Source organism: Styela clava, chromosome 11 (genome assembly GCF_964204865.1).
Source record: "Styela clava chromosome 11, kaStyClav1.hap1.2, whole genome shotgun sequence".
Lineage (NCBI taxonomy): Eukaryota > Metazoa > Chordata > Ascidiacea > Stolidobranchia > Styelidae > Styela > Styela clava.
In genome coordinates, this window is record NC_135260.1 from 12104558 (window position 1) to 12165990 (window position 61433).

At 36.0% G+C, this 61433-nt stretch overlaps 1 protein-coding gene across 3 annotated transcripts; it reads right to left on the bottom strand.

Moving 5' to 3' along the window:
* Nucleotides 1-453: 453 nt before the first annotated feature.
* LOC120347089 (uncharacterized) lies at nucleotides 454-49152 on the bottom strand. 3 transcript variants are annotated; one of them, XM_078117587.1, is made up of 39 exons: nucleotides 48808-49152; nucleotides 41773-43806; nucleotides 39800-39988; nucleotides 39569-39735; nucleotides 38185-38325; nucleotides 34034-34204; nucleotides 33715-33861; nucleotides 33451-33628; nucleotides 32998-33097; nucleotides 32719-32909; nucleotides 32319-32374; nucleotides 30561-30711; nucleotides 29549-29747; nucleotides 27452-27609; nucleotides 25582-25930; nucleotides 25271-25375; nucleotides 22523-22709; nucleotides 22145-22414; nucleotides 21953-22069; nucleotides 21190-21386; nucleotides 20732-20996; nucleotides 20178-20474; nucleotides 17840-17989; nucleotides 17242-17460; nucleotides 9142-9324; nucleotides 8872-9029; nucleotides 8279-8374; nucleotides 7933-8047; nucleotides 6103-6246; nucleotides 5754-5888; nucleotides 5213-5361; nucleotides 4881-5070; nucleotides 3466-3575; nucleotides 3243-3379; nucleotides 2425-2669; nucleotides 2144-2277; nucleotides 1836-1983; nucleotides 784-921; nucleotides 454-686 (listed from the first exon to the last, which is right to left on the bottom strand). In XM_078117587.1, the coding sequence occupies exons 2-39, from the start codon at nucleotides 42311-42313 to the stop codon at nucleotides 537-539; spliced, it is 6777 nt and encodes a 2258-aa protein (XP_077973713.1). In that variant the 5' UTR covers nucleotides 42314-43806; nucleotides 48808-49152; the 3' UTR covers nucleotides 454-536. The 3 variants fall into 3 exon arrangements, with proteins under 3 accessions (XP_077973713.1, XP_077973712.1, XP_039272865.2); XM_078117586.1 differs by lacking the exon at nucleotides 48808-49152 and having other exon boundaries at nucleotides 41773-44510; XM_039416931.2 differs by lacking the exon at nucleotides 48808-49152 and having other exon boundaries at nucleotides 32331-32374; nucleotides 41773-44067.
* Between the last annotated feature and the right edge of the window lie 12281 nt (nucleotides 49153-61433).

Below are 61433 nucleotides of genomic sequence, written 5' to 3' on the forward strand. Positions count from 1 at the left end.
TAGTTTTCTAGGAAATAAACAGGACTGCTTATATCATTTGTGTGGGTTTCTTAATTCTATTAATCTAATATGTTGCAAATCTTGAGCTCGGGATTCAGATCTGGTGCCGATATAGCAACTCTAGTCGCGGGCCTCCTAATGGTGTTTCGGTTTTATGTACTCGATAATGCGTAACAAAAATAAGCTTACAGGGGGTAATAAATGAAGCTTGAAAAATACCGATGAAAAGTTGTTCAGGCCTAACGTTGCAGCTCGCCCTGAATTCGATCGGCGAATATAACAAAACGCAATCGCACGCCTTACGGACATTCTTATCCGCATATCACTCCTAGATTTAATATACGATGCCACCCATCCGTTATTTCCCTAACCCCCCCTATAGGGGTGAACACCCTCCTAACATTTCGATACCAAAGGTACTAGGCCTAGGGTGACAAAATGGTAAGCTAGAAATTAATTTCTTGTTTTTGTATTAGAACTAACAAACACAAATGGTGTTTTAAATATACAGTAAAACTAATCATGGCAAATATATATTATGCTAATGTTGGATGCAAGCTTGCTGCATTTTGTCGCAAAATATCCCCATCAAAGGGATAACTCTCAATGCAGGTTTTCAAATCATCTTTGCTAAGTGTATACACATCAACATATGTTCTAGCTCGTACAGAGAATGAAAGACGAGTCTGTAAAACAAAATATTGATCGACTGTTAACGAAAAGACTTGGACGTTAAACTCGACATAAAATCATTGAAACCACCAGGATCAATCTATAACTTACTGCTCTAAGCGCACATTCCGATAAGAAAGTTTCTCCGTCCATCATTAATCGTATGGGAATGTTTTTGCCTTTCTCATCTTGTTTGAATATTTCGGCCACTCCACGATGTATAACAAACATGTCGCTTCGAACATCATCCTGTGAATAAAAATAGTAAAATATTGCTTATTTCATAAATACTGTAAAGTATATTTGGACTATATGAACTGCACTTCATTGTTTTTACATGGATGCAGCCACCCCCCTCTTCCAATAACAGAGTTCTGGTAATTTCATCGAAAGAAAAAATACATCGCCGGCAATCTAATCATGAGAATTTCATGGCAAGGTATTTTGACTGCAAATTAATTAATCAGCAACATGTGCAATCACAGTTGATTGGTTTCTTATAAATATATAACTATAAAATCTTAAAAACATAACATTCTCTAAAAATTAAAAAAAAGACTGAAGACTTATCGATCGAAACTGCGGTTTCGAGTCATGACTCTATAGTGACACCGCGTGTCCCATCACTAATTAATTAATAACTCGCTAATTAAACGACATAATTCATCCAAAATCGATAGGCTTCTGGTCCGAGATATGATGAATGCACATACAAAATTTGGAGCAGATTCAACCTCGCCTTCTTGAGATATCGCGTTCATCTAACAGACAAACAAACAGACAGACAAATACCTATCAACATACTTACCGATCTTAAGATCGATAAGTAATAATATTTTGCTAGAGTTAGCAATTTGATTTTATCTCATTTGTTATTTCATTACTGTTACTTGTACTATATCCTATCATTCAACCCAAGTTGAAAGAATCATAATGATAAAAATCACAGATATATAATTACTGTTTACCAGACCATAATAGTAAAACTGTGATGGGATTATAGTCAATAATCCTTTCACAACAGCATGCTTTACCTGATTGTTCTCACAAAAAAGCGAACATGCAACCTTCAATTTAACATGCCACTCATTATCCAAACTTAACCACTGCTTAATATAGAAAACACCATAAATGTACTCGCTATACAATAAAAACATATATACCTGAAGGCAAATATAGTCGCTTGGCATGTACGAGACAGATCGCATCAACGAACAAACATGGCGAATGAAATTTATCGAACATCCATTGAACAATTCATTCCGTTCTACATCACTTCCAACTAATTGATACATGATGTCTGCTTTCAGGCTGTTTTAAACATAAAAATTATTGCTAGAAATGCAGTAGTCGAAATCTTGTATAGAATAAAAATTCAATATCATCAAAATAAAAATACTGCTAAAGTACTTCTATGGCATATGATATGCTACGTGCATTGCATTAATTTACGAATTCATCAAGATCAAACCTGTAGCACAAATCGTTGAAAAGTTCAGAAAATTTTGCTCCTTGGTTTTTCATCCAGATATAATCATAATATTGTTCAATATGATCGAATATAGTTTTATCAAATTTCATGTCCGTCATATATGTTTTAACGGCCTGTGAACAACATGGATTAAGGCAGTTTAATTTGATTGAAATTAGATGGAAGAAAATAAAAATGGTAATTCAAATTTCCCATATTTTATTACCAATAATATGACAGTGAGGCAACAAAAGATATCTTTTTGAGATCTCAGAACTCACATTGACTTGTTCCTCATACCATACTTTTCTTGCATCGTCATTGGCTAAAGTAGCAGCAAGCATACTCAATATGTAACCAATCAGTACTTTCCCAGCAACCATAACACACATTGCAAATGAAATTTCAGTGACACTTCTAGGCCTGATGTCTCCATAACCAGTTGATGTCATCGTAGCGACAGTCCAATAGCATCCATCCACCCATGGTAACAGCTCTTCACCTCTAACGCCTTTATTTTTATAGTCTATTGAAAAAAATAGAAACAAATTGAATATTCAGTAACCGTAAGCAAAACATGGGTCAGCTGTAAAATAGTAGAATAGAAAAGTTTGGTACTTACAATATGTTATACAGTTAACAAGGATATTCATTGTTTAATTTATGCAATGCAAATTTAATTTAAGCAATTTATATGCAATTGACACTAATAATAAATGACTCTTATTGATTTTATCTATTAAATTGATGAAATCTAGAGAAAGGTTAAGCCTATGAATGTAAGTTTCAGGATTTCGAATCAAAGTGATTTAAATCAACTTCAATTTGAATCGGTTCGAAGCAAATTAAAAAAAAAGACTTGATCGTATTAAAAACTCTAAATATTTAGATAACATGAGGCGAATGTGTGACGCATTGGTAACATATTAGGTAGTTGATCCATTCAATGTGTTTTGTACTAAATTTATTTATTCTTTCGGGTATGGTATACTGAATAGAACCAGATTTGAAAAGATTCAAATCGTAACATTCTGATTCGAAAATTCAAAAAAAAAAATAATATATATATTCGGAACTTACATCCCTGGTTAGGACTTACCAGTCAAAGGCATTGTAGTCCAGCTCAATTCCACACAACTTCCGCCAGGACAAGCAACAAAGTAGAAGACAGAAGAAAAGAGATTGATGATATAGAAAAGCACAAGAACAAGTTTGTACATTCTGACTAATAATGTGCTTAAAAAGATTAAATTTCAATATTAATATTTATTGTCTGCTGACTATTGCAAAGAAAAACACAATGAAGATATAAATGAAAATACTCTTTTTGCAAATCCCGCTCCCACGTAGCCAATATAGCAAAAAATTTCCTCATCCTAAGAACTCTATTCAATCGTAGATAAGACAAAATCGCCAACTTTCTTGCGTAGGTCTGAGATATATAAAATTGTTGTAACATTTTAACTAGAGATGTACCGATGTATCGGTATCGGCAATATTGGCCATTTTTTCTGTATCGGCCATGTATCGGATTAGGGCCGATATATTTACTTTTTTGATATGGTCCAGAATGTTTTAAAAGATGAGTTGAAATACTACTTTTTAATTTAGAGAGATCGTGAGCTATGAGCCATACATGTCCCCACCCCTGCGAGGGAATAGGATTCACCTGTTTTTAGCTATTTATCAGCCAAACTAGCTCAACTAATTTAGCTGTTTTCGCTGTCAAATTTTTATATTGACATTTTTAATATTACATAGTAATTATGAAGAAATATATCAACACAGCACATAACAAAAAGCAACTAGGCGCCCAGTTTTAAATCATATACAGCGGAATCGGAGTCCTTGTTAACGCCACATGCACTTTGGGCACAGCTATAAATTCTGACTGTTAGTCGTCAAGTACGAGTGTCATTTAGTCCGTCGACATCGATGAACTAAATTCCGACACAATTATCCCTCTACACAGGTATTAATTTTAATTTTGTTTAACTACACAATTTCTTTATAGATATATTGAAATGACTTCCTAGAGCCCTAGACTGTCTCAAAATATATGATAGCAATTGTAAAATATTATAAAATAGTAAAAGTAAAAAGACATCTTCGACAGTTGTAGGTAGGCCTTCTTTTTGTCGGTGCTGATTGATATTCTTTCATGTTGGCTTTGATTTATTGCGGCGACGATTATGATAACCACAAAATAAAATATTTGTAAAATGCTTTTAATTTGAATGTAGGACGGCGGACGTTAGAATGTGTGGGCGATATTCGATATTCTTTTAAACACGAATAACGATATTTGAAGGTCGCGATATTAACATTAACTTCGAATCGGACATCCCGGCTTATGAGTTTTCTAATTGAACACCTAGATTACTAGCGTCACTGTACAATGCATCTTAATCAGCATCTGGATACCAAACATCAATTTCATATTATGTGATATATCTCTTTTTCGATCTGAAATAATGTGTACTATGAACAACGCTCAAAGACCATTGTTTTAAAGCTTCTGCCCTACACAGCACACCTAATTAAGTAATAATTACATAGAATCAATATCGGAATATCGGCATTTTTTGTAGTATCGGTGTATCGGTATCGGCGTTTTTAGCTGGTATCGGATCGGTATCTGCGACAAAAGTGGTATCGGTACAGCTCTAATTTTAACAGGATGCAAGACAAAATTCAGGAGACATGACAAAAGTGTTTAATAAAGATTCCCACTGACCTCACTCATTGTTCCACCCATTGGAACAAAATGGACGAAAACTTCAAAAGGAAAGTTTGTAACACAATCAATAAAAAATCTCCTCCAATCCTTCCCATAATGTGCATGAATCTTTTCCAAGGTTTCAACAATGTCTCCCATTTTGTCAAAGTAACTTGTGTGGAAACATATCACCATGTCAATTGCAAACCTGTGAAAAATGAAGACTGGATTAAGGAAATTGAGACAAAAGCTTTCAAGATTAAAATAACAAATCGGTGCACGAAGATCCCAAATGATCATAAAAATATTTTTTAGATGACTAATGAGTCTAAATATCCAAATAAACTTACCACACATCCATAAGAAATACAAAAGTATCAATTCCAGAATTATGGGTAAGGAAGCATGCTTGATAGACAGCCAATGATGATGAAAGGAAAGCCAAGATAACTGTGCCATGATCCCATATTTGTGCAAATGTTGAGTTACGATCTATTATCTGTAGCAAAATGTATTTTGTTGAAAAATTGCAGTTTTATATTGAAATTTAATTACATACCGGTAATAAAAATTATTTCAAGCCAAAAATAGTGATATTTTAGGTTTATGAGGACACAATTCTGTTGCTTCACTTTGCACTTTTCTTGACCACTTCATTGCTTCAATTTTTTATGTTCTCCAATTTGCATAACTAGCATTTAGAATAGAGACGTACATAATTTCAACCTTCAAAAGTATTGAAATGGAAATGACATCCTAATTCCAAAAGGAAATTAATGAATCTTTCTGCTATTGATTCTCATTACTTTATTCATCTTGCCACACTAAAACAAGATACATTTAATAACCAACAAAGCTCTGTATTTGATTAAAAAAATTAGGTCATTTAACCTTAGAAAAGAAGAACTTATCTTGACCATCATTCCTGTTACCCTTTTCATCATAAACATTCGCATTGGAGAATTGGTCAGTGATGCTCTTGCGTCTGACATAGCTAGTTGAGGTTGTTCCTTTGAGTCTACGATCCTTAAGATTGAAACATTTGTGATAAAGCCATAAAATAGTGCAGAATAACAAACAGAATTTTGGAAAGTGTATGATCATCAATAATACCAAAAACATATGCATGAAACAAACCTAATGTCACTTTCCAGTTTTCGAGATACTCATTTAGTTTGAATAAGTATTCATGTTGTATTAAATTGTACCCACAGAAGTTAAACAATACCATTATACTCACCAGGGCAATGGTGGTCATGATTTCCCTGAATTGAGGGTATCTATCAAGAATATTACTCAAATCTTGTTTGTTGATAACACTCAAATCACAATTAGTCATAGCAACAACTGTTGCAGTACGAGGAATTGAAGAGAATAAAGCAATCTGGGAAAAAATTAATGTAGGGTTTCAACAAATACAACAAATTAGTTTTTCATCAATATAGAATATATCTAAATATTCTCAAGAGAAAGTTAATAGAAATTCCATTCTTCTCAAATTGTGCCTTTGTGAAAATCCTTCCTAGTGAAAATATGCATATATAAAAGCACACCACTTCTTGATAGCATAAGGATAGGATAAGATAGGATTTACATATTTATCCCGGGGGTGAGGAAAGGCGATAAGACGGCTTATCCATATGGCGAACCACGGCCTCTCGTCCGGTTACCATTCCAAGTCGGGTATGGGATTAGTTTTTACTGTATTGTTTGTTTTCGGAAGCATGGACTTGGTGGTGGAGGAAGCCGTAACCGACCAGCGGTTACGCGAACCACCCAACGACGGCGAGGAGTCCAGCAATCCTCTCGCACATAACCATCCCTGCATGGGATTCGAACCTGCGAACACACGCAGAGTAATTAGAGGTGCGGTGGCGACGTATTCCTAACGCTTAGCCCGTTGAGCCACACCGCCGCGACAACCGTCCACATGGATTAGAATAATTTAGTGACCACAATACCTAGGCCAGGGTGGTCCAAACCCAAGCTCGCAGGCTAAACAAAAAGTCGCATTCGACGTTGTTTCGTCATAGGAAAAACTAGAAAAATCCTCTGACATATTGTTACGTCACTAATGTCACTGAATTGGCTCGTGTTGTGGCTAGCTGAGGCCGCGAACTTGAATAATGTGCTTTGCTAGTCTAAATTGTTAACTGGCTTCCAATCTTTTTGGTCGGGAATATATTCTAACAAAATAAGCTTTATAGAAAACTAAAAATTGAATGAGGATTCACCTAGGCTATGCCTAATAACTAAATATTAATGTTATGGCCAAACAATATAATTCCTGCCGGTGTTTTTTTGCAACCAGGTTGAACAGTATCACAAAAAATGCTGCCTAGATGTCAGAAAATTTAGTAATTACCCTCCTGTATCTCAAATTTGGTAAAATTCGGTAATCAATCAATCTGCAGTTATTTGTAAGCTATTTTGTGGACATTAGTTTAAAAGGGAAGCTGACCAATTCAAACAGATCTTTGACTGGATATGGCGGCAGGGGAATACCACAATGCTTGCTTGGTATGTCTGCAAGTTGTGTCAGTGACAATCTAAAACAGAATTTTCTCTTCAAGTTGTGTCGGTGACAATCTAAAACAGCATTTTCTCTTTATGGCGCTTTCTTCGTTAAAAAGAGTTTGAAATCTTACACTAAATGTAGATATAGTAAGATTTTTGCAGGTTTTAGTAAGTTTTTTGGTGGTTTTCGCATGTTTTAGCTTGATAAACACAAATAATGATCAATGTGTGTTGGACAATAAAAATGTTTGTTTTGTGTTGCACCGTTTACCTTCTCTTGGCACTATTGTGGCCTGCGAACAATACAAAAATAATAATGTGGCCCCCGAGGCCAGCAACCTTGGACCACCCTGACCTAGGCCTAGGCTGTTATAAAATACAACCTTAAATTTTGGAAACTTGAAAAATTGACAATTATACCACACACAGATGATCATGAGTGATATAATCCCAGGCTATTCATCATAAGATTTATAGTCATAAGATGTTTACGTAATAAATAATATTATGTGTCTACAAAATTATCAGAATGTGTTAAGTATCAAATTCTCACCTCTCCAAAATATTGTCCTGGTCCAAGCACACGTTTCACTGTTTCATCATCTTCTTCAAGTATGGCAACATTACCTCGCTGAAGAAAATACATATCTTCCCCAACACTATTCCGACTGAGAATGGAAAAGATAACTGAAGATATGGATATTGCACAACATAATCTCAAATGTTTTGTTTACAAATTTACCATAATGATGAAAAATTGAGCATAATTTTTATCTAATGCATTTTTCTCGATTGAAGAACTGAATTACCAAATCTCATAGCACATGGATAATCTTTCACAAAACATGTTTCTACAAGCATTGAACTTTTCTTTCTACAACATAGAAACAATACAGCACCTGAATATGATAGTTTTCGCCAGAAAGATTTGTGGATGAACGTACATAGATAGAAGATTGAAAAATCGATTGATATCCTTTTCCGATATATTTGAGCTATTTATTGAAAGAGAAGTTGTTTAATATTTGTATAGTCAAGAAAAGGTCGAATACTATGAGCCCAACTAGACCCAGCGCAACGACTAAACTCAATGTAAAGATTGCCAAGTTCTAGAAAAAATTAACAACACCGTATTATAAATCTTGAAAATGAGTGACTTTATTGAGTTATCTGCGAAGCCATACACATATTTCCCAGATCCAAATATCCGTACAAACTACACTGTTCATTTAATTAACAATAAGTTTTATTATTTGATGAGCTGTGTAAAGTGTAAAAAAGTTATATTCAAAAAATGAAGCCAGAAATGTAGAATAAATGAAACAAAGGCGAAATTACATTCGCAGTAGTATATATTAGATATATGCGAACTAAACATGGTAAACTAACAACAATGTCATAAACAAGTGATCGATATGCTTAAAAATCAAAATTTTATTGAGTGAAATGATTAAAGTTTATTTTAGTTAAATCCTAAATACTACTTTCTTACTTTGCAATAGCGTCGGAAGTCTGGAAAGATTCTCGAATCATTTCATCATACATACAATGGTAGAGGCTGGCTCTGATGTTTGGAGGAAGGCCTCTGAATAAATCATTTGGGGTAATACCTCCTGTTCTTTCCCAAAGGTATGAGTAGAAGTCAATAACCTGAAGTAAAACTAGAATTGAATACCGGTAATATCTAAAACAAGTTGCAGACAAAAAATTAGGATGGAATTTTCAGATGACTAAAATATTGAATACATATTCCATTTCGAACCTGGTTTGTTGTTTCTTTTGAAACATGATTCAACTTAAAAAAGTTTCTAATGTCCATCATTCGCTTCTTGAAAACAGCTCTAGTTGTATCGTCCATCTGAATGGTGGCAGCTATATCTCCCAATATAAGAGCATAGTAAATGATTCCCAAGTACATCAGAATAGAGCAAAATAACTTCTCAATCTTAAAAGGGCAAAGATAAATAACATTTAACACTCCACCAAGTCTCTTTATTAAGCTCACAAACGGATATGCGCAGATTTATCAGAATACATGATGCAGTGGTTATTGGTTTAGTATAAAGCAGTTAAACATAGCAGAACAAACGCTATAAATATCCAATTCATCAAAAACTCAGAGTCAGTGGCGGCGCGTGGTCATTTTGACAACCGGGGCAAGCTACTGCGGGACCAAGTCACCCCCATCTACGGGGACAGGATGAGCGCTGTAAGTTCTCCCATCATTTTATGAGTATAAAAACCATTCCATCGGTAACAACCAATCGGCAAAAGCGACAATTTTTAACGATAAGAAAGTGTCTTTAAAACCGGTCCAAGTCAAGGGATTAATAAATATAGACATAGTCTATTTTGAAACCTCTTTCAAAAGGAAAGGCAATATTTACCCAGATAAATACAATGACATATTAACAGAAACTTCGGGAAAGCAGACAAAACCTAAAATAAGGTTTAAAACGTTACTATGAAGAAAGGAAAGCTAATGCAAAGATAAGGACATACGTCGCTCACTCATAGATATATATGCTGCTAGACTTCTACTGCTTGAACATATATGCAACACGCCGCGGTTTCTTGGAAGCAAAATGCTCAATAACGCGCTGATTGAAGTCATGCATCCCAGAAATAACGTCTCTGTGAATGGATAAAACAGCCAAAGAATTTAATCTATCTTGCTTCATTGTGTTTCTGAGATACGTTTCAATACGCTTCAGCGTGCTGAATGTTCGCTCTGCGTCGGCGGAAGAAATAGGCGTCGTCAAAATGATGTCCAGAAATTTTGCAGATGCCGCAAAGGTAGTTACTAGAGTGTTATCTATGAGGAACCCATAGAGCGCGTAAGTTGATGTGATGTTCAAAAAAGTTTGATTGGTGTATATACATCGCAATTAATTTTCCAATTTACCCACGTTTATCATGGGGTAAAATTTGGAGACAGTAGCTAACAAATGGATGGGAAATTGGCGTGCAAATTTTGAAAAATTTTTGTGGTTCATCAAAGAGAACGCGGCAAGGTGTTCAGTGCACAGACGATTGCCTATTTGATTCACCAGAATGTCACAGCATTCCTTTGCAGACAAAATCAAACGCTGCGTTGTTTGCCCGCGGCGTAAAAAAGCACTTCATGTGTCGTCGTATTTTATTGTTTCCCGGATATGAGATACAGCATCGCAGAAGGCTGAAATACACGACTGCACAGACGCTCCATCCATTAGCCTTGACTGCAATGCGCCGTATAATACATCCACGTGATAGAATATTGTGGAGAAAAAAGCGAGAAAAAATGAAAACTCACCATCTTCTAGCAGACGCTTTAGACCTGCCGCCTCCCTCACAGAGCGTTCGTCCCAAACCGGAGAGCTCTGAATGCCATTGAAACACTCAATGAGCTCAGACCTAATTTCGGACACGCCCTGCACCACGCGTGATTGGAAGTTCCAACGTGTTGGTGCACAAGCTGGGAGACGGCGGCTACATATCTGGCGAAGGAGGTCAGAGCGCTTCGGCGAAACGGAAAAAAATGAAGAAAACCCCGAAACATTTGCAAAAAATATACGGACAAGAGGGGTATCAAGACACATTTTTAATAACAAGGTTAAATTGGTGTGCATAACAATGTAAAAAATGCGCATGAGGAAAATCTACTTTTATATAAACTTGAACACCATGTTTCGACCCACTCATGACTGCCGCGCTGTCATAAGTTTGAGCTATCAATTTTGACTTTGCGTTGTAAGGCTGTAACACTTCTTTCAGTACATCCGATATCCCGCAAGCCGTGCTATCAACGATTGGTACAAAGCTGTGAAATCTCTCGGTAGGTTTACCATCTTTCACAAACCGAAAAATCACAGCCAGTTGGGAAGCGCACGTGATGTCAGTTGTCTCGTCAGACTGAATCGAAAGGAACTGGCAATTCTCAATTTCCAGAGCCAAATGTTGTAAATAAATTTTATACATTGAGTCGAGCAAATCATTTTGGATATCCTTAGATGTCCCTTTCGAAACAGTTGCGGCATCAAGATGATCTCTCAATACTGTATCTAGGGATGCGGTGTATTCCATCATATCCAAAAATAACCCTCTATTAGAAGAGCCAGCCCGTTCATCGTGCCCACGGAGGGACAGCTCGTGACAACCAATGAACTTCAGAACATCTATCAATCGACCGAGAACATGGCCGTTTTTCTCGACGTTTTGGTTGTGCCGACGAATAGAAACCGCGCGTCCTTCATCCAACTGTGCTGCAATATTAACATTTCCGAATGTTTGGTATTTTACAGCATTGTCCAGATGCTCCATAGAAGATTGATGATCCCTGGCACGCTCGGAAAGATGTTTAAGATCTCTAAAACCAAATTTACACCAACGTGAGTCACGGGCGGTAGCAAAAAGTAGGCAATAAAAACAAAAAAGTGCATTTTTGTCCTCGCTGTAACACAATCATTCGTGTTTTTTATACCAAGTTTCTGCGCAGAATGTACGCCAACGCTTTCCTCCGTCATGGGATTGTTCCAGTGAACAATTTTTTGGTTGATAAGGCCCAAGACGTTGTACCTCTAATTTTTGTTCCAGCGGCAGCTGCAAAAACGGAGTGCGAAGTAGTGCATCAACCTTATTCATTATGAGGTCTAAGGCTAAGAAATGCGAAGCCGGAAAGAAGTGAGGAGCTCAAAAGGAATGTGGAAAATCGAAAGCAAATGGACTTAAGGTCTCTAACTGATTCAAATAGCGAAACAAGCGACAAAAACGAAGGCGAGGAAACTATCAACTCTTCAAGCAACCAACGAACGAGAAGGAATGCGTGAATATGTCAGCACGCTGTTGTAAGAAACGTCGGCATTGTGTCGTCATAATTTCGGGGCTAGCCCCGATGATTTAGTAAAAGAAACAGAAAACAAACGCGGCGAGTGGAAGATAAAAGAGAGACTACGATATACAATGAGCAACCGGGGCAAAATCGGCGTCGCCCTGTCGACGTTCGGCAAAGGCTTTGCGAGCGAAAAATGAACCATGTCGGGAGAATATGGCTAGCGTAGACAGTCTGTGCAACCGATATTGAGGTATTTTTCGAATATTTTTTATTATACCGAAAAAACAACCGGGGCATTGCCCCGGTTGGCCCTATTGACGCGCCGCCACTGCTCAGAGTCATATACTTGTGATCTTGGTGTTTTAATATATATTGAACTGAAGGATCTGCTAGTTTTTGTTTAAATATGTGGTTTCAGGGACCACCTGCACCTGCTTGTAAATAAATTTTTCTTGACTAGTGATGGATAATACAGTCAGAGAACAGGCCTGACCCCAATCATAGAGTAATATGAACACAGCATTTGTGCAGCAAAACAAATCTCATTTATTCTGGAAATCAAAATAACATGGTTCGTAGCTGGCCCAATGTACAGAAAAGGTTACCCACCCTTGGTACCGGTATACAGAATAAAGGTGTGCTTAAACTGGATGCGACGCACCGCGGCAGCGCTTCTGGTCGCACGTCACATATTTATAAAGAAAAATGTCGCCCACTTATTAATAAATAAAAATAGATTGGCAATTGCTTTGTATTTAGCAAAGAACAACGAGTGAAAAGAGAGAAGAGTATTGGGTGCATCCTATCTGTAAAAGGAGAAATAAGCTTGGTAAGATAAGATCATTGATTCCTAACCGTGCCCTAAACAACTAATATTGCATTTTTTATAATATGATCTAACCATATACTATTGTGTTTCGTTCATCTCACTACTAGTTGATAAAGTCTAGTGGTTATATAGATATGTTCTTATATACGAGGTGCGGCTAAAAAAAACGGGACTATTGAATTTAGAAGTTTATTAAGATGCATATCGTACAAAGTCCACATTGTCCAACACATACAAGTCTTAAGTCATCTTATTTGTCCCCTTCGAAATATTCCCCATTGGCTTTGATGCACTTTTCCATTCTTTTTACCACGTTTTGAAGCGCTGTAAAAATTCTTCTTTTGTGATGGTGTTGAAGTGTCTCGTCATGCTGGTCTTGATATCCTCGACTCCTTGGAAGCGTGTCCCGTTGAGAATCCCTTTCGGCTTTGGAAAAAGAAAGAAATCGCTGAGTCCAGCGAATAAGGTGGATGATGCAACGTGGTGATTTCTTTCGAGACGTTTTTCCCGCCCAGGAAGATCTCAAAGAACACATGTTAGACTACTCTGTAAAAGAGTTGATTACCGATGGTTAATCGTGTTACACAAGCAGTGACGTTAGTCACGTTTCTTTTTAGTATGGTATTCGTGATAAATATCTTTTATCGGTGACAAAATGGAACTAGGAGTCCACCATTAATTTAAACTAACCTGTTGGTAAGGTTTCAGCACATTTCATGATATCAACTGAGATCTTATTTATTTCGTTTCAATATTTGAATTTAGTCCTCAGGGCTATGCTTTAGAACAGTTAGATCCGATTATAAACCAAACAGCGAACCGATTGCAGAGAAAATGAAGGTAACGTTAAACAAGATAATGTAGTCACACATTACAAATACTAGCGGGGAAAATGAAAGTCAGATATACAATTAATCATTGAAGAACATTGAACTTCAAACTTACCAAGTTTAAAATAGAAAGCTAGTTTGAACATCGAATATTTTTAATAAATTAAATAGGTTGTGACCTACTTAATTACAAAAAGAATGAAATTGAATAAAAAAGACTATTTCAGTATATGCAAGATCATGTGCAGAGATAATTATTATAAATCATCATCCTTATTACAATTCGTTATGTTGAATATCGACAGAAAGTATTTGATTAATTTTTATTCTGCAATGTCAGACAATCAGACTTATTATATAAAATTAAACCCAAGTATTCACTACATAACCCCCACAGGAAAGCAAACCAGTGATATAGAGTATAAGATCTCAAGTATAAACAAGCATTAAAAATAAATAATAGCCTTGGGCGTGGAATTTAACCAATAATACTATAACTTTGTCAGCTATGATTTACAACAATAATGAATGAAAGCAGTTATAGATAGAAAACAAGGTAGAGTAAAAGATTTGACATGAAATATATAAAATATTACAATAACTTTGGCCGGCTAAAAATAACAATGTTCAAAGGTATAGGCACTTAAAGACATAGACTGCAGATAGAATAATAGGTTATACAAGAACTACCGAATATCAAATATTGCTATAACTCATAGTTCATAGAGTAAAAATATACATGCAGTTTTAAGAGATAGAATGCAAGGTATGAGCGTTTGTCTTCAACAAATAGGAATATCATGCAATTACTTCATGATGCTGAATTCGGGAAATGATTTAACTTACCAGATAAAATCAATGAAAACGATGTTTATCTCAATTACTCTGTATTACTAAATTAAATTGACTTCTCAATGATTTGAGCAAGCTTTAGAAATACCATTTATGTATCCGTATGTTTGTATGTACAGTATATTATTTTTGCCATTCCTGATTTCATCACTGTGGAGTAATTGCATGATTTTCGTCTTGCTGCTCTAGTTATTTTCTTCCATTTAGCACAAATCAAGTAAGTTCATTGTCAAACATTGTAAATTGCATTATGTCACTTATCACAGAATGAAGATCATTTATCATATTATTTCGTATACCGGTATGTGTTATTGGTTTTTTCTCAATGAAGTTCCATTGAACTATTAAGAATTTTAATTTTTTTCCAAGTCGCTTAAAGCTCAAAATATTTAAGTGTAGAGTGTCAAATGTAAAAAACTTCTCATTCATTCTGTAATATGTGCTTTCAATGATAACCCCTGAATTAGACAAAAATAACTTATTTTTCATGTCATTCTGACTCTTTGAAGTTGCCAAGGGCAAGCTCTATCAACCATGAAATAATTCTTGAAGCTGTCACGAACTGCAGCTGCCGCTACACTATTTCTGCGACCTTGCCTTTGCAGGGACAAAAAACTATTGTCCTCATGTACACGGCAACTTCCTCTCGTTATGTTTCCTTCTAGATCTTCACTATTCATTTCACTCACATCTGTCAATGTATGGCGTCTTACAAAATTATACAAACAGCATGCTGTCTTCACAACCAGCTCAGCGTTTTGTGGTGACACACCCATTGGCCTCCACTTTGCACTCATTATACCATATGCATTTTCTACTACACGTCTTTTCCTGGATAGCCTGCAGTTGAAAACTTTTTGATCAATTGGCAAATTTTTTCCACCAGGCTCACCATAAGATCTCTTGAGATGCTCCTATAGTGGGAAAACTCCATCCCCCATTATCACATAAGGAGCCTTTTTCGAAGTTTTAGCAAGCGTTGTCTCACCAGGCGAATTCGGGGCTCCTTCATTTAGTAGCTTACTGAGAGAAGAGTGGGAACGAACACTTACATCACTCTGTTTTCCGTAAGCTATCACATCGACAAAACAATGTTGTAATTAGCATCAGCAGAGCTATTAGCACAATGTTGAAGGTGTGCTTAATTGTAATAAAGGGAGCCTGAATTTGGATGTGGTTCCCATCTATGCTCCCGATGCAATGTGGGAAATTCCACCATTTTTCATACTCATAAGCGATTTGCTCCCATTTTCTGACTGTTGGAGATTTTAACTATTGTTCTGTCAATTGTTCTTGTCCTTTCCAAGCGCATTTACTTTCACCTGCATGGTAAGTAATAACACAAGAAACATAGATTTCCATACACCTCCTTAGCTTTAACAACTGTTTAGTAGACATGGGATGATGAACGAAACAGGATAAGATATGATTAGACTGTACTATAAAGAAAGAGAATCACGGTTTTATAAGGCATTGCAGCATTGTTAAGAGTCAATGATCTAAACTTACCAAGCTCATTTCTCTTTTTTAAGATAGGATGCACCTAATGCTCTCTTTTCTATCGCTGTTGTTTGCTAAATACAGAGCGATTGCCAATCTCTATTTGTTTGATGATGGCATTATTATTTATAATTACGATAAGCTGGTTGCAGACAAAATTCCTTACTGAATATGCAGTGTCTATGTTTCTAAGCAACCGCCTCTAGCACCATCGGGCGATACAAAAATGACGAGCGCTATGTAAACACCTGTGTCGCTCGACCAGAAGCGCCGCAGCGGAACACGCCGAAAATTGCTTGCCAAGAGAAACTGAAGCGCCTCCAAATGGTGCCACACTTTGTGTGTAAATGGCTTCATTTGAAGCAATGGGGAGCGATAACGGGCGCATGTCGTGTCGGCCGCATTCAGTGTAAACGTCACTTAATTGGTTCCCCCGTGGTGTGTGTACCAGGTTAGGGTTAGGCCATAAATTTATTCCGGTTTTAGCCAGATGAATAGGCTTCCGTCCCTTTACACACATTCGATGTGTAAAGTAGGCGAACAAACTAGTCACCCCAATATTGGTACACACACATCTGGAGTGCTGAATAATCATCTATCAACTTATTACTGGTTCAAAAGAGAAACTAAATCAAAATCCTCTACTATTTATCAAAATTTGACAAAGAGCGTGCCAACTACATTGCAATAATGAAAAAGTTTTCCACAAAAACATTTGAGCAGCATTAATTCTATTCACTGACTTTGAGAATCATTTTACAACCATTCTAAAGCAATATTTTAGAATACAGGGTATTCGTAAAGTCCCTTCACAGTTTCAATTATGCTACGCAGTCAGTTCTCAATATATTTTAACCAGGTTTGATGTTCTTTAATCAGTAATTTTCAAGTATTTTTACCTCATTGAATACATCTGTGAGAGCCGAAACAATAAATGGTATCAATAAATTCTCTTTCCAATTAAAAAAAAAAATACAAGACGTTATGTGTACACTCCAATGGTCCTAACGCCAAAAGAACGATAGGCCTATAACATACACTGGCGGCAGCAACAACATCTCCATATCCTACAGACACAAGTGTGGCTGTTACGTAGTATAAGCTGAGTAGATATCGATGAAAGGTACTGTTCACTAAGTCTAGTGCAGGGAACGCATCATCTATGATAGCTTTCGCAACCCACGATTCTTTTGGGACAGAGAATGGTCCAGCTGCACCAGTCAAAGTCATGTAATCAGAGTTGTTGGTGTTGTCAATCTGATAAAATAAATTAGACTGACAACAATAGTAAATTCAATGAATATTGCATGAAAGGCAAACACCTATTAAGTCTTGCGACGAGCTTATTGTCATTTTTTTTATTCCTGCACGTAATTGAACTATTGAAAAATGTCGATTACGATCCAACGAGAGAGATACCGCATTTATTTTCAACCCATTAGTAATTATCTCGTAATAATTGGCCACTCAAGAGTACCCGTTTACGAGATCGCTATCATCAAATCTAATCAGTACAAGTCACGACACATTGAAAATTAACGTCAATAACATTAAATTACGACAAGAATTTTAAGTTTTAAATTTTTTTTTCGATCAAAATTAGAGAGTAATTCAGTATTGACTTTTAGGTACAAACCCATTTTATCTGTGGTTGAGCCATTGTCATGTACATGACACACGCAACAGAGTTGTGCATTAGTATCGTATATATAATTCTAGTACAATGTTTTAAGAATCTTCTTCTCCAACGAACATCACTTTGCCAATAGTTGAAGTAATTTATCAGCTAGAAAATGTTGAAATAAATCTCTTAATGAAGTATTTTCTTGGAACAATTTTTCCAAGTGTTCCGCACATTCTGTACTAAATAATATAAATAAAATGTGAATATTTTCACATTATAACCTCTTTTCTCACTTTACTTCAATTTTCAAAATTCAACATATGAATTTTCGGTCCGTTCGCTACAATTGAGTGAAAAAATGTCTTAAAATACCAGTAAGGTAATAAGATTTAAATGAATACAAAATAATATAAATTAGTAAATGAACACCGTGTACACCATTGGTTCCCAAACTTTTTTGACAATCGCCCCCCTATAATAGTTTATACAACTTCATCGCCCCCCCCGGCAATACAAAAAAATGTAAAGTCAGAAACGAATATATTACAGACCAAATAAGAAGACAAATCATAGTTTATAGTGTTTTTTAATGAAATAGATGAGATTGGTGTTCTTTAGCTTTTTTATTGTGTCTAAAATTACCCCGTTTACTGGTGGAAAGGCTATTTTGTTGTTTTGATAGCAATAGTAGCACGGCTGAAAACCCACCATATAATAGGTCGGAAATGAAAGAATCCAGGGTTCTACCTCCTCAAACACCGCCGTGTACTCTTGCCTTTTAGTATTTCACTTCCTAAATTCACTCTATTTCACATTAAAATAATAAAAACAAGGTTAATTTTCCCAAACTATAATAATGATTTTTGTACATCTCATTTATTCGTACAGCATGATGACATGCACCAAACTACTTTGGTAAAATTCATTCCCGATTCCTCATCCTACCACGGCCCCCAGTCCGATCACCAGTCCATAATTAATCAGCCATTTGTTTTTGGATTCATGGACTCGGATGTGGAAGAAGCCGTGATTGACTATCGGCTACGGCCCAGGGGACGGCAAATTTTATGTCGCTCGCGGGACAAAATTCAGGGTTGCCATTTTTTTGCGGGTCGCATAAATTTTTTGAAATCAAAAAAGGAACAGTGCGCGAAAACTGCGACAATTCGTGAACTCAATTCAGTCGTCTTATTAAAAAAATATTACAATGACATTTAATGTGGCACTGTCTTGTTGCTGCATCACGCTGGATAGCTTTACGACGCCAAGATTGGAATATTTTCTCAATGGGAATCACTAATCCCAGTTCTTTGCTTTAGGATATAATAAAATTTAGTCCAAACGTGTCTCACGATAAATTCTGTTACGTAAAAAAATGTAATTTACTCCTCGAGCGTAGAATATAAATAAAAAAATTTCATCGTCAAAACCGCCGTTTGAATGTTTACCCGGACATAGACTTCCTTGTTTACTTCGTAACATTGGCCAATCAGCAAGATGCAAAAAACGTGACAATGCCCCCTTTCACATCCGCTCAGACACGCTCACCCAGACAGATTCTCAGGCGTGGTCGTGAGCATTACCTCAGTTTCGCGATTTTGAATTATGTTCGTTAGTTTTTAGTTGTTTTTCGGAAATTTAAATATAAATCAAATAAATCAATGATTACTTTGTCTTCTTATGAGTTTCAGTTAAATTACAGGAATCAAAAATTAGTGTAGAAATAGCTGTGATAGACTAGGCTCAAATTCTTTATCGGTACCTTTATAAAACAGATTGTTGAATGGTGTGTATTAGAATGATAGTTTGAAACAAATACCCCATTTTACAGGCAACAACTCGCGAAACCACACTTAAAATAAACACCGAAAATTTTAAAATGGTAAAGTATGGGAAGAATTTTCCGCGATCAAAGGTCGGGGAAGGTCCATTCAGTGAATCGTCCCGGGCCAGATTATTTTACTCCGGCCGTATTTTGCCGACCACTGGGATACGCAACTACCGTATCTTACTGCAAAGACGAGTCCAGAAATCCTTTCGCGTGTGATAATCGCCCACGTGATTCAAGCCTGCGAATGCACACAGATTACATAATTAGGTGCGCCGAACATAAAACAGGTTTCGCGAAATCGCCCCTCTATCGCCCCCTTCAACTTTTTCGCCCCCTCTGTATCGTTTTCGCCCACTGGGGGGCGATATCGCCCACTTTGGGAATCACTGGTGTACACCATATCTTTTGAAGGAGAATATGTACACATGCCTTCAATAGAGGAATTTCCCAATGTCATCACATATCATATTAACTATGACTATACTATAATGTTATGACATTACACAAATCTGAACAAACCTTGTACAATTGTAGAATACGGAGTATCCGGAACATACAAATGAACCTCCATTGAGCAAGAGTCCATGGTGTTGGTATTGCGGCCATTACAATCAAATCAAATGGAAACCAGGAAATAAAATCAACAAAAAAACTAGTCTTGAAATAATGGCCCGCAGTATATAATGGATGGCACACCAGAACCTTGCGATCATTGTAATACATTGTATGTAGCTTAATGTATTGGTCCACCATAGCCAATCCATCGAGGATGTACTGCAACGCCAATAGCGCTGGTATGTTCGGCATGTAAGCTGCCTGTTGAATATATAAGTTGGTGTTGTAAGCGAAAATCACATATATCTTAGAGATCAATTTATATCATCATTATCATTTCATATTAATGTTAAATGAGGAGCAAGCATAGCCATGGCGAAATATCTTATTGCCTGTTTGGTATACAATCACACCACTTGAATTTTATCCCAATTGGTTAACTATTTTTAAGGTATAAAAACCTATCAAACAAGAAAATTCCATGCTCGATAGAAATTAATGTTCAAGTGCAGTCATACCTGGATTGGCACAATGATTAGGGTAATTATGACCAGAATCATTCTGAATGTTTCATAATATATGTATAGCTTGCTGCCTGGGTCAAAGGTAAAAGGCAACAGGAACAGTTGTGCCAAACTCTTCAAAACCGGATGCACATATACATCGTCATTGTTGTCAGCATTGGTCATCTTCCAAACTGCAGGGGCTTCCACAATTTTGTCCCCGTAATATGACACACCTCCACTCATATGATGAATATCAAATCGCTTACTCATGTCAACCCTTGATTACACACAAAAATATCAAGTTATGATTGCATACGCAGTAGAAGGCAATTTTCGCCAGAGCGATAAACCAAGAAAATGTGATCAGAAAACATACATGAGCATAATATCATCTAAATTGAATCAATATATCTATAAATATTACAAAAAAAAACATGTTTGTAAAGGGCGTCATTAAAAAATGATAAAACCTTGGCTTGTCTGTACGCCGGTGGATATTTTGTACGATCATGTCATGGTATTCCTTGTTATCACCAATTTTGGCTATTTGAGAATTGATTGATGGGAAGGTAGCAATGATGTCAATAATATGAACTTTCTTCAAGAAAAGGATTTCAACACTAGTATCAGCAACAACTGTTCGTGCCGAGCCTTTACCATAGAAAATCTGAACCAATAAAATGATAGGGATCAGGTGAAGGATTTATCTATTGAGTAGCTATTCCTCCCAAATCTTTTTTTAAAGTACTGAACTTAACAATGATAGCCAGAATACTACAACCATTTAAAGTGTTGAGAAGGGTCACTGTGAATGCTGGAAATATTATGTTGATTTGGTTGTTGTATGACATATATTCTTGAACCAAAGTCCCGGATACAAAATTTACATGTTACAAAACAAATTTCGTAAAAATACTGTTCCAAATAACGAAAGATGCTTCTAACTACAAAAGGCTGAAAATCAAAAATCTAAAAAACACGCTACTGACCATCCTTTTGGCCTATTTGATTTCTGCGTATGTACAATGACTCTCTTCAGGGCTTAGGATGGCTTAGGGCATTTATAGAGTCAAATGCCTTCCTACTACAGATTTTCTGCTTTAATTAATAATAACAAATTAATTTTGTAAGTAAAGTTTCTAATGTATATAAAATATTCAATATGAAAAATACATACAAAAAAAATTGACCAAGGTCATGAAGCTCTTAGTTTAATTAGTTTAGCTGTCATACCTCAACTTCACCAAAGTAATCTCCAGGATGCAAAACATCAAATGACTCTGTCAGATCATCGGTGACCACAACACAATGACCTTGTTTAATGATGTATAATCCACCACACATGTCACCCTGGGAAAAATATTGAACAAAGTGTGATGAACAAACCTTTTTAAATATTCATTTCTAAAGCAAAGCCAAGCAAACCTCATAAATAACCACCATCCCTTCTGAATAATGATAGGCATCAATATTGTTGCATAGCTTAGATATTGCAGCAGGATGAAGTCCTTTGAACAGAGGAATACGTTCAATAAAGCTTCCAAAACTTTCATACATAAGCATTTGATGAAGATTCAAGGGAAGCTTGCTATCAATAGCTGCATCCCTTCCTTCACCAGGAGTAGCATCACCCAGAAATCTGTCCCAAAGAATATATCGGCAATCAAGTGCTCGGTTTGTCAATTGAAGAGGCACCTAAAGAAAAAGACAAAAATATATATGTTAAATGGAAGTTTGGAAAACTACACAAAAAAAAATTGGTAGTTTTAAACTGTTTTTATCAGTCAAAAATATGGAACCTACAGCATGTTTTAGCAGATATCTTTTCATCATCAAGAGATCGTTGCTATAAGTGGTAACAGCTGATGCTGTACTGGATATCATTGATGAAATAACTGCAATGATCCATCCACACATAATTGTTCCCAGGGTCATTGTCATTATAGCCATAAGCATCAAATCAGTAACAGTTGCAGGATATTCACCATACCTGTGTTGAGATAGAAAAACTAATTGACATATCCACTCTTATAAATTATATCTGTTACATGTGAAAATATAAATGCATATACAGAAGGACTCTCGGCAATTTTAAAGATAATTTTGTATATTGGTGATGACAAAAATATAATTCCAGCAAAAATATTCATATATCCATGTCCAGTGAATTTGATACAGAAAGTACAGAAAGGGAAATGTTTACGTAAGAATAGAATATGAAATCATTTAAATACAAAAGACCCTCATGTAAATATTGTTACATACTACTGACTGTAACCCTATCTTGCTGTCTGAAATACAGTTCTACCACATCTATCTTTCATATTGTGTATAGCCATATACAATATAGTACTAGTTTCTGCATAACCAACACCAACCCAAAATACTTGCCTAGCTATCGATTCAAACCAAGATTGCAATCATTTGAAAACAATTTTGCAAACAATTCCACTTTGTCCTTGGATGAGTGTATAATTTTGGGGCTGTTACTGAAAGGAGGAATGGCAATTGTTTGTTTTATGGGATGCATTGCGGCAACAGCAGTGAAGAAATATATGTCGCTAACACCAAGGCACATGGTGCAGAGTGTGGTTTTTATTGGTACAATCTATATGGGATAAACTTATCGATACCAGCTGATGTAACGAGGAGAGGTTGAGACAAATGCAGAACCAGACAACAGAAACCAGGATGCAGTGAGTGGTACAGCCTGTACAAAAGTTGATACACTACCACTTCTTTATTATACATTCATCTACCACTACATTACAACATCAAAAATTTTTAGTTAGTTTAAAGTTATTGTAAATCACTTTATTAGGTAATCATTGAATGAGTGTTTATTGGTAGTAATACAAAGTCAAGGATGTTCTAAATCAGGGTGGTCCAAACCCAGGCCCGCTGGACACCCTGGGCCCGTCGCTTCATTAACAGTGGCCCGCGTTGCATCTGCGTGGGGGTAAGCAAAAAATCGCATTCGGAGATGTTTCGTCATAAAAATAACAAGAAAAATCTTTTGACATATTGTTACATTCCTAATGTCACTGAATTGACTAGTGTTATGGTTAGCTGAGGCAACTAGCGAAGTTGAATAATGTGCTTGACTAGTCTAAATTGGTTAACTGGATGTCTATATTTTTTGTTGGGAATATATTATGCTAACGAAATAGGCTTCATAGAAAACTAAAATCGAATGCGGAATCTATTAGCCTAGGTTGGTTATGCCTGATAACTAAATATTAATGCAATGACCGACAATATAATTCCTGCCGTGTTTTTTTTTTGCAACTAGCCTAAGCGGTATTACAAAAAATGCTCCCTATATGTCAGAAAATTTAGTAATTACTCTCATGTATCACAAATTTGGTAAAATTCAGTAATCAATCTGTTATTTCTGAGTTTTTTTGTAAACATGAGTGTGATAAGAAAGCTGACCAATTAAACAGACAATCTAAAACAGCATTTTCTTCTTATGAAATATTCTCCGTTATGAGTTTAAAATCTTACAATAAATGTAGATATGGTAAGATTTTTTCAAATTTTTTAGTGAGCTTTCCAGTGGTTTTTGCATATTTTAGCTTGATAAATGACAAACATTGATCAATGTGTTTGGACAATAAAAGTGGCTGCTTTGTATTGCACTGTATACCTATTCTTAGCTCTATTGTCGCCCGCGAACAATACAAAAATATTAGTGTGGCCCACGAAGCCGACACCCTTGGACCGCCCTGTTCTAAATCAACTGGGTGACAGTAAAGTTTGAATAATAATTGAAAGAAGTGATAACCATGCATGTCGAAGATACTCGTGGGCAGGCAACTTTAGTTTTAACAAAAGCTTATTGGAGGTCTGAAATCATGACTCACAACCTGTGCTGAACAGAGCGAAAAATTCAAGTGCTTGGGATTGAACACTGTCCTTACTGATGGAATGATTTACCGGTAGCTTAAATCGCATTATCTTGATGCAATGAAATACATTTGACTTGGTCACGAAACAAAGGTTGACGTAAATAGGATGCTGTTGTATGACTAATAGTAAATTCTGACAGATTTTGTGGGCAATGGGTCGAACCAGACCATATGTTGTATTTGGCGCATTTCCTATTGTATTCAAGATAATGAACAATGTGACTTGTGCTACCTAAATTGCAGCTGGCAGAATGTCTGACCAAGAAGGGTGTCACCCCACACCCTTTTTGATTTTAGACAAAATTTAAATTCTAGATTTCTGATTTTAAAGGAAAATGGAAGAGATTGCAAATTTCATGTTCTCATTTACAATTTGTCAAGGTGGTTGTCATTACTTCGCAGATATAAATACTACCTTGTTGGTACACAAAGGTCATCCAGTACCTTGGCATGGCAGATGTAATATGTGGCTTATGTATGGCTTTATATATGGTATTTGTGGACAAATCTGAACTTTTTATGTTTGTATTGTTTTTGCTCCAAAACGGTATTAATTTATAATATATACAATAAACATACACTGTATTTATGCACTAACCAATTACATTAATGTATTCTTTTTAGTAAAATAAAAACTCACCCTGTACTAGTAATAGTCATACTGCAGACATAAAACAATTGAGAGTAATCTAGAATTTTTTGACAACTTTCACTATATGTCCCCGCTTTACCAAAGTGTTCATGACTGTAAAAATAAATATTTCAACATGCAACAGTCATCATGATTATGCCACTTGTTAAAAGAGCTGACTCTGAATATTGATTTTCTTGTTGCGTTTTCTCAAAGATGTTTATAATAAGAGTGAAGTACAAATAAAGTTAATGAACTTGGATGATATTGATAACTATTAGGTAATTGTAATTGATTGAATAAACTTAATTGTTTCTCACCTCCAATCCTGATTCATGTAACTACATCTTGACCAAGGAAGCCAAACACATATGGTGTGTACAATGCAGAAACAAATAAGGATGACATATGTCAGCTTGATTCGCACTATATTGGCAGTAAGACTTCGCTTCCATTTGCCAAAATTTCTGGGGAAGTAACGAAATATACAAAAAAGTCTGTTATTTCGCAGCAGCAGCCACCAAACATGTTTTCCCGCTCTGTTTCGCATCTTGAACATTGAAAACGTTGGGGCAAGAATTTCAAATGGGAACACATAGAGCAGATCAATGCCAAACTTTCTGAATGTCAAGTAGTACTTTCCAATGTCACGGAAGCTTGTAACTTCCCCTGCAAAAATGAAGTAAATACCAATTACAAGAATGAAACAGTCTAAAAATATCACAGAGCATATATGAAATATAATATATGATTTCAAAAAAGACAACTTAAATCGAAAATTGAACACATGAGAATAAAACCATTCCTGAAAAGAATTACAGGATAACAAAAGATTCTGTTGCATTCATTTGTGAATAAGATCTGGTGTTGTATTCATGAGAACACAAGTAGGCTAAATCAGTGGTTCCCAAACTGTGGGTCGAGACTCCGAATTTGGTTGAAGATTTTCCGGAGTCGTCTAAATTCTGTCAAACATGCGCACACAAGTAGATAGGATTTGAAAGCCTTCACATAAAAGTGAACATTTTCGTATTGCAATATTAGGTATGTATTTAGACGTCTCATACATAATTACAAAGCGTTCCGAGCAGTCAAACACAAACCCAAGTTTTAGCATATTGAAATCCACTTAAAAGAAGTGATTCCGTACACGTTTTTCCCCATTTTACTTTCATTCTCTGTTTTACTTCCAAATTAATATTGGAGCAATCTGTAATATGTTAACATTGAACTAAAAATATTAAAGACACTGTTGAAATATACTAAAAAAGATTTTAACTTTATATATATTTAGAAGCAATGTCAACTTTCTAGCCGCGTGATCGCGAGTATCTGTAGGCTTTGATTTTATGAAAATTTGGGTTAAATGGGCTAAATGGATTGAGGAAAAAATACTTGTTTTAGGTCAGTGCCCTACAACAGGGGTTCCGAGGAACTCTAGGGTTCTGCAATACATGCAGTGTGGTTCCGTCAGTTTATAGGGTTCCGCATGTTTTTTTTATTGGGAATCATTTCTTGCTTCAGCATGTTGATGCGTCGTTGCGGAGTTGTTTGAAAAGTGTAGACATGAGTATGAGAATTCAAGAAGATTGCAAAGGAAATGCAAGAACAACCTAGTCATTGAATTTCACGCTTGTTACCTTCTTTCTGTTTCGTTGTTGACGTAGAAATATTTGAAGTACAATTTCATATTTCGTGTTTTATTTTAATTTTGTTTATATGGGTTCCATAAAAAACGAAAAATTATATCAGGGGTTCCACAATAACAAAAAGGTTGAAGAGCACTGTTTTAGGTCATACCTATTTATATAATCTGGTTCAACAGTATATTGCAACAACTGTTTTCACCAGTTACAGATTCATAATTTAAATTATTCTTCGGTTACATTTTTGATTAAAAACATTGAATCGCTCACGCAAGAGCCCTATTATTATATAATTTTAAATTAAGAAATTTTTTCCATGTTACCAATATTTACAGTAAAACAGGTAATCAGTAGTGAAGCGGATAGCAATGCTTCTAATGTGCCAACCTCAAAAACTGTAGTTACGCTACAAATGAATAGGACATTGCCACAAATCCATCTCCCGCCCACTGAAAACTCATAAGCTACGGGAGTATGTTAAACTCAGCTACTACAATTTCCAAGCCATAAATATATTAACCTTATTGAAATGAATTAATTTTACCTGTGGTGGTTCGGATAACAGTCCTCATATTTATGAAGATATTCAACCAAAGTGAAAGATCAATTATCAAATAAGAAATGATAAGATGTATCCAACCATTAACAGTTTCCACATTCAAGCCCATAATAGAAACATCCCATGTCCAAGGTATATCGACTCTGAACACAAAATAGAATTTTAATACAGCGACTTTTAACAAAAAATAGATAGAGTGTATCTCAAGTTTGAACAATTAACATCAATACTCGGTTTCATAAGCATATAAAAAATTACTAAAATATGTAGATGCTATATATCTTAATACCATATATACATCATTCAATAGCTTGCCATGCATTAAGATTACCGTATTTTATAGACCAATAAGGTGCAGTTTAAATTTCCTTTTTTCTCAAAATCGACATATAAGCCAGTGCACCTAAAAGTGAGGATCACTTTATTCTGTGGAATTTATTGACAGTGCGTGAAATGCGTTCATTATTAGCCTTTCATTCTTTATTTTCGATCAAGAAAGTAACATAGCCAATGAGTAACGCCAGGTATTTCCAAACAATTTGTCATAGCCTATAAGAAAGGTATTAGGGCAGCGTTTCCCAACCTTTTTAATTCACAGACTATTTTCTCACCCGCAAAAACTTTTGTGGACTCCAGGTGCGTTTATTGCAACCGTACTCTGTGTGAAGAAGCAATAAAACCAAATACAACAGAATTTCAATGAATTTTAAAATCGGAAATTCGCCACAATTATGCATTCGACCGACAAGGGGCCGACTTTTTTAGTGTATAATTGGTTTTTCTGTCGCACAATATCCAATCCATGACAACGAAGAGCATTTAAAATGTCTTTCTATATAAATTTAACTGTGTTCATGGTAACTCGCGGTTGCGTCGACTTACGACAAGATGAAAGCATTTCTTCTTTGAAATGCCAATCGGCAATCTGCGAACATAATAAAGTGAGAATATATTGCCCGATTGTATTCAGTTTTTTTTACATATTTTTGCGATCTCGCGAATTTGTTATCGTCGTTAGAAAAATCTCAATATCTGCTATAAATTTCCAGAAAGTACAACTTCATTTAGGACTCATTGAAAATATATTTAAAGTATCATCGCCTTGCTTCATTATTAATTTAGTTGTGATCATTTTAATCTGCAGTTGTGTTGGCCAAATAAAAGCAATACTACTCAGAAAATATCATGACAATCCGTGGACACAAAAATGCGTGGAAAAGGATTTTGTTTTGATTCCTATTTTTGTGAATTCGACAAATCTGAGCTGACAATCTGAGTTTTGCGATGTCTAAAAAAAGCGTTTTTAATCGGTCGCGGACCATTATAAAACCAAACTTATGGTGTTCTCCGGTTTATTTTTAGTGTTTTGTATTGCCGCTTTTCAATTTAGGAAATTCGGGTTGCCACCATCTATCGACGTGTGTGCCAACTTGTGTGTTTCAGCCGGAAATTCGTGAGTGGGTTGTGAAATCCAATCGTTTTATTAAGCGACGCGCACAAGTGCAAGTGACCTGTCGCGTCACCTGTTACCAAAGTTTCGAATATTAAATTGCTATTCTAATAGTTGAATATTCGATTATATGCCCATCCCTACTCAGTAACCAGTAATAATTGACTCGATTAATGTTATGTGAATAAACTTGTTTTTTATGTGTTATGTAAATTCCAACGTAGGTAAATCGTAAATTGGCTAATAGGCCGATAGTTGGTCGTATTGACTGATTCAAACACTCCGCGGACTCATTTGAGACCGTAGACTCGGGCTGGAAAACACTGTATTAGGGTGTCAAAATCACAAACCCAAAAATGCTTATTTAACGACGTCAGGAATTCAAAGGGCCGCTTTTGTTAAACGTTTTGGTAGCATGTCAATAATGTTATTGGGAACATTAAAAATTGAAGGCCTTAACAAACAATTTGTGCGGATATGCATGCAACTTGTATTTTGGTAAGCACCAATAACGATTTGCAACATTCAAAGGTGAATAAATGTGATAGGTAAATTAAGGGTAATAGTATACATATTTAATTTACATTGGCCCCAAAGGACTACCTCCAGCAACAAACTATCAATGTTCTTACACATATCCTGTAGTGAGGTTGCCTGTTATCCTTTCAGATAACAGTCCACCGACTCCCAGAATGCATCCAATAGTCCCATTCATGTTGGATTCAGTTTCACACACTTGAAGAGATTCAATCATATTTTCATCATCTTCCATATCTACAGCAACGTCCAGTACTGGCAGATTGTCAAGGCATGTTCCGGCACAAGGATTTACTTCAAATAAAAAACAAATTTGACAAGTTCATTTTGGGTTATAATAAGTTCTCAAAACTACGACACAAATCAAAAAAACAATTCATGTATTTAACAAAACGCTAGGCTTAGTTAACCATATGATTAGCTGTCTGATTTCCCTCATCTGTATATTATGTGTGTAATATGAGAATATTCGCATTATCTATTTGACATTGTAGCACTAAATTTGGATGTACCTTATAAAATTCATTTTCTATTTCATATAAGTGATCCTTCGCTTCGAGATGTCAACACGTGATTTATTTTTGCACATATTACCATAAGTAGAGGATTTCTAATTTCATAAACCAGAAATAGGCTTTTGCACTTAATAACAACACTATAGCACTTTAGATACAAGTTACTAATCTCATCAAATTTTGATTAATTTAATTTATATATCCCCTATGGTAGAACAACAAAGTATAGACACAAGGAAATGATGGACAAACACAAAAACGGGCGCTCCAGAAGTGTGTGTACCAATATGGAGGTAAATAATTTTGTTCGCATACCTCACATCAAGTTGTGTTAAGGGACTGAATGAAACATATGGGCAGAGAATATTATTCACTTGGCTAACACAGACAGTCCCTGAACTCATACATGACTCAAATAAGAAGGAAAATAAGAATAAAATTATGGCCTAATCCTAACCTGGTACACACACTACAGGAGTACCAAAAATGTAGAAAAGCGAACCCCGCAAAGTACTTCCGACAGAACTTATTATCTTGCAATGTGTAAAACTGCATAAGAATAATCAGTGCATAATAAAAGCCATGGTTTTACCCCTCCTTATTATTATGTTCATACAAAACATGGTTGTTTGGAATAAAAATGCAAAGAGAGACAGTGCTGTAATATATCTTTCCCAGAACCGATAAAATTTTCCATTTGTATGACATATTGTTGCTTCCTCAATTCTTTGGAACAAAGTCATCTGAAATTTTTAAAGTTGAATAATAAATTTTTTGATAAATTTGGTCAACTGAGATCTACGGTATATAGATACTGAAGTGAAACTTATACTGTGTTACATTATTTCTTATTCAAGTTAGCGATATGACGATAGTTTTGACTTACGATACAGCAAATACATGCAATAATTTATCGCATAATCCACTCACCATTGTAACATATACATCTTGAGAACAAAAGGAGCTTCTCATTTTACAAAACAAAATTTATTAGAGAAAACTTAGAACATAGAAATTTGATAAAATTCCTAAACTTTCAGAATAATGTTTTACAACCTTACTGAATTCACCATTTCATCTACGAGTAGTCTTTTAATACACATAACACTGCAGTAGAACAAGAGTGTCTTATGTCCCATTTTGACATTCTAAGAAAATGGCCTTTAAAGTTTTTTCGGGGGTTTATTTTTTGATAGCGCATTTATCTTTGCATATCTGTATAAAATTTTTCGTTTAGTTTGGTTGTTGCATTTTTCTAGAATATTTTTTTTCTTTTTTTGCATTTATTTTTTATTTTTTCAACGATGTTTTGAACATAAGTCTCTTTTGCACTAAATTATTCCTTTTTATCTTTGCCGCTTGTGTGACTTAAGGCAACATCATCATACTCATCAGTTGCTCAAAACCGAGTAAACACTATTATATGGAGCAGTTTATAAAATAAATGATAACAACGTGCATATGAGTACCTAAAACGAACTGTATCAGCTATTCTGAGCTCTCTTATTCCATAAGGTATGTTTTTCCTATTGTCATCTTTGGTAAAAAAGCGATTAGTCCTCCATTTAATTAATGAAAATTACTGGGTTAGAGGAAGTTGATTAACTAGATAAAAAAATATGAATTCCTTTCATTGCATAAATATTTAATATCACATATTGGTTGAAAAAAATCTCAAATTTGACTGATATAAGTAAATTATATGACTCACAACAGATCATACTAGGTATGTGCAGTCATGCATGAAGACGTATGTCCAGTATATTTAAAATTTGTTTTGGGGAGTTTGGAGCTTTTGTCCACTTTTGTAGACATAAGCTACTTTTGCATAAAATAAAAACCAGGGAACCAAGACACTTTTGAGACATAAGTCAGTCTTGCACTCCAGCATAGGGACATAAGTTAGGCTATCTTCCAAATTATATGGTTTTAGGGGTCAAGCTAATGTGCATCTGAAAGAGCATAGTTTAAAACTTTAAAAAATTGAAAAAAGTGAAAATCTCGAAAAGTGGACATAAGTCAGTCATGTTCTTTCTATAGCAGCGATTTTAGGCGTTGTACAACTGAACTTTAAACATTAATCAATCAATCCCATTAGCTTATATCAGTAGGACTGAGTGAAATATTTTACTTGGTATATCCACACATGGTGCAAGTTATATGTAACCTTATATGACACTATTTTTTCATATAAAAATAATTTAATGGATAAAGTTAGATATACCTTGCACGAATGTCTAAAAGTGGATATATGAAGCGATTGAATATAAATTAAAATGTCAAACATGTTCCAATATATGCATACAACTTAATAAATATATATATATATATAAATATAACAGATTAATACTTGTTTGCAAACCTTGTTTGAATCATCATCTTCAATTGCAGCAGAGTGATTTCCATCTGAAGGTAGACATATAAAAATTAACTTCAATTATTCAATCATAACCTTCTTAATTATTCAGCAAATACTACATTCAATCAGTAATATTGGCACCAAATGAAAATCCTCAGTTATTGATAAAAATTAACCTAATGAAATAACAGATTAATCAATGTCTGCTCATTGATTGTATTCATTTTATACCCTATTTGATTGTCCTTGTCTAGTTTAAATTAAAATTAATGTTCGATGCTTTTTTATCTTTTGTCCTATATGAACGATTTATTTATCTGAAGAACAAATAAATAAAACGTCATAAAAGAACTCAATTCAATGCCTAGGAATTTAAAATATTGTTATATACCTCCACCTATATTACAAAAAGTGACACGAGACAATCCAATTCCATCATACTCCATATCTGCAACTTCAGTCATTCTTACAACTCCAGGAACATTTTCAGAAGGTGACTCTTCTTTTTGATAATTTTTTATTTTCCGTATTGAGTCTTCCGTAATATCTTCAACTATACTATGTCTATGGCCTTTCATAATTCTGTTAATTAAACATGTCTAAATAAATATGATTCATTACTGAAATGAGACACATACAAAAACAAATATTGAAAAATATGCTGGCTCACCTTTCCAAAACGACAGAATCTGATAATGTAGGGATATCAAGTGGCCACCTGCATGACGCTTTACATCTTTCTCTGATCGCATCCTTAATTTGATCAGAAGCTGGAATTACAAAAATTTAGCTTTTAACAAGACTAGCTGGCAATGGTAAATCAGTATAAAATTGTGGAAGTAAATGAGCAGTCAATCAAAGTGACTTTTCAGAATTATTTTAGTGTCAATTACTAAAGTATATAATATAATGGAAGCTAAACTAAGTGCTTACTAAATCAAAATAAATAATTCATGTTTGAGAGTAGATTAAAATCATTATCAAACAATTTTAAGTATCAATTATTAGTTGTGTCATGCTTTGGAAAATTACTGCTATCTGAACTCATCAGGGAGTGAAAATTTTACCTAGTTATAAATGAAAAATTCCCCAAGCTGTCTTGGAAAAAGTAAACAAAATTCACCTTCCGGATAGTCTACAATGACTTCAGCAAATGCATGTTTGTCCAACCACAATAACTCACAGTCCGTTAGGCATTTAATTGTGTTCAAACGAGGTAAATCAAAAAGTAAAAACACTTCTCCGAAACATTCACCTTCTGATATAGTATCAATAACATTTTTTTCTGACTGGTCCAAAATCTATGAACAAAATATATCTATCTAGTGATATAGTTGCCAGTCAGATATCAGTTTTGAACTTCATATTACTTCAGTTAGAAACAAACCTGAACTGATCCCCGGTGAACATAGCACATTGCATCAGCAATCTCTCCAGCACGCTGAACATATCGATTTTTTAAATATATTCGATGCTTTGACACTCGGGCAAGTTTTCTACACAAAGCGCCTTGACTTCCTTTTAACAAGCTTGCCTAATAAAAATGATGCGCACGTTTCAACTGAATGGTTAAACAATGCAATGCCAATAATTACCATACCGATACTTGAATAAATGTATAGTAAGATTCCTGGCTGAGGAAATATTTTTAAATAAAACAGTTAATATAAAGTGGAATTGAAAAGAAACTAGTACAAAAAACTCACTCCATCCAGCAGTGGTTTAAATGCATATTCAGTGAAAGTTCCATGTAGACAGTCAGGCAGAATATCCAAGGTTCCCATTTCATGAACCATAAGACCCTTAAATCTATGCCATATGTAGTCACAATATCCGGAACACACACCTTTGACCTGCTCTCTGACATGCATGTTTTCCTTAAATGAAATAACTCAATCACTATTAGACTGTGAGGATAGACAGGTAGCTTCATATATTACCCTGTGGATTTCATTCCAGTTACTGCCTTCTGTTATTTTAAAATTTAGGAACTGGAAGAGTCATCGATTTCAATTTTCAAAGTGACTGGAAACATTTGTATATGTGTTCATTAGGCTTGCATTTTGCATGTAATTTTTGGAACAGCAATACAGGGTTACCATACAATTATTGTCAACCAGATTTTTTAGTATTTGCACATTATAATTACTCTAAGACTAAATTTTCACTAGGCCCATCGTTGTATTGTTTGGAGCACCATGGTTTTAGGCACAATGCTGCATATTTCTTGAAAATGAATCGTCAATGTAATAGGTAGTTATATTGACCTAATTGCGGGTTTTGCTTTAATTCATGAAACAAGATGATCAACAAGAGCATAATTACAAAACGATCCATATCTACACTTGATGCCTAATAAACCCTGTTCAGACACATTCTTATCTTGCAAAATAAATTATTGAAATGCTCTGTGCTGAGTGTTGACAACGTTGAAGGGTTGTCCAAAATGAATCGAATATATTCGAATAAAGTATTCAAATACCTTTTCGGCTGCTTTTTGAATAATTCCGAATGATAGCCACTTTTCGCCGTAAAACATGGTGTTTCGTTTTTCGCGAGAATCTTTAATCGAATTATTGCGCTTTGTCAAGTATTGTAATGACGATAAAATAAAATAGGCACTTTGATTGTTTATATTCTGTGCGACCATACGTCGCATGTTGTTGCGATACCTTTATAGGGTTGCGTGGTGGACATTGCCGCCATTCCCCTACAAGGCTTCTAATTTACACATTCATTTCCATTACGTCGAAAAATTGAAAATTATTTTGAGCCGTAATTGTTATGATACCCATAAAAGTCGGAAAACATGTCGATTTATTAGGAAAAATAATCCATACTTTTTCCCGCTTTTTGGCAAATAATTTTGATGATGATAGTTGAAAGTTTCGACTATTAACTAGGATGATTTTCTGTCGCGCAAAAAATTCATATTCATAACCGATACCAGCATATAAATGTGTGGTAAACTACCCAATATTATTGATTTTTGATTACTATTTTCGTATTTAAGAAAGGATAAATGTGTTATTATTCTAAAATACTACGACAATTTGTGGACATAAAATGTGTGGTAAACTGCCCGAATATAGTTAATTTTTGATTCGTATTTCCATATTTACAAAATAATAAGTATTACCGGTATTACTTCAAAATACAACGGCAACCTGCGGATTAAAAATGTGTGGTAAAGTGCCTGAATATAATTAATTTTTGATTCGTATTTTCGGGCTCAAGAAAAAATTGTAACAATGCGGAGAAATTATTTATACTTTATCACGCTTTTTGGCAAATAATTTGGATAAAGGTTGGTATTTAGATAGCTGACCGTACATTTGAACCCACGTACATTAGAACCCATGTGTACATTCGCGTGTTCAATCTATATGGGGGTGCTAAACCCAGGGTTAGGGTTAGAATGGGTTCAAATATCCGTAAAACAACAAAACTTTCCATAGGTGCAATAGTTGCGGTGCAATCGTCGTGGGTTCAAATGTACGTGGGTTCAAATTTAATGGAACCATTTAGATAACATTGGTTTATTTCAACTCCATAATCAGCAAAAAGGCGATAAACAGGTTGATAAAAACAAATAAATAAAACTGATTATGAAATCAGGAGAGTAAACAAAACCTTAGACAAGGTTTAAAACGTAAAGAATATAAGATATTAGGTATTGCCAGAAAGAAGTGGTGTGTGTTCACTCACCTGAAACTATTGAATCAAATCATTCACTCTCGCACACACACACACACATACCACCATAGGGCATTAGCAAAATTAGAAAAAAGAGAGAAGTTTTAGATAAATTATATGGTAACCAAAAAAAATGAATAAACACGTAAAAAAGAAATTAGAATAAAAGATAAAAAATGTAATAAATGATAAGAATTGTTTGCCACACCATTTTATGATTTTATAAAAATTCCCAAACAAGAGTGAACAGTATTTAATATAAGGACAAAAAATGATTTCGCCAAGCTGATTATAATTGGAGTCATATGCCAAATTGCCCAACCAAAATTGCCAAAGTTGATTGCATGAAGAGGTGGGCTAAACCTTTTCATTCATCAAAGACATAATATTGCCAAATTGTAGTCCAGATTACATCAGTTATTAAATACTACTGGTAACAGTTTAAGTATAATATAATTAGATTAGTGGATTGATACTGAGGTAGGTACCGTATTGTAATTTATTGGTTATAAAGGGTGGAAGCAAGGATATTTAAAAGTATGGATTTTTTACTAAGATGATTTTGTGTTGCGCAAAATATTCAAATCCACAACCGATACCACCTTGACGTGTTATTAATATGATTCTGTTAACGTAACTCATGGTTGCGTTGATTTAGAAAAAAATAATAGCATTACTATTATAAAATATATATCTCAGTAACCTGCAAACATGAAATGCCAGGTGACCAGGTTATAGATACCATTATTCCATTGTTTATTGTATGCAAATTCTTTCATATACTATAGATAAGCTACTTTTACGTGATTTTATTTTCGAATGTATTCGAAATTTTATATTTGAAAATAATAATTTTGAATTTATTCGAAATAGTGAACTATTCGGTATTGGCCATCCCTTGGAACAAATTATGGAAAAAAAAATGCATGTATTTATTTGAAAGTTTAGCGCAAAACTATTTATATTTTTACCAAATTAATATTGATAGCAGTAGCCCTTTTTTTCGACACAACCTTGCTGATTTGTTTGGCAAATTGCCCGTTTCATTTTATTCACCCAGTGTGAGTCTCGAATATCAACTATTATGACTGAAGAAATTGGTAAATATGATACCAGAACTATCATGAAAACGTGGTCATTACGTAAGCGATTTTGCCATAATTTTGATTCACAAACTCTCCTTCGTAACGATCCCATAATTGCAATATTTCACATACATTACACTTACTGATTTGTTTGTTCACAAAAGTCTAGAATCAAGACGAAGCGCTAAATTCAAAATATGTAGAGACACAATTTTTTCAATATTTAATGTTAAATCACAACCATATTGACTGCTCCCTATGAATTTATCGAGGAAAATTTAGTCGTTGAACAAATTTTGAGCATTATTGTGAGGTATGAGTAGTTAAGAAAACTAACTCAGCGTCAAAGTCCTATAACATCCCTACGGTTTCGACACTGTCCAAATGAATACTTCGAGAAACATTTGAAGCCCAATAAACGTATGTATAAGTTATGCAAAAAGATAATCACAGGGTCTACCGATTCTTTAATGCTCGCGAACACAAAGCAAAATTATAACAATGAAAGCATAAAACTACATGCTATTCACAGTGCCTTAATCTGTTTAGTACTACAGGCATTTCGCATTATACCGAAGGCTTTCCAATTTTGTTCGCAGGGTGTAGGACTGATTGTGTGGCACGAAAGTAAACAGAGCAAACATTTTGCCATACTTCATTTTAACTTTATGTGAGAGTCTAGTGTTTATACGAGTTTTTGGAAGGATAGATAGATAATGAGTTATTTCCAATACAAGTACATAATACAGTAAGTATAAGCAAACAACAAAAATTTAAAGAATATATACGGAAGGGGGTGGGCAAAACTTCCAAGGTCAACCGACCCCTAAGGAGAGATTCTACCAGGACAGGACACTCTAGGGAAGGCATCATAATGGCAGTAGGGAGACGATAAATTTTGAGTTTTAGGCCTGGTTGAGAGGCCTCAAAAATGAATTCGCCAAGAAGCACTAAAATGAAAATAAAAATTACAGAGAAAAAGAACATCACATGATTATGCAGATCATAATTTTTTTAACAGTAATAAAACAAAAAGGATAAAAATTTTCATATAAGATAATGAAACGAAGTATTACCAATTCTCCTTTGAAAGCATCATAATAATGAACAAATGAAGCTCGACGTGCATCTGCATTCAAAAGCATAGAAGTAATTCCTGAAACAGCCATTCCATATAAGAAAGCCATTCCAATCAACATTGCAAACACTGAGAACACCTGTTGAAATATATGGTATGGTTTTTTGTTCAGGCAGGCAACAAACATATCTGGATTATTCCCGCACTGACATGGAATGACAAATGAGTATTTTTCATCTTTCAATCAAATCATTAATTTACAATTTAAATTGCGACTAGGGCTGTCCAAGCGAACCAAATATTCGAAATCGAATCGAAAATTATTCGAATCGTTTTTCGGCTTCGTCTTCGAGCTTAGACCACTCTCGCTCACGCTTTATTAGTTTCCCGATTTCTCTCGCCTTCATTATGTGATAATTATGTCATTTCTAATGCCTGCTCGGTGGCACATGCATGGTCATCATAACTTAAAAGTTATAATCGGTAATGACGAAAAAAAAGCAATTTAGAAAACGATAGTTCTATAAATAGAATCAATTTGAAGCTGTTGAGTTACTTATCATAGGAACATGGTACAGGCAACTATCATGGCAATACTGTATTATCCATCTATATACCAAGACAAATAATTGCACTCTTGACTTCTGATGGCTGATCGAATTTGTTAAATGCAATTTTGAATTTGAGCAACTGTTTTATCTATATATATTAATGGTTGTTTTCATTTTGCTGAAAACATAAGACTAATGAATAGAATTAAAATAGCATCTTCATGCTTCACATATCCTATCCACTGAATCCATTAGAATTGAGATTGCAATTTTTACTCTTAACACTCAACAGTTTTCGAAATCCAAATTTTGGATCCTCCAATTTTTTTGACCAGTTCATAAAAGCGTGTGATCTCCTTTTATAAATCTGAAAACATTGTATTGCAAAATACCAGCAGTAAGTCAGATGTAACTGCACATACGTTACCACAACATGGAAGGGCAGGGGTTTATTGTATAATAGAGACAGATTTAGGATTGCGCAATAATATTCGATAATTCGGTTCGATTCGGCGAAAATATTCGATTCGAATCAAAAAATTATTCGATTTTGGACATCCCTAATTGCGACTCTGACAGATGTATGTACAATCATATACATCGGTTCCATTACATTTGAACCCACGTACATTTGAACCCATGACAATTGCACCTGTATGCTATTGCACCTATGAAATTTTTTTTGTGTCACGGATAGTTAAACCCATATTAACCCTAACCCATGGGTTTTAGCACCCGCATACAGATTGAATCCGTGGATATACGCATGGGTTCAAATGTACATGGGTTCAAATGTACGGTCACCATATACATCATAACTGAAAAATTTACCTTTTCAGTGATTGTAAAGGCATGTACATCACCAAATCCAGTTGAAAAAGATGAATGAGCAGCCCAGTAAAGACTTATAACATATCTAGGAACCAAGTGCCGAACTTCATCAGTAACATCTTCTTCCATTTTAAATAGATTAATATTCAAACGGTCATGAATTTTATCTAAAAAATCAGTATTTAATATCCTTCTAATACCATGCAATAATGGACTTTATAGATATCTTACACAAAAGGTGATGATATAGCCAACTATTCTCTCGGCACATGCTTATTCTAAATTCTCCATAGCCTGCATTTGCGCATGAAATACCATAAAATCCCAATGCTGAGAAATGAATCACTATGCTTGATAAAGTTATGTAAAGCGTAGTCCTGAATTTAACAGTGCTTGACCCAGGTTCCTCTTGTCTACACCCTGAGACAGTAGAAAAAAAATCATATAAATGTTAATAGAAAAATATATCGCAGTTTCTTTCAAGTTAATATATGGGGAGTCCATGAAGTTTCTTAACAAATTTTAAAAAAAATCACGAAGTGAGATATCGCAATGAGGGTTGTTTTATGTTAATCAGTATTTCATGAAATTTTTATTGACACTAAAATATATTTCTTCAGATAAAATTTCTTATTAAAATTTTATGTTTAATGATTGAATTATATGAACTGAACCCCCATAAATAGACTATTCTTTAAGAAAAAGCGCAATGTGTACCCTGGTTCATTGAGACAAAATCATATGTTCTGACCCAGCGAAACTACAGATGTAAGTATGGAAGAGACCCTCCATCACGTCCTTCTTCAATTCATTCATGGCACAAGAAATTTATGGAGACAGGGATAGTATTCGATACAAGAAGGGGATGACCAAGAACATCTGAAGAAAACACCAAGCAAACTCCCAACGTTATCCTATTAATTCCATCCGTACCGCTGCTAGACTATCGGAACTACCAAGTTCAACAGTGCAAGTCCTACACAAGAATTAAGATCGTATGCTTACAAAGTACAAATGTTACATGTATTTCAGCCAAACGACATGCCAAGACGAAAGAAATGAACACGCTGCAACGAATTTCAGAGGATGAAGCATTCCTCAAGTGAGTCAGTTTCAGTGATGAGGCAAACTTTAATGTCTCAAGAAAATTAAACAAACACAATGTAAGAATATGAGAATCAGAAAACTCTCATAAAGGTAGAGAACTTCAGCGAGATAGACCAAAAGTGAATGTTTGGTGTCGAATCATGTGCAATCGAATAATTGGGCAATTTTTCTTCAATGAGGCATCAATTACTGCAAATGTTTACGTTAATAACCTTCTGACCGAATATGTGACACTACTGATTGACTTTCAACCAACCAACCAACATATTCCAGCAAGATGATGCACCACCACACTGGGGACCAGTGTTCCCTCCAAGGTGTGCGCGTGTGCGCGCGCACACAGCTTTCAGAGGCTGCGCACACGCATAGATTTACTGCGCACAGACGTATTTCGATGTAATGTAACAATGTGCTCGGTTGGCAGGTTGAGAAAGTTTGTTGTTGGCCCACTTATTACCCGGTTAGAACGCCAAAATTTCTTCATTGGTTTTTGCACATATATTAATCATTTCCAAAAAATTGCGCACACACCAAAATTTCTGCGCACACATACTACAAAAAATTAGAGGGAACATTGCTGGGGACCTCATGTTCATAAGTTCCTCAATGAAACTTTTCCTGACCGATTGATTGGTAGGGCCGATTCTATGGTCACCACGTTCACCAGACATTATTCCCCTAGACTTCTTTCCCTGGGGTTAAGTAAAGGATATTTGTGTATCGAACACAAAAGTACGGGGCATGACTAACATAAAAAAACAAGGAATTTGCAATGCCATTGATGAGGCTATGCTACAACAAACATGGCAGGGAATTGAGTATCGTCTAGATGTGCTTCGTGCCACTGATGGTGCCCATATAGAAGTGTATTAAATAGAGTAATGATAAATTTAATTAAACATTCAAAAGAGTATTACATGTTTCAATAGAAACTTTATGAAATACTGATTAACATAAAACAACCCTCATTGGGATATCTCATCATTTCACTTTGTAATACTTTTTCTAAATTGCAAAGCGACTTTATGGACACCCAGAATAAATACCATAATATAGTTTATTTTAATAATCATCCACCTATACAAGATAAATCTTACCGATGTAGTACAGAACATAGTGAAGTCGAAGATAGATCTTCTGCTTATCAATGACATAAAACCAATGTTCTTCACCAGGTAAAATATATCGAAGAAATGAGAATGGAAGAATGGTCATCAAATCCAGGAAAAAGCCGACACTGGTCTGATATCTTTCCCGAACTTTTAAAAGATTCCGTTCTTCAACCCCATCAATGAGATGCCCAGTTCGTGATCGTAAAAACATAAGTATGATGTACAACAAATCAGCAAGATCACCAAAGCCAGATGTTGACAATGAGTAATTGAAGACGATGATATAAGAGTTCAGAAACACACAACAGATAACAAAGAAAATGACCACGTGAGTGTAATATCGTAGGTAGTTGTTATACCAAGAGATAGTTCCACTACAAAACGAATATGGTTCAGCAGATTCATCATTTTCATAGCCTGACATGACATTTTCAATATCTTCAATTAGTTTCTGATTGCTTGACTTTTTCAATGCAAGACGATGCTCCGTTTGTTTGGAGCTATGTAAGTAATCAGCATCAGCCATTCTGTTTGTTTAAATCTTGCATAGAAAAATTATGAGCCACCACTCATTTCGCTAAGTTGAATATTTTAGTATTTTTATGAGCTACATTTTATTGTCTCTAACAACAGGGCATGGGTATATTAAAAAGGAATGCAGTTTGTTTTACTGTTATAACATTGGTCTACTCCACACACATGGTTAAACTACAAAATAATGCATATTGCTCAGGTATAAAATAATCATAGACAACTTAAAATGGATAGATATTTTGAATTACTGTATTCCCAAAAAGCTTCAAATTTTAGGATGGAACATTGGACATATGGCATTAGAAACAGGGAATAATATCCTGCATATGATAGAAAATGATGATGGGTATTGTCAGCTCTGTAATAACAATATAGTAGAAACATGTAAACATCTATTTTTTAATGTGTTTATGTTCAAAAATTTTGAGAATGGTGTAACATCGCACCTCTCTATTACTATATTTGAACTATGATTTTTCTCCAAAATGTAATACCGATATTAGGACTAATTATAGCATCTGCGAAGGGAGCAATATGGGATTTTTGAAATTATATTATATTTGAAGATATTATACTTACCAATCAATCCTGCGAACAATGTTCAAATGCAAGCTTAAAGCTACAATCAAATATATTGTATAAGGAACAAAATTAAAAATAATGAGCGATGAATCCATTGATGTGTTGTTACTTAATAAATTTGTTATGCTTGAAATATGTGTATGGCGTTAGTTCATTTAAATTTTATTAAAGGTATCTATTTATTGTGGATCATTGACATGGATAGTAAGTAGAAAAACCCTATAATCATGGTATGGAAGTTTTTCTTTTTTCCATGCAAATTAATTATTAATGGTAATATAAGTTATTGCGGACCGATTAGCACATTTCATTATTCTCTCTACTTGATGATTGACAGTTTCAACATCATCATATAAATGATTTGTGCCAAAATATAGGCAAGTTTTTCTACACATGGAACTTTTAACCATTCTTCACCATCCATAATTGTACCGCCTGGTATATGAATTGTTTCATTTTTAAATTGGTACAGAATCCCTTCCTTCAGTGAAATTGTATAATGATTTTCTTTGTGTAATGTCACACTCTATATTTTTTCTCCTTCTCCATAGACACTTGCTATCTTAGATTTGCCTATTTCTTGACCAATTATGTCAACGACGTTGTTTCTATGCACCCATTGTCTTTTGTCAAATTTAACAATGATTGTGTTTTTTGTTACAGGACTTTGCCTCATTTCTGTCGATCTGCTTTTAGCATTTATTTCGGCATCTTCTTTGCCATCTCTCATCTTATTCTGTATGTCTGAATCGTTTTTTCTTTCGCATCTCACAATCGACACAAAATCTCACGGGGGAACAGAAAATCCAGTCCAGCCTTACAGGAATCTCCGAGGAATGCATTTTGCATCCTTCTGGCTCCAACGATGCATGTTTAATGCACGATTATGTCGGATCACAGAAACTATGGTAAATAACATATCGATCAGAGTAAAATTACAAAATTTCATACTGCAATAAAAGCGGCAACCCGACGGCCTGGGTCATAGACAGCAAGTCTGATTATACAATAAGACGCACGCTACCAATCATGACGGTGTACTACACATCGCCAGATTTGGACGATGACAGGCCCTAGACCAGTGCTCGTCAACCTTTTTTGTAATGGTACAATCTTTCAAACAATTCTCAAAATCTGGTACACCCCGCCCTGCCTACATTTTTGATACGTAAAATACTCAATATTTAGAAGTTATATTTGTTTACGTTGACGCACTAGTTTATTATTCAGTTAATGTGACCGTTGCTCTTGGATTCCATCGGCCATGTGTTATTTTTTTGGATTTCATTTCAATGAGTGCAGACAACCCTTGCTCGGAAAGGTATGTCGTAAAGGGGCTATAGGCATTCGAACGAGAATGGTGACAGCCTTTTGTGAAAGATCGCATTACTCGGGAACTTCTAATAGTGCTGCCTAAAATTAGTTGCAGTTTTTAAATGTTTTGAACTGCCTTTTGTACAAGATTTGATTGTAATTCACGCAGTTCACCAGTTATGTGTTCAAGAGCAACCTTTTCACTTGTGAATGACTGAACGACCCATAACAGAGAACCAAGATTCTGATATTCAACATCCGGAATATAGGCTCCAAAGTTTAGCAGTAGCACATCAAGATGCTTACCGTGTTTCCCCGAAAATAGGACAGGGTCTTATTACAATTTTCTCTCTAAAATTATCACTAGAACTTATTTTGGGGGGATGTCTTTTATTTTCATTTATCAAAAACAAAATTACAAAGTAGAGAATTACTAGATTTTCAAATATGCTTACACATATATACGTCTTTATTTGAAGTAACTGGAACTGCTAAATATAGATTATTAGTCAAGAATGCATTTGAAACGTGTATGTGTCTTGCTATCGAATAGGTCAAAATAAAATTTGCGCTATCGACTAGGATTTATTTTAAGGGGAGGGCTTAGAATCATTTAAAAAATCCAGGCTAGTTCTTATTTTCGGGGAAACACGGTATGTACAATTGATCTCATCTTGGTTTTCATGTCTGCGTTTCCATTTTCCCATCAACGAGTCTCGATGAAATATTCCAGGCATTCAAAATCGAAAAAATCACAATTTGATACATTATTCTACCAAACCTCCAATTTCATTTTAAAAGACTCAACCTTGCTACTAGCTTCAAAAATATCACCTCTCCCCTCGATAATTTTAACTGGTTTGTGATTTTAAATATTGCTGTTAGATAAGACAATTTTGCACGTCAAAAGATATCTTGAAAACTAGTAGCCATTCACAGTTTTTCTTGGGTTAGAACAGTGGTTCTCAAACTTTTTGAAAAATTATGCATAACATAACAAAAATTTCACTTCAGATCAAAGTGCTTCTGTGCCGAGGTTAAAGTTGTCTCGCGGTCCCCTTAAGATCGCTTCACGGACCCCTAAGCGACCACGGATCCCAATTTAGGAATGAATGGGTTAGAAGCATATCGTGTGATAGTGGGTACCTTACAACATTTGGTACGGTACACCCCTGGTACACCCTATCGACCTGGTACACCCTTCAAACTTTTTGGTACACCCTGGGGTGTACTATACACCCGGTTGACGAGCACTGCCCTAGACTAAGGGTGGGCAAATAGGGCTAAATTTTGAATACAGTTTCAATAGGTTATCACAACGTTATCCAACAGCAGAGTAAGTACAAAAAAGAGAACATAACACCCGCTTCTAGTCGCAAGTAGGGCTGGGCATTTTCAAATACCTGATGATTTCAGAATCGCCTTGCAAAAAATCGAAACTCGAATGCTTGGAAAATATAAATATACAATTGTATGTGACTTTTTTGTTCACACATATTAAAAAATGTTTCATCAATAACTCTGTGGGTGAAGAGTCATATTTCAGAATTGTGGCTTCTTGGACAAAGAATAACTTGCAATTCCGAAAATGTAATATACCTAATAATCTACAAGAAATGCGGTATGCAATCTATCGGCGAAACAGGCAGACATTGGTAATACAGGATAACATAACACATAAGGAACATCAATCAGAGGAAAAAACATCTCATTGTTGGCGCTCATTTCAGTCCACATAAACGACTTTTCGGTAATTGAAATACAAAAACTGTTTCTTTTTTTTTGCCAAATAGAATTCCAGTGCCAATGATGGAATTAAATTATTTATATAACTTTTGTCCAGATGAAAGTGAATTGATATTATTTATACGTCATTCCCAATTTTGGTTACAGTAATTGATATCAGAATACATGTTTCGAGATCAAGCATACCGACAAACCAAAGAAACTTATTTCATTAAAACTTTGGAACATTGGAACCACTGGGAACATTGGGCGCGGCAGTGCAGCTCATCGTGCTAAGCGTTAGGAATACGCTTGCCATTGCACCTCTGATTACTCTGCGTGGGTTCGCATCCCATGTAGAGATAGTCGGAGATAGAGACGTCGGACTCCCCACCGTCGTAGGGTGGTTCACGAAACCGCTGGTCGGTTACGGCTTCTTCCATGCTTCTGAAAACCAGTAACTAGCTAACTCCATACCTGACATGGACCGAACCAAAGGCCGTCGTTCGCCATATGGTTAAGCCATTTTATCGGCTTTCCTCAGCCCCGGGATAAATATGTAAATCCTATCCTATCCACTAGGAATGAACTTACGAGTAGGGCTGTCCAAGCGAACCAAATATTCGAAATCGAATCGCAAATTATTCAAATCGTTTTTCGGCTAATTTCCGAATCACTAAAATTAGGTACAGAAAGCGGAAACCACCTTTGCAAAAGGACGTTTTTCACCGGCGGCGCCACTCCCGGCTTAATTGGTTTCCCAATATTTCTCTCGCCTTCATTTTGTGATAAACATGTTATTCCTAATGCCCGCCCGGTGGCATGTGATCAGCCATTTCATGCATGGTCATAATAACTTAAAAGTTATAATCGGTAATGACGTTTTTGAGAGAGTACACCATTTCATGCATGGTCATAATAACTTAAAAGTTATAATCGGTAATGACGTTTTTGAGAGAGTACGAAAGGAGAAAAAAGGCAAATTAGAAAACGATAGTTCTATAAATAGAATCGATTTGAAGCTGTTGAGTTAGTTATCATAGGAACATGGTACAGGCAACTCAAAGCTGAAACAAGTGTTTTGGGATACTTATGATGGCAATACCTTCTTTCAATGGAATTTGTAATTTCTTATGATGGCAATACTGTATTATCCATCTATATACCAAGACAAATAATTGCACTCTTGAATTTTGATTGCATATTATAGTCATCAAACTAGCTTCGAATTTGTTAAATGCAATTTTGAATTTGAGCAACAGTTTTATCTATATTAATGGTTGTTATTATTTTGCTGAAAATTATACAAAAAAACATAAGACTAGTGAATAGGATTAGAATAGCATTTACAGGCTTTACATGTCCTATTAAAACTGAATCCATTAGAATTGAGATTGCAATTTTTGAATTGTGCAATTTTTACTCTTTAAGTCTTAACACTCAACAGTTTTCGAGACCCAAATTTTGGAGTCCTCCAATTTTTTTGACCAGTTCATGCAAGCGTGTGATCACCTTTCATAAATCTGAAAACATTGTATTGCAAAATACCAGCAGTAAGTAAGATGTAACTGCACATACGTTACCACAACATCGAAGGGCAGGCGGTTATTGTATAATAGAGACAGATTTAGGATGGCGCAATAATATTCGATTATTCGGTTCGATTCGGCAAAAATAGTCGATTCGAATCAAAAAATTATTCGAAATTGGACAGCCCTACTTACGAGACAGATAAAACTATTGTTTTATATATTATTTGAACATTATATACCAGTGGTTCTCAACCAACATTATATACCAGTGGGGGCCGGTTGCCCTTCAAGGAGGCCACGAAGCAGTTCCAGGAGGGCCACGACACAAGGCTAATAATTGATCATAAGGCGACTTCGTTTGCATAATTTCCTTCTCAAATGAAAATTCCCTGCTTTGGCGTTCACCGCATTTTCATTACCTAACTAGGTTATTTGCGATCACTGGGTATATTCACTTTCTTGTGCGTGAATTGTTTGATCATAATGGAATTTGGAATTCACCAATAAAAACAGTTCGCAGGTAGGCCGTCTAATCTGCAGACGGGCGGTTTCATCAGACTGCAAGATAACTTTCGCTATCGCATTATAGACGCAATATCCCATATGTAAATTCATAATGCCTTAAATACGACAATAACGTTGGCTTTACCAAAGTAACTCGAGATGACGGAGAATGTGTTCAATGCCTGCATTACTTGTATGTACTGAGCAGTGAATCATTACGTTCAGAAGTGACAAAAACGCAGGTGAAAGACTTTGTCACAACCTATTTGTACAAATCTGTTTTTTCTGATCTAGTTAGCATCAAAACCGTCTCAAATTTGACAGTGACATTCGTCTGGCTATATCAATGAAGGCCCCTAGAAGGCGCTCCCGAAGTATGTGCACCAAGATAGCGCACAACCTGAACCGTGGTACAACCACTGTGTTCAGGTTGTGCGCCATCTTGGTGCACATACTTCTGGAAGTCCCCCTAGAATTAGGAACCACGTCAGACAATCCAAAGCGCAAGATACCCATTAGTTGTATACTAAAAAGCTTGGCCTTTGTTGTCTGTGGTTTGTTTTTGCATTCCATGAAAGGTCGTTAAAACATACAATCCAACATGTTTAGTTTTTGGAATGGCGTACAGGGGGGCTGTCTGTGGTTTGTTTTTGCATTCCATAAAAGGTCGTTAAAACATACAATCCCACATGTTTAGTTTTTGGAATGACGTACAGGGGGGCCACGAGAGCAAAAAAAGAGCTAGAAGCGGGCCACGAACCATAAAAGGTTGAGAACCACGGTATACTATTACAGCCTCAATACTTTATTTGAACTCTACCTCACTCACCTTAATGTAGGGTACTTGTGTTTGGCTCATATTTATCCAATGTTGGTAGCCTCCAACATGAACTTCACGAACAATGTTGTCGCAGCCCTGGGACACCAGCGCGAAATTGTTTGATCAACCAATATTTATGTTAACCTTGTCTGACCCCGGCCAAACGAAATGTTACAAAAATACAGTGTGCAGCAAGACTCTTGAATCAAATAGCTAAGTTATACTTCTATAATTTCTGAATTCAACCTTACCGCATTGCTACAGTTCACAAAGATGTCTGCTATTTGGGAAAAACATGCCAGAATAGAACTTGCCAAGATATTTCTCACTGGCTTAATATTATACTGCTCCCAACAACTTAGCCTAATTACGGTAACCACAATTCCATGCTCGCCGGCGTGTAAAAAGAGGAACTGAAACGAGGCATCTTTCGAGTCGAGTTTTATCCAATCAGATAACGTTGTTGTTGATATTATTGTTACATCATGTTGGTTGTTCACTATTTACGTCATAATGTAAAGTACTTAAATGTTTCCATTGGCTTGACCGTAAAGCTTGACGATGTCTAAAAAGGTATTTTGAGCGCATAATTGACTGTGTCTTCGAACTCAGTGACTATGGCAGTGATTCTTAACCTTTGTGAGGCTTTCGATCCCCTACGGCAGTTGTCGGGAACCCATGGCTCGCGAGCCATATATGGCTCTTTTGGTGACGACATATGGCTCCCAGAGAATTTGATATTCCAAGAATAAGCTAATTATTGTTACCAGATATCAAACTATATATGTATAGCTAAATGTGGGATAGCATTAGCCATTACGTTTAAGAACATGCTATGTTATAATGTTATGTGAGAGAAGTGCCAGATAGACATTGCGACAAAACTAAATAATTCTGGAACATATTTTGTGACATCACCAAGCGATTTAAAGTTGATAAACGAAGCGAAAAGCATTCCGTCCCGCTTTTCCAGCATAATACACAAACATGTTCTCGTTACTGTTGTTTCTTTGTAGCGCAGCGCTAGCCTACTCACTGAAGGCGAATGCGTTCGTTTCCCACTGATTCCCATTGATGGCAGACATATCGCATGTAAAACCAATACTAATTAGTCTAAATTCGAATTATTTGTACCGGTATCGTTAACGTCAATTCCTTTCTTTTTTTCGAACTGAACCCGATATTTTGACAGAGAATATGCGCATGAAATTTCGATCACAATATGGTCAATAAAGACAGCCGAGACAGCTTTAAATGTAGGAATGTAGGCCTATGTAGTAAAATCGGAAAATGTGAAGTTATAAAATCACAGCTAAGGGGTCGTTGTCTTTCGAGGCGTCCCGATTTGAAGTCACAAAAATATGGTAACCCTAGTAATATTTAGATTATTATAAGCAATACGAAGATGCCTAATAGTAAGAAAGGCGATTAGTATCGTGGATTTCAACATGTGTTGCATGTGAGCAGTCGTTCAAGGCCATCAGCGACAACTTGCAGCATCAGAAATTACATTAAATGTATCTTGAGGCACTGTATGTGTTGACTTTTGAGTGAAAATTTAGGACATGATTAGGGAATGAAAATTCCGTATGGCTCGCACGAAAATGCAATTGAAAATATGTATCTTTTATGGCTCTCTTGGCAAAAAAGGTTCCCGACCCCTGCCCTACGGCCTACGCTATTCTGCAAACTCCTGTCGAACCCCAAATTTTTGAAGTAAGAGCACAGCCTGAACTTATGAAGGGTAAGCTGATTTTGTACAAATTTATTCCAAATTTAACCATCTTCACTTGATAGAATACGAATTCGTTGCTTACTGTTGAGCATATGTTAATTTAAAATTGGGTTAAATTTGAAGAACATGCTTTGTCAAGAGAGTAAACCCCTGGTTGCGCCATTGGTTGTGGCAGAATAAATTGCAACAAACAGTAAACTTAATTCATTCATTAGATTTATTAGTGACACTTCTGCTGCTTTTATTCGGTGACTATCTGAGAGATACGCGGAACTTCGTTTCGGAATTCTCATGTCATTTTCGCATTGGAGTCACGTTTAGTTGCAGGTAAAGCCATACTGGACATAGTCATCAGACCAAGTTCTGTTCTTGGATGACATATTTCACAAAAAAGACTCCTCGGAATTGCAAAGAGTTTTTGGAGAAAAAAAACGTTGAACTATTAGTATTTATATACGGTTGAACCATAGATTTTACGTCTCTGGTTGAACCGTAGTATTATATATTTACGGTCATACTTATATATAAAAACACATACATGCTTAGATGGTAGACAAGGTTCAATTGTTGTGGGCAATTTATTTCAAAATACCGCAACTAAAATCTAAATTTTTGCAGACGTCTCGAAACTCACTTTTGAAGAATGATTTGCTGTCACCAGATGGGATTTTGGCATGGAAACACATCTAGAGGGAATTTATGAAGATATGTCTAAAAAAACATTTAAAACAGCCATGTAAATTAACAGACCAACATGCTTAACTCAATAGCTTAATAAAAATGTCTGTTAAATATTAAGCACTGGTATAGCACAAAGAATTATTTTGGATATTATGTCATTTGTATTTTCTCATTAGATCTATCTCCTATTGAGCATTTAAATACTTGAATCATGATTATTATTTCTAAAATTACCAACAGTATTCAGGTCATTAATAACAGATGAACCGGGGAAATTTTTCTTTATAGGTTCTTCCTGCATCTGTTGCTAGGATTTCGGAAATGTCTGAAATCGAAGCAACTGCCAAGTTTTGCAAACTGCAGAATACATTTTTTGACATAGGCAACAGCACTACTGACGTGGCTTTCCTCAAAAACTGAAATCTACTACTACTCTCTGAAACATCTGAAGACAAAAGACTGCAGTAGATCAGCCAAAATTCCATAAATTATTTTACACACCGGAAGTCTACAACAAGTGATTACCTCAAGGATTTTTTAACAAAATAAATGCTATTCAGCTACATGCAACACATTTTGTAGTCATATTTCAAAAACAACAACATTTCATTGCTTCTCCAGCGTATGAAGGACTCCAAATACTGGTACCTTCAACATGTGATATACCATATTTAGGGTTGCCAACCGTCCTTTATTTCAAAGGACAATCCTTTATTTGAGATTTTTGTCCTTTTCCTTTTTAAGATGATAATTGTCCTTTATTTTTTCCAACGTTGTTTTGCCCGATAGGTATAGTACTGTGTTTGATATTGTTTCGTTCTTAAATCGCCTCCATTTATGTATTTGCAAGCTTTTAATTATTCTTTTTAATTTCGCTTCGGCACGGCTCAAATAGCCAAAGAAATACCAATTTTATTAACAATTTCAAATATTTTACATTAATTTTCCGAAGATGACAAGTGGCAACACTCCCAGATTTAAGTGAATTCTAGTTCAATAACTAGAATTTTAACTAGAATATAATTGGTCTCTAAGATTTTAGATTATTTCTCAACTCTGCGATAACGTATTCGGAAAAAAGATTTGACTTTGATGAAAATTCAACATTTGGAAAATAATCTCTTTTGGATAATCTTTCTTCAAAATATCAGACACTTGTAAAAATTGTAGAGCATTTGAAGCTAAAAGACAAACTTAATTTGAATATGTTCAACCTTCTTGATGAAGTTGCACTCATTCAAAAAAAAAATTGGCACGATTCAAAGCACTAAACTGTTCACAGAATGCAGCTTGATTGGGTCAATGTTAAATAAACATTGAATGAAAAATACATGAAGATTTTTTTTTATATCTTTTTAGCTTGCATATAATTTTTAGTTCATGGTTTTATATTGTTCTTTTCTGCAAGTTACAAAATAAATGATGACGGTAATCTATGTCCTTTATTGAGAATTTTCATAGTTGGCAACCCTAACCATATTAGACCAAACATCTGTCAGACCCCCCTTCAAGTGTAAAATAAAAGTCTTCTAAATTATTTTACTATATCATACATATAAATTTTTCGTGGCTTGAAACACATTTAGAGTTAGACCATCGGGACTATTATAAACTAACCTTTGCCGGCTTCCGATCAGACCTGCTAGGTGTTTTGGTCTAACTTGTCAATTAAAAATTTCAGAACCCCCCCCCCCCCCTTCATAATCTTCAGCTATGCCCGTAGGGCATCACCCTAAATATTGGGTGAATCGCCGAAAGATTTTCAGTTTAGAAGATGCATATTTTGCAGGCCGCGGAGCTGGGAATCCATCGGTGCTCCAGTTGATTGAAAAGCAGCAAAGAAAAATGTAGCTATGTCCACGTGATAGAACCTAAATTGCCTTTTTACTCCAGCTAAGAACCACTACTAAAGCCCTAAAAAACATCAATACCACTATTAACATAACTCGATATTCAGTGTTTAATCACAATAGTAATTAAAATAATAATTTGTATTTCTATGCATTATTGAGAAAAAAACTTGGTACTCCAGAAATACATGTACCAAGATGACGGACAACGGAACATAGTATGTGTACCAGGTTAGGCCATACTTTTAGGCAGTGGCGGCGCGTCAATAGGGCCAACCGGGGCAATGCCCCGGTTGTTTTTTCGGTATAATAAAAAAATATTCGAAAAATACCTCAATATCGGTTGCACAGACTGTCTACACTAGCCATATTCTCCCGACATGGTTCATTTTCGCTCGCAAAGCCTTCGCCGAACGTCGACAGGGCGACGCCGATTTTGCCCCGGTTGCTCATTGTATATCGTATTCTCTCTTTTATCTTCCACTCGCCGCGTTTGTCTCGTTTGTTTTCTGTTGCTTTTACTAAATCATCGGGGCTAGCCCCGAAATTATGACGACACAATGCCGACGTTTCTTACAACAACGTGTTGACATAATCACGCATTCCTTCTCGTTCGTTGGTTGCTTGAAGAGTTGATAGTTTCCTCGCCTTCGTTTTGGTCGCTTGTTTCGCTATTTGAATCAGTTAGAGACCTTTAGTCCATTTGCTTTCGATTTTCCACATTCCTTTTGAGCTCCTCACTTCTTTCCGGCTTCGCATTTCTTAGCCTTAGACCTCATAGTGAATAAGGTTGATGCACTCCGTTTTCGCAGCTGCCGTTGGAACAAAAATTAGAGGTACAACGTCTTGGGCCTTGTCAACCAAAAAATTGTTCACTGGAACAATCCCATGACGGAGGAAGGCGTACATTCTGCTCAGAAACTTGGTATAAAAAACACGAATGGTTGTGTTACAGCGAGGACAAAAATGCACTTTTTTGTTTTTATTGCCTACTTTTTGCTATCGCCCGTGACTCACGTTGGTGTAAATTTGGTTTTAGAGATCTTAAACATCTTTTCGAGCGTGCCAGGGATCATCAATCTTCTATGGAGCATCTGGACAATGCAGTAAAATACCGAACATTCGGAAATGTTAATATTGCAGCACAGTTGGATGAAGGACGCGCGGTTTCTATTCGTCGGCACAACCAAAACATCGAGAAAAACCGCCATGTTCTCGGTCGATTGATAGATGTTTTGAAGTTCATTGGTTGTCACGAGCTGTCCCTCCGTGGGCACGATGAACGGGCTGGCTCTTCTAATAGAGGGGTATTTTTGGATATGGTGGAATACACCGCATCCCTAGATACAGTATTGAGAGATCATCTTGATGCCGCAACTGTTTCGAAAGGGACATCTAAGGATATCCAAAATGATTTGCTCGACTCAATGTATAAAATTTAGTTACAACATTTGGCTCTGGAAATTGAGAATTGCCAGTTCCTTTCGATTCAGTCTGACGAGACAACTGACATCACGTGCGTTTCCCAACTGGCTATGATTTTTCGGTTTGTGAAAGATGGTAAACCTACCGAGAGATTTCACAGCTTTGTACCAATCGTTGATCGCACGGCTTGCGGGATATCGGCTGTACTGAAAGAAGTGTTACAGCCTTACAGCGCGAAGTAAAAATTGATAGCTCAAACTTATGACGGCGCGGCAGTCATGAGTGGGTCGAAACATGGTGTTCAAGTTTATATAAAAGAAGATTATCCTCATGCGCATTTTTTACATTCTTTTTACATTTGCAAATGTTTCGGGGTTTTCTTCATTTTTTTCCGTTTCGCCGAAGCGCTCTGACCTCCTTCGCCAGATATGTAGCCGCCGTCTCCCAGCTTGTGCACCAACACGTTGGAACTTCCAATCACGCGTGGTGCAGGGCGTGTCCGAAATTAGGTCTGAGCTCATTGAGTGTTTCAATGGCATTCAGAGCTCTCCGGTTTGGGACGAACGCTCTGTGAGGGAGGCGGCAGGTCTAAAGTGTCTGCTAGAAGATGGTGAGTTTTCATTTTTTCTCGCTTTTTTCTCCACAATATTCTATCACGTGGATGTATTATACGGCGCATTGCAGTCAAGGCTAATGGATGGAGCGTCTGTGCAGTCGTGTATTTCAGACTTCTGCGATGCTGTATCTCGTATCCGGGAAACAATAAAATACGACGACACATGGAGTGCTTCTTTACGCCGCGGGCAAACAACGCAGCGTTTGATTTTGTCTGCAAAGGAATGCTGTGACATTCTGGTGAATCAAATAGGCGATCGTCTGCGCACTGAACACCTTGCCGCGTTCTCTTTGATGAACCCCAAACATTTTTCAAAATTTGCACGTCAATTTCTCATCCATTTGTTGGCTACTGTCTCCAAATTTTACCCCATGATAAACGTGGGTAAATTGGAAAATGAATTGCGATGTATATACACCGATCAAACTTTTTTGAACATCACATCAACTTGCGCGCTCTATGGGTTCCTCATAGATAACACTCTAGTAACTACCTTTGCGGCGTCTGCAAAATTTCTGGACATCATTTTAACGACGCCTATTTCTTCCGCCGACGCAGAGCGAACATTCAGCACGCTGAAGCGTATTAAAACGTATCTCAGAAACACAATGAAGCAAGATAGATTAAATTCCTTGGCTGTTTTATCCATTCACAGAGACGTTATTTCTGGGATGCATGACTTTAATCAGCGCGTTATTGAGCATTTTGCTTCCAAGAAACCGCGGCGTGTTGCATATATGTTCAAGCAGTAGAAGTCTAGCAGCATATATATATATCTATGAGTGAGCGACGCATGTCCTTATCTTTGAATTAACTTTCCTTTCTTCATAGTAACGTTTTAAACCTTATTTTAGGTCTGCTTTCCCGAAGTTTCTGTTAATATGTCATTGTATTTATCTGGGTAAATATTGCCTTTCCTTTTGAAAGAGGTTTCAAAATAAATTATGTCTATTTTTATTAATCCCTTGACTTGGACCGGTTTTAAAGACACTTTCTTATCGTTAAAAATTGTCGCTTTTGCCGATTGGTTGTTACCGATGGAATGGTTTTTATACTCATAAAATGATGGGAGAACTTACAGCGCTCATCCTGTCCCCGTAGATGGGGGTGATTTGGTCCCGCAGTAGCTTGCCCCGGTTGTCAAAATGACCACGCGCCGCCACTGCTTTTAGGTACAAATACTACAAAACTCACTTGGTTAGTCCCTGAACTCGTATATCAGAGCTAAAATAAGGAAAATTGGAATAAAATTATGGCCTAACCCTAACGTGGTACACATACTACGTTCCAATGACCTCATTTCTTGGTACGCGTACTTCAGGAGTAAGGAAACATTACTGTAATCACATATATCTTAATCTTCGTTCTAGCTGCTGTGTTTCTTCAATTGGTTTCGTAGTCCATGAGTCCTATTGTCCATCTTTGCTCATGGAAGATATGAAAACATTTTTCTTTTATATCAAGTGTCGGATGTTCAATGATGTGGTGAAGGAAATGAATTTCAGCTGCTTGCATGTGTTGAGATAGCCCTTATATAATTATTGACTCTTGAAAAAGTTATTTATAGATTGGTTTGATTAATTTCTTGAGCAGATCTTTGTGTTTCTGGGTTGCATTATTAACAGAAATTGCTGCTTTACCGATGGATTCCAGATTGTTGTCATATTCACAAAAGCTGTAGTGCGCAAATCACTAGCCCTTCGTCTCGTTTGACGCCGTTGAATTCTTTCTCATAATCATCACGGCAAATGCGTTTACGTTTCCTCATTTTATCTCTTATGAAGTTCCAGATCTAAACTAAATTCAAAGTTTAATTTACTGATATATTCATTCATAAGGTTAAAAATAAGGACATACGTCAAAATAAGGATGTTTTTTAAAAATGAGGACAAAAATATTTCCTAACGCAAAGACCTTCAAAATATAGACAAATTCTAAAAATATGGACGTTATGGCATTCCTGATTATAGGTCAAGAGGAGAAAAACTTCTGTAAAAGCTACAATACTTGAGATGAGTGAGACCAAAGGGCTGTGCTACTAAGCGTTTTTTTTAATTTTTTATATAAAGTGCAAAGTATTCATTTTCGTCACCACTTTACCTATATCTGACTGACATTTTTTGCACTGCATCGCATTTTTGATGCCTTGCTTTCTTCCGACAAGGAAGTTGTCACATCATCCTGGTCATTTGCAGGACAGACTGTGTCTTCATTTCACAATTATTTGTTCATTTTTATCAAATTCTCCACGTCCTTCAGCAAATAATTCGATCAGTCATCAATGAACAGGGCGAGTTTGCGAGCTGTTATGCAGGAGCGTCGTCGCCGTTGAGCAACTTGTCAGAACCAAACCGACCGTGACGCCCGCCACTTGGAGGTGCAAAATCGCCTTGGTTTGTTTGTTAAACAGCGAGCGGAGTTGGGAGTGTAGTAGTATATATTTACGGTTGAACCACTCTGAAATTTGCGGTGCAATCTTAGATACCAATACGCCGTGCCGAAATGGCCATTGATATGTCACAATGGCGTCGAACGAAAGGGAGGGGCGGGCATTTTCGAATCAAATCTCAAATATTGGGAGTCAATGCACTGGGTCAATGCACTGCAATGCATTGGGAGTCAATGCGCGGCGGTGTGGCTCAACGGGCTAAGCGTTAGGAATACGCTCGCCACCGCACCTCTAATTACTCTGCATGGGTTCGCAGGTTCGAATCCCATGCAGGGATGGTTATGTGCGAGAGGATTGCTGGACTCCTCGCCGTCGTTGGGTGGTTCACGTAACCCCTGGTCGGTTACGGATTCCTCCACCACCAAGTCCATGCTTCCGAAAACAAACAATATAACTAATCCCATACCCGACTTGGAATGGTAACCGGACGAGAGGCCGTGGTTCGCCATATGGATAAGACATCTTATCGGCTTTCCTCTCCCCGGGATAAATATGTAAATCCTATCCTATCCCAATGGGAGATATGTAATTGTATGCGACGTTTTTATTGTAATTGATCCTGTCAACAAACGAATTACTAAAAACATAGAATACATCATTATTAAGACCAATTGCAGAGCGTTCACACACACTGACAAAACGTTTATTTATCAATAACCTATTAGGCTACAGAAAATAGTCATATGTCAGAATTGCATTGGAAAAAATATGCTTATAATAAAAAACAATTGGATATTCACCTCGGCCATTGGCAGGAGGTAATAATCAAGATGACGGCAACTCGGAATTTTGCTCTGAACCAATTCGAATAATTTCCTCTCCGAGTATTCGGAAATATGTTTTTTTGTTATAAAAGTTGTGCCGATGAAATAGGTTTATCCTATTAGTAGGTAATAAATAACATGTCGTTTACGCAAATATTCAGGTTCAAAACCCCGAGGTTTGTAATAAGAACCTTAGATAGTTTGAAGTCAGAAAGCATCTAAACCAGGGTTTCCCAAACTTATTTGGCCGCGAGCCAAAATTTCAAGGCGAGGATGCTCGCGGGCCAGTAAAGCGGGATGACCAAAAAAGCCCGACGTAAAGGCTGAGAAAATTTTGAAAAATAGGCACCAAAATAGGCTGCAAGATTGATTTTAGATACACCCAGTATCGCAGTTTGTTATGTTATAAAATTCATAAGTATACTAGTTAGGTGATAGAATACCCGAAGAATAACAAGCACGACTTTCAAAAAGAATTTGTAACTGATAGCGACTAATGAAGTTACTTGCTCATCTGGAGTACGGCTTCGTATAAATGTCTACTCATATCATGGTCAAGTTTATTTTTTCCATCCAGTAAAAATAACAAAATAAATTATGAAAAAAGTAAAATTGACACACATTTTACTGGGAAGGGAAATCGCTGGGAACTGATTATATCAGGCAGCGACACCCACGGTTTGTTATCTAATTAAATTTGTAGTTGAAGTTTATAAAACACTGTTATCTCTGGTGAGTATGGTTTTTGCAGTTGTACTACCAATATTATCTACTGACACAGAGGTTGAGATTGACCCCAGAGATAAGAGATGACCCCAGATAGCGATGTTAAACAAAAAAACGTCTCAATGTATATTAATATTAAAAAAAAAAAACGAATAGCCAACATAATTTACTTGCATTTTTGTAGATACGTGTAATTGGGGTTTGCTCGGAAACTGATGTTCAAAATGTGGCTCCAATTTGTTACATTGTATTTGCAATACCGCACTCTAAGTGATTATCCGTCAGTCTGGGCTGTAGTTTACCAGGAATAGAACAAGAATAGTTTGTTGGCAAAGTAGAAAAATCGCTGAAGTTTGATTCTTTTCAATAAAGAAATAAGAACGCTGCCATTTATCCGAAAAACGCCTGTTTTCAGTGTCTAGTTTTCGTTTTTGTGACATCTTCAAGCTTCCTTAATATAGGGCTGATACGTGATACCTAAAAGACTGCCGTACGCAATCCTAATGGTACGTAAGTTAAGATACCGGTATAATTGAATTGTTACAATATACACGTGCTTAAATTGTGATAATGACGTAACAATTGGCGGCATCTACGACATAAAAGGATGAACACATTTAAATTGTTAAACGTGTTAGTATTTATTCACGGTTATAGTTTCACTAATGTTCGGCGGGCCATTTGAAATCGTCTCGCGGGCCGTAATTGGCCCGCGGGCCGCGGTTTGGGAACCCCTGATCTAAACTAGAGATGTACCGATGTATCGGTATCGGGTATCGGTATCGGCAACATCGGCCATTTTTTCGGTATCGGCCATGTATCGGTATCGGTTAGATTAAGGCCGATATTTCCGATATATTTACCTTTTTGATATGGTCCAGAATGTTTTAAAAGATAAGTTGGAATACTACTTTTTAATTTATTTTTTGTCTGGAGAGATCGTGAGCTATGAGCCATACATGTCCCTATCCCCGCGAGAGAATAGGATTCACGTATTTTTAGCTATTTTCGCTGTCAAATTTTTATATTGACATTTTTAATATTACATAGTAATTATGAAGAAATATATCAACACGGCACATAACAAAAAGCAATTAGAAATACTTCATATTACGAGGTGCGGCTAAAAAGAAACGGCTATTGAATTTAGAAGTTTATTTAGATGCATATATTACAATGTCCACATTGTCTAACTAACACATACAAGTCTTAAGTCATCTCTACTTGTCCCCTTCGAAATATTGTGAAAATTCTTCTTTTGTGATGGTATTGAGGTGTCTCGTCACGCTGGTCTTTATATCCTCGACTCCTTGAAAGCGTGTCCTCTTGAGAATCCCTTTCGGCTTTGGAAAAAGAAAGAAATCGCAAGGGGCTAAATCCGGCGAATAAGGTGGATGATGCAACGTGGTGATTTCTCTTTTGAGATCAAAAACTGTTTTCATGCCGAGGGCTGTGTGTGCAGGAGCATTGTCGTGATGCAAGATTCAAGTTTTTCCTGCCCAAGAAGCTTCTCGTTTTCGACGAATTTTGTTGACAAGACGAGTCAGAACTTCCTTAAAAAAGTGTTGGTTAACTTTTTGTCTTTGGGGAACAAACTCATGATGCACCTTTTCCTGATTATCCTCCTTGAATTTGGATTATTCTCCACATGCCTTCCACAAATCGCCTGTGCCAGAACTCTTGTTCTGGACATTGGAGAATCTCCATAAACATCACGCAACATCTTCAAAGTCTCAGTCGCCGTTTTTTCAAGTTTGACACAAAATTTAATGTCAATTCTTTGCTCAATCTTCATTCTGCAATTGAACCCCTTATCGCCAAAAATCTCAATCAGATCTCGCATGGCAATTTTTTTCAACAAGCAATTAATCACATTCACCTATGGCTCCTAAAAACCAAAAATAATTGCGATATTGTGTCAAAACAGTTGGAACAAAGAACACATGTCACGCCACACTGTAAATATGTTGATTATCGATGGTTGATCGTGTTGCGCAATCTGTGACGTCAGTCCCATTTCTTTTTAGCCGCACCTTTTACGCAACAAATTCACAGGAACTTCGTCGAACCCCAGATTAAGAAAACTGGACTATGGTAAAACCTAGTTCCCAAAGGCAATTCACCATGTGTGCCATATCTGCGATTTCCAAAAAAAAGTTTTTAATCTGTCGTGGTCCTCCTAAAAAACTAATGTCGTTTACTATTTATGTAGTCGATAATGAGTAACAAAAAAGCTCGCAGGGGGATATAGATCAGGGGTTCCAAACCAGGGGGTCGCGACCCCAAATTGGGTGGAGAGATAAATAGATAGGGTCGCTGAAGTATGGTAGAGGATAAATGTACAACTCATCTAAGATTTGACAAACCATGTTAAATTTAGCAGTTCGTA

Coding starts and splice junctions, on each gene's coding strand:
- LOC120347089 (XM_078117587.1), bottom strand. CDS start 42,313: ATGGCTGATGCTGATTACTTACATAGCTCCAAACAAACGGAGCATCGT. Junction 17,990..20,177: donor GTATTCTACAATTGTACAAG/GTTTGTTCAGAT, acceptor AACATTTTCTAG/CTGATAAATTACTTCAACTA. Junction 8,048..8,278: donor GCGAAAACTATCATATTCAG/GTGCTGTATTGT, acceptor TTCCATTCTCAG/TCGGAATAGTGTTGGGGAAG.